This window comes from Chiloscyllium plagiosum, unplaced genomic scaffold, assembly GCF_037043375.1.
Source record: "Chiloscyllium plagiosum isolate Xiang-an unplaced genomic scaffold, Cpla_swu_hap1 HiC_scaffold_27, whole genome shotgun sequence".
Lineage (NCBI taxonomy): Eukaryota > Metazoa > Chordata > Chondrichthyes > Orectolobiformes > Hemiscylliidae > Chiloscyllium > Chiloscyllium plagiosum.
In genome coordinates, this window is record NW_028270165.1 from 1,401,001 (window position 1) to 1,469,798 (window position 68,798).

At 46.9% G+C, this 68,798-nt stretch overlaps 16 non-coding genes across 16 annotated transcripts; all 16 read right to left on the reverse strand.

The window, feature by feature from the left end:
* Positions 1-11,371: 11,371 nt before the first annotated feature.
* trnan-guu (transfer RNA asparagine (anticodon GUU)) lies at positions 11,372-11,445 on the reverse strand. The gene has a single exon. It is a non-coding gene; the product is annotated as a tRNA-Asn (tRNA).
* A 4,986-nt stretch (positions 11,446-16,431) lies between these two features.
* Positions 16,432-16,505, reverse strand: trnan-guu (transfer RNA asparagine (anticodon GUU)). The gene has a single exon. It is a non-coding gene; the product is annotated as a tRNA-Asn (tRNA).
* Positions 16,506-18,950: 2,445 nt separating this feature from the next.
* trnae-uuc (transfer RNA glutamic acid (anticodon UUC)) lies at positions 18,951-19,022 on the reverse strand. Its single transcript has one exon. It is a non-coding gene; the product is annotated as a tRNA-Glu (tRNA).
* A 2,468-nt stretch (positions 19,023-21,490) lies between these two features.
* Positions 21,491-21,564, reverse strand: trnan-guu (transfer RNA asparagine (anticodon GUU)). The gene has a single exon. It is a non-coding gene; the product is annotated as a tRNA-Asn (tRNA).
* A 2,443-nt stretch (positions 21,565-24,007) lies between these two features.
* On the reverse strand, positions 24,008-24,079 carry trnae-uuc (transfer RNA glutamic acid (anticodon UUC)). The gene has a single exon. It is a non-coding gene; the product is annotated as a tRNA-Glu (tRNA).
* A 2,469-nt stretch (positions 24,080-26,548) lies between these two features.
* On the reverse strand, positions 26,549-26,622 carry trnan-guu (transfer RNA asparagine (anticodon GUU)). Its single transcript has one exon. It is a non-coding gene; the product is annotated as a tRNA-Asn (tRNA).
* Positions 26,623-29,067: 2,445 nt separating this feature from the next.
* Positions 29,068-29,139, reverse strand: trnae-uuc (transfer RNA glutamic acid (anticodon UUC)). The gene has a single exon. It is a non-coding gene; the product is annotated as a tRNA-Glu (tRNA).
* A 2,468-nt stretch (positions 29,140-31,607) lies between these two features.
* trnan-guu (transfer RNA asparagine (anticodon GUU)) lies at positions 31,608-31,681 on the reverse strand. Its single transcript has one exon. It is a non-coding gene; the product is annotated as a tRNA-Asn (tRNA).
* Positions 31,682-34,124: 2,443 nt separating this feature from the next.
* On the reverse strand, positions 34,125-34,196 carry trnae-uuc (transfer RNA glutamic acid (anticodon UUC)). Its single transcript has one exon. It is a non-coding gene; the product is annotated as a tRNA-Glu (tRNA).
* A 2,468-nt stretch (positions 34,197-36,664) lies between these two features.
* On the reverse strand, positions 36,665-36,738 carry trnan-guu (transfer RNA asparagine (anticodon GUU)). Its single transcript has one exon. It is a non-coding gene; the product is annotated as a tRNA-Asn (tRNA).
* Positions 36,739-39,181: 2,443 nt separating this feature from the next.
* trnae-uuc (transfer RNA glutamic acid (anticodon UUC)) lies at positions 39,182-39,253 on the reverse strand. The gene has a single exon. It is a non-coding gene; the product is annotated as a tRNA-Glu (tRNA).
* A 2,468-nt stretch (positions 39,254-41,721) lies between these two features.
* On the reverse strand, positions 41,722-41,795 carry trnan-guu (transfer RNA asparagine (anticodon GUU)). Its single transcript has one exon. It is a non-coding gene; the product is annotated as a tRNA-Asn (tRNA).
* Positions 41,796-44,238: 2,443 nt separating this feature from the next.
* Positions 44,239-44,310, reverse strand: trnae-uuc (transfer RNA glutamic acid (anticodon UUC)). Its single transcript has one exon. It is a non-coding gene; the product is annotated as a tRNA-Glu (tRNA).
* A 2,468-nt stretch (positions 44,311-46,778) lies between these two features.
* trnan-guu (transfer RNA asparagine (anticodon GUU)) lies at positions 46,779-46,852 on the reverse strand. The gene has a single exon. It is a non-coding gene; the product is annotated as a tRNA-Asn (tRNA).
* A 2,443-nt stretch (positions 46,853-49,295) lies between these two features.
* On the reverse strand, positions 49,296-49,367 carry trnae-uuc (transfer RNA glutamic acid (anticodon UUC)). The gene has a single exon. It is a non-coding gene; the product is annotated as a tRNA-Glu (tRNA).
* An 11,011-nt stretch (positions 49,368-60,378) lies between these two features.
* trnae-cuc (transfer RNA glutamic acid (anticodon CUC)) lies at positions 60,379-60,450 on the reverse strand. The gene has a single exon. It is a non-coding gene; the product is annotated as a tRNA-Glu (tRNA).
* Between the last annotated feature and the right edge of the window lie 8,348 nt (positions 60,451-68,798).

Below are 68,798 nucleotides of genomic sequence, written 5' to 3' on the forward strand. Positions count from 1 at the left end.
TTGAGAAATGGTTGCCCCAAATCTGCTGTGGGACGAGTGGGTTCCAGTTCGTGGGACACTGACACCAGTCCTGGGGAAGGTGGGATTTGTGCTGTCTTTCGCTTCCTATTCTGCCCCTTGTCCATTTTCTCCCCACCCACTGCCCCGCCCTTTCTCCCTTCTTCACACTGCAACCCGATTCTCTCCCCAACCCTCTGAACCCCAGTCATTCTCTACTCCCCAACCTCTGTCTCCTCTCCATTTCTCTCCCTTCTTCACCACCACCAGTGCCCCCGCCCGTCCTTTCTCGTGCGTCAGCCCTCTTTGATCTAGTGGCCGAGCAGAGGCTGATAGCCAAGTTTAGAACACATGATAATGGCCTCAGCCGAGACCCTGGGTTCACATCACACTACAGGAGACCCAGCTACACAATACACTCTCACACACACAAGCACACTCTCTAACATACTCACACGCTCGTGCAGACCCTCTCTGATAGACATGCTCTCTCTCAGACACACAGTAATACATCCCCACACTCAACCTTACGCATACACCATCTCACATACTTATACTCCATCACACACACACACACACACACACTGTACCCAGCATGCACACGCACACACACGCTCTCTCTCATGCATGCACTCACATATAGAAGTCTTTGGGGTGAATCTGCGTTTGCAGAATTATATATTTGGAAATAGAACCAGTCTCACTCAAGATTAGGATACAGATAGACCCTACCCTCACAGCTTTCATGCATTGTCTGACCTGAGGTGTCACCTCCTTTTATAGAACCTTAAGTTACCTGGAGAATGTGATTTTTAAAAAGTTCTGGGATTTACAGATTAATGAACCGAAATCTACAACCCGTTTTAAAACATGAAAGACTCAACAGCAATCTAGGTTTCTTCAATATATCATTTATGTTACATGACACTATAATCTTTTATTCTATATTCTGTGTCTTATGATCCTCCTCCACAGCAACTACAGGTCCAAGGAGATCTGTCCCAACTTTCCAATCTACCTTCAGAACTGACACTCCTCAGGCACGGCACCATTCACGTCAATCTGTTGATACCCTGAGCCCAACGAGCCACATGCCATGGACGCAGTCAGCTCCAGAAGCAGCTGAGACTTGCTCAGTACGAAATACATTGTACATTGCTCCCAGAACTTCAAGCCGCAACGAGTTTCAAGAACATCTGCTTCTCAGTCTGTCTCCTGCTCCCAGGACCCTGCTGTTTGTCCCGTCCCCAGAGACCGGGTTCTCTCCAGTAGCGGATAATTGAACCATTTTGTTTCTATTTGCAAGCTGTGCTGGTGGAAGGCAGAGCCCATTCGCTCTTCTGCTCTCTCTCACTATCACTTGGGGTAGGAGACGTCATTGACACGAATGCATCAAATGGCAACTTTGAACTTGTTCCAAAGGTCTGTTATCGGAGAAATGGCAAGGTGATGTGCTATCGGGACAGACAGAAATGGACACCGGAGACTCTTCCCTCAGGTAAATTGATATGAGTGCCTGCTTGTGCAGCCTGTTTGGTGTTCAGAATTTGTCTTGACACAGCAATCCTGCAAAAAGTCTTTTGTTACACGGGCGTCTGTTTCTTTACCACAGGAAATGGACGAAGAAAAGCAAGTCATGTGTTTCAACTTCACCATCTGAGGGAAGAGGTTTCACACTTGAGATCAGAACACACCGACAGAACAGGACAAGACAACTCAGAGCTCCACAATGGTGCCAGCGCAACTGCGTAAATCTGACCCTAACCACTCTCTGCACGAAAACGTTCTTCATAATGTTATTTTTACTTCCTCTCCTCGAGACACTGCCTAATTGTTAGCGATCCTTTCAGGCGTGGTGCCATTTTCACTATATTATTTTCTCTGTCTAAACCCCTCATGTCTTGTAAAACGTCAACTGGGCCAGATTTCAAACTTCTGTCTCCAAGGAGAGCTGTCCCAACTTTCCAATCTGCCTTCATTATTGACATTCCTCATACACGGCACAATTCACGACAACCTGTTCAGCGCTGTCTCCAATCACCTGCTCTTCTGCTGTCTCCCTCTCTCTGAATCCCTTGGGTGAGAGGTGTCAGTTTCACTAAAAAGGCCCTGACCTTGCGGTTGCCTGACACTTTAATACATCACCCTGTTCCCTGGCCAACATCTCTGTTTCAGGCTTGGAGCAGTGTTCGAGCTCCAGATGAAAGAACAACACCTCATTTTCCACTTGCCGAATCGTTGAGGATCCTTTCAGGTGTGGGAGCATTTTCACAACATTATTTCCTGTTTCTGGGTCCCTCATGACTTGGAAAAGTTCGGTTCTCCGAGGAGAGCTGTCCCAATTTTCCAATCTACCTTGATTGCTGACATTCCTCAAACACTGCACCACTCACGTCAACCTGTTGAACACTATCTCGAACCATTTCACTTCCCTGTTTTCCGCCTCATTCGTAATCCAGACAGCCCAACCTCGTTTCACGAAGGCGTTTTTTGAGAAAATTAATCAGGCAGTTTTGCACAAGTCAAGTTAAAAAACGCGGACTCGCCCGCGATTTGAACCCGGGACCTCTCGCAATTCGGCATAGTAAAGGACCCTAAGCGAGAAACATACGCCTAGACCAACGAGCCAGAGAGCCGGCACGCTGCTAGCGCCCCACACCGCTTGCGCGACCTGAGACTTGCTCAGTATGAAATACATTTGAGATTGCTCTGAGAATTGCAAGCGGCAAAGAGTTTCCTGAACAACTGCTTCTCATTCAGTCTCCCTGCTGCTGTTTGTCCCATCCCCAGGAACCGGGCTCTCTCCACTGGCAGATAATTCAACATTGGGCCAGTATATCACTGGGAAATATTTATGTCCAAGCTTTTTTCGGAAGCATATTAGAAGGCGAGGTGCAGAACAGAGCGCTGTTATACCGGAAAGCTGCTAAAGACGACATTGAGTGAATAGGAGAGAATGCTTTCTCAGCTGGGTTATGGTCCCAACACGCACCCGTTGTGCCAGGGGTTCCACCTCGGTTCCACTCTTCCTTCACTCGCAACACCCCACACCCACCTCCCGTGGTGCCAAGGCACTTTCCCCTGCAACCGCCGAATGTGTAACACCTGCCCATTAACCTGCTCCCTCCTGAATATCCAAGGGCTCAAACATACCTGCCAGGTGAAGCAGCACTTTTGTCACAACCTAGTCCACTGCATTCGCTGCTCACAGTGTCGTTTCCCCAATGTAGCATGAAGCATAAACTGGGTGACTGCTTCGCAGAACATCCCGGTTCTGCCCGCGGAAAAAAGGCCCTGACCTTGCGGTTGCCTGCCACTTTAACACATCACCCTGTTCCCTGGCCAACATCTCTGTCTCAGGCTTGCAGCTGTGCTCTAGCTCCAAGATGAAAGAACAACACCTCATTTTCCACTTGGTGACCGTACAGCCCTCCGGTCTTCAATATCGAGTTCCATCACTTTAGGGCCTGAACTCCCCCATGTCCTTGACCCCTACCACACAAACGACTCCTTGTTATCACCTCGTCTGCTATGACACACTACGTATTGTTAGCCGCCAACAGTCTCCATTAACAGTTATTCGCCCTCTCACGCGGATCGTTATTCACTCCTACGTCCTTTCTATTGTTCTCTCTCTGAGCTGGCGGCAAACACAGCAATGTACATCGGAGACTCTGAGCCAGCTGAAACTTGCTCAGTGTGAAGTACATTCCACATTGCTCCAAGAATTGCAAGCAGCAAAGCGTTTCCAGAACATCTGCTTGTCATTCTGTCCCCGGGGCAGAATGGCCACTTTGTCTCATCCCCAGGAACTGGACTATCTCCACTGGTGGATAATTAAACCATTTTATTTCTACTTGCACGTTGTTCTGGGGGGTGGGACGGGGTGTAGGGTGGGGGGCGGGTAGAGTCCATTCGCTCTTCTGCTCTCTCTCTCTCTCTCTCTGAAACCCTTGGGGTGAGAGGTGTCAGTTACATTAATGCGGGGAACATGAACAACTTTGATTGTGAACTTTCTCCAAGGGTCTGTTATCGGAGAGATAGAATGATGCTGTGCTGGCAGGACAGAAAGAAATGGACACCGAGGACTCTTCGCTCAGGTAAATTCACATTGTTGTGCAGCCTTCTTGGTGTTCAGAAATCGTCTTCACGCAGTAATCTTACGGAAAGTCTATTGCAAAGTGGGCATCGCTTTCTTTGCTGCGACCGCGCAGCAGTTAACATCTGAGCCCCAAGTGTCCCAGATGAAGAGAATTCCAAGTGAAACCTTCACTCACTGAGAGTCATCCCCACGGCCCTGAGCTGAGGGACTGCAGGCAGTCCAACATGGAAGGGACGGTTAAAAATGAAGCAGTTTTGCTCCCTCAGCCTCTCTGTCCCAGAGACAGGCAGTGGGACGGCATAAACACGTAGCATCATTCTCGCGCAGACAGAAGCCGTTCAGCCCATCGCGTTCACGGCGACTGTCTGTCACTTCTCTCTCTCTCTGAGGTTATTCACAATCGGTGGTATCCGTCCTAATAGTAGGGGGCTATGTCTGAGTCGTGATACGGTTTCTGACATGCTTGTCATTCTCGTCTGAACCAGGGTGGCGAATTACTGCAAGGAATGGACAAAACCGCAAGGCATGTGTTTCAACTTTACCAGCTGATTGGCATCGCAGAGAACTGGGTTTGCGATTCAGTTCAGAGGAAACAGACGAATACCAGAATACCACTGAGACCTCTAAAATCAGGACACTTGATTTGACGAGTGCATCGATATGCGACATTTGGTAAGTGAATGCAACTTGCAGAAAAGAGCACCGATCTTAAGGTGATCTTACTCGAGGTGACGTAGAACAATAGCAGAGGATGGTTTCGATCCATAGACCTCTGGGTTATGGGCCCAGCACGCTCCCGCTGCACCACTCTACTGCCAGAAGCGGCGCCCCTTCCACAGAACACTTCAGGTTTCCGTCTGGCACGCGGCAGGCACGTTCGAGCCTGATGTCAAAGACCTCCACTGCTGTCGTGTAATATGCTGTTTCGCGGACGTATGGAGGCTGTGTAAATATAAACTTATTTCTAAATTCCCACATTCTGTTGGTCGAACTGTGATTTCACACTGAATCACAACATGTGTCACAGCGCAGACGGAGGCCATGCGGCCCACCTTCGCTCTGCTGGTTCTACACTTAAGTAAACGTGTGTCTCGATTCGTTTCATTCTCTCGCCTTCTCAGCGTAAATCTGCACATCTGAACGTGACCACCGAATTCCCTTTTGTGCCCATTGAATCTTACTCTTTGTCAATGACATACAGGGACTTACTGACCCTAACCACTCCCTGTACGAAAACGTTCTTCCTAATGTCACTTTTACTTCTTTACCTCGTGACTTTAAAATTCTGCCGAATTTTTGAGGTAGAGGTAAACAGCCAAAGATAATCACCGTCACTGCTTCCCTTCTATCGACTCAACTTTGTGAAACAGTATCTTTCACTGGAAAATAAAACACCGTTGTCCTCAGGTGCCTGCTTCATTTTGACCACGACTTCACGCCCCTCACTGTTCGAGTCTCATTTCCAAACACTTGGCTCATCGCCTCAAAAGCAGCTCTGCGGGTATCTCTTGTTCCACCCTGACAGGCAGTGGGTGGCAGATTCCCGATCAGTCCCAATGTGATTGAAATATTTCAACCCCTCCACTGGTTTGCATCTTTAAAAAAGCCGTGGAACAATCTCCCTTTCCTTTTGACGGTAGTTCTCAACTGTAGTCGGCAGGGTTCACACCTGCGTGGGGAAACCGCAATGGATTTCATGTCTATCGCATTCACCTCTCGGCCCACCAATACAGAACCACACTGACAGCTTCATTTCCCAGATCTCTCTGCCTGTGGAGCTGAGAAAGAGTGAATCATTGCAGAGTTTGTTTGAATCCAATCATTTCACAGGTTTCGAAAGGGTTAAATATCTGCACATGGCGAGTCTGAAAGATGAAATGGACGTTCACTTAAAAAGAAATACAGAAATTGCAGGAGCAACTTAGCAGGTCAGGTAGCATCTGTAGAAAGAGAATCAGAGACAACATTTCAGAACTTTTTTTCCCCTCATCCAGGTACAGGCAAACCCACTGAGTTGCTCCAGCAGTTTCGCTTTCTGTCTCGGACTGTTAGCATCCGCAGTCATTTACTTTAGAAATTCAATCAATTCAGAAACCCCTTTGTGCTTCCTCAGTGGAAAAGATTTCCGTTTGGGAAACATTTTCCTGACACCATTAAAAACGCGCAACTTTGCAGCCAAGAAAGCAGCAGGAGCGTGAACAAAAAACACGCCGACCCTGCGCAGTCTCGAACCATGAACCATCCGTTTACGAGCCGAACGCGCTGACCAATTGCGCCACAGAGACAGGCCCGAGCATTACGCGCACAGTCTCGTTGAGGAAGCTACTATTCAATTCATAATACAACCTGCCCCGCCCAGAATTACCATTGTCTTCTATCAGTTCAAACACAGCGAATACTGCAGAAAGCCAACGGGTCGAGCTGCATCTGTGGAAAGGTAAACAGAGCCGACGTTTTGAGTGTGTTACGGTTTTTGTTCAGAACTCAGTGTTTTGCCTCTTCCCGAAGTTGGTCCAGGTCTGTGTCTCAATTGGCAAACACATGGCAAGTGCAGTGCCGCACTGTGAAGTTATAGCCTTGGCTGTTTAAAAAAAAGCAGTGCATTGTTTAAATGGTGATATATTGGAATGTGGAGAAAGTGAGGACTAGAGGTGAAAGTCGAAAAATGTGGCACTGGAAAAGCAGAACAGGTCAGGTAGCATCTGAGGAACAGGACAGTGAACGTTTCGGACACAAGCCCTTCATCAGGAATGATGTATGGATGTACAAAGGGGTCTCAGAGTCCCTCCACACCAGTCAATGCCAGTTGTCGGGCAGATGCAGCAGGCAATGAGCGAGGCAAGTGGTATATTACGAAGAGGAATTCAGTTCAGAAGTGGGGTCATTAAACATATTCAAGGCTAAATTCATCTGAGTTTTGAACAACAAAGAAGTGGATGGTTATGGGGTGGAGGTAAGAAAATGGTTTTAAGACCAGTACAGGTCAGTCACAGAGTCAGACAGCACTGAACAGACCCTTCATCCAACTCGTCCATGCTGAGTATGTTCTCAAACTAAACTCGTCCCACCTACCAGTGTTTGGCCCATAAATCTTCGAACCTTTCATATTCATGTACTTATCCAAACGTTGTAACTCTGCGTGTATAAAATCATGAGGGGTATGGATAGGATAAATAGACAAAGTCTTTTTCCCTGGGGTGGGGGAGTCCAGTACGAGAGGGCATGGGTTTAGCATTAGAGGGGAAAGATACAAAAGAGATCTAAGGGGCAACGTTTTCACGCAGAGGATTGTACGTTTATTGAATGAACTGCCAGAGGAAGTGGTGAAGTCTAGTACGATTGCAACATTTAAAAGGCATTTGGTTAGGTGTATGAATAGGAAGGGTTTGGAGGGATATGGGGCCGTGCGCTGTCAGGTGGGACTAGATTGTTTTGGGATAGTTGGTCGGCATGGACAAGTTGGACCAAACAGTCTGTTTCTGTGCTGTACATCTCTATGACTCTATGACTTCTTCTGGACATTCATTCTGCACTCAGGCCACTCTCTTAAAAAACGATCCTTGTCCTGTCTTTATAAAATCTTTCTCTACTCACCTCAAAATATTTGCTCCCTGATCCTGAAACCCCCAGCTGAGGGAAAGGACACCTGCTGTTCACCTCATCCGTATCCCTCATGATTTTATAATCCTCTATATGCAGTGTGTAGTGGCTCATTGAAATAATGTCCTGATGCAGCTTCGTTTGTGGGTGTTGGGATGATTGCTTCTGTGGTTAAGCACTTGGTTTGCGTGTGTTGTTTTTCTGTAGACGCTAGTTTGAAGTTCATTGTTGAGTGTTCGCTCTACTGTGACATCTAAGAATGGCACTTTGTTGTTGTTCTCCTCCTCTTCAAACCAGGAGCCCCCTTCAGGCCATAGTCTCACTACTTGGAACACCAATATACAGACTAGTCAAAGGCCTCCACTGAAGAGGAGAACACCAAGTCGAAGCTTCACGCCACTCCATTTATTCCATCCAAGAATTCCTGAACACCAAAGACACTAAGTTAGAAGAGGATGGAATAATGATGTCCTTTGACATAACAGCCCTGTTCACATCCATTAACATCAACGTGGCCAAAGAAAACTGGAGACACTACTCGAAGAACCAAAGACACAAATACAGCACCAACTTCATCAGCAAAGATAGCACTATCCAGCTCGTGGAACTGTGCCTTAACCACCCACTTCATATTCAGTAACAAGCCTCAAACAAATCAACGAAACACCCATGAAACCACAAGTATCAGGATTCCTAGCAGAAGCAATAATGCAGTCTCAAACCAACAGCCCTTCCAACGATCCAAACCAAACTTTGTGTCCGCCACAGTGATGACACTTTTGTCATCAAAAAATGAAGTAAATTAGAGGAAACCTACAACACCATCAACAATATCCTTACTGGCATAAAATTCACAAAAGAGGAGAACAACAACAAAGTGCCATTTCTAGATGTCACAGTAGAGCGAGCAGTCAATGGTAAATTCAAAACAGCGTCTACAGGAAAACAACTCACACGAATCAAGTACTTAGCGACAGAAGCAATGACCCCTACACATACAAACAAGCTGAATCAGGACACTATTTCAACGAGGCACGACACACTGCAGTAGCCAGTAACGACGAAGGCCAATAAGGAACTGTACAGCGCATTTAAGGAGAATGGGTAGGCAAACGACTCACAGAGAAACACTTCCCTGATCGGGAATCGAACCCGGGCCGTAGCGGTGAAAGCGCCGAATCCTAACGACTAGACCACCAGGGAGACAGCAGTGCCACCTCACAGCTCTAATGTAAATTGCTTCCCTGCCCGGAAATCGAACCTGGGCCACGATCGTGAGAAGGCTTCCACCAATGTCATTGCTTGTATCCATTGCTCCCGATGCGGTCTCCTCTACATTGGGGAGACTGGAGACTCCTCGCAGTGTCAAGTCACAGCGCTTGAGGGAACATCTCCACGACACCCGCAGCAATCAACCCCATCACCCTCTGGCCCAACATTTCAACCCCCCTCCCACTCTGCCGAGAATATGCAGGTCCTGGGCCTCCTCCATCGCCGCTCACTCCCCACCCGATGCCTGAAGGAAGCACGCCCACCTTTCGCCTCGGATAAATTCAACCCCAGGACATCAATGTGGACTTCACCAGTTTCCTCATTTCCCCTCCCCCCACCTTACCTCAGTTCCAACCTTCCAGCTCAGCGCTGTCCTCATGACCTGTCCTACCTGCCAATCTCCCTTCTCAACTGTTCGCTCCACCCTCCTCTCTGACCTGTCACCTCCATCCCCACCTCCATTCACCTATTGTACTCTTTGCTACCTTCGGCCCAGCACCCCCCAATTTATCTCGCCATCCCTGGAAGCGTCCTGCCTCTATTCCTGATGAAGGGCTTAAGCCCGAAATGTCGATTTTCCTGCTCCTCGGAAGCTGTCTGACCTGCTGTGCCTTTCCAGTACCACTCTGATCTAAACTCTGGTTTCCAGCATCTGCAGTCCCCACTTTTGCCTACCCAATAAACCCAGTGTGACGATTTCACATCAACAAACTGACACTAGCAGACACAACGTCTGCAGAAACCCTAGCCACATTACTTTACATTAAAGACATCTGTGAAATGATTTCCAGATAACTCAACCCTCTCAGCATTAAACAACGGCTAGTGAACCTTAAATACCCTATACAAACAACCCGCAAACGAATGTTATTTACAAAATACCATACAAGGAAATACATGAACTCTGCCGCACAGTTCTCTGTGGCAAGAAATGCTGGGATGAGATAAGGAAGATTTTTTCAGCCAAAACGAATCGGCACTAACTGGACAGCCATTTAAAATCAACGCTGTCAGGCCAGGATGGAAGACCGGAAGGGATAAGCAGTTTTCTTATTTCCTGAAGATTTACAAAGCTGAGACTGGGTTTTGGCGTTTCTTCCCTTTCCACTCCCAGGAGCCGCAGTGGTTGGGGCGGTGAGTTGGGGAAAGTGAAATGTGCCCGTGAGCAGCGTGTGGGGCTCTTTCAGCTTCCCCTCCTCTGACAGCGCTGTGACGTGACTCTGATGTTCTCAGGGACACTTACTGACGCGAGACAGTGAAAAGAGTCTCGTTCCTGCAGATCAGGAATTCAAACCGTATGCCGGCTTCAGGACAATGAGAAAGATTAATTGGGGTGTGTGAAGAAGCTGTGAGCTGCATTTCAAACAGGTAGGTGGAGTCACATGCGTCATCCATTGCGCCCCTGGCACTGTGCGGACCTGACGCCGCCATGCTGCAGAGTTCTGACGTTATACGGACATGCACAGCAATGGGAACATTCACAAGGTGAACAGCCAAAGATAATTACCATCACTGCTTCCCTTCCATCGACCCAACTTTGTGAAGCAGTATCTTTCACTGGCAAATAAAACACCTTTGTCCTCAGGTGCCTGCCTCATTTCGACCACGACTTCACGCCCTTCACTGTTCTAGTCTCATTTCCAAACACTTGGCTCATATCCTCAAAAGCAGCTCTGGGGATATCTGCTTGTTCCACCCTGACAGGCAGTGGGTTGCAGATTCCCGATCAGTCCCAATGTGATTGAAATATTTAAACCCCTCCACTGATTTGCATCTTGAAAAATCCGTGAAACAATCTCCCTTTCTTTCTGACGACAGTTCTCAACTGTAGTCGGCAGGGTTCACACCTGCGTGGGGAACCCGCAATGGATTTCATGTCCATCGCATTCACCACTCTGCCCACCAATACAGAACCACACTGACAGCTTCATTTCGCAGGTCTCTCTGCCCGTGGAGCTGAGAAAGAGTAAATCATTGCAGAGTTTGTTTGAATCCAATCACTTCTCAGTTTTCGAAAGGGTTAAATATCTGCAAATGGCGATTCTGGGTGCTTCATCCCGAAAGATGAAATGGACGTTCAGTTAAAAGCAAAACCAGAAATTGCAGGAGCAACTCAGCAGGTCAGGCAGCATCTGTAGAAAGAGAATCAGAGACATTTCAGAACTTTTTTTTACCTCATCCAGGAACATCCAAAACTACTGAGTTGCTCCAGCAGTTTAACTTTCTGTCTCGGACTGTCAGCATCCGCATTCCTTTACGTTAGAAATTCAATCAATTCAGAAACCCCTTTGTGCTTCCTCAGTGGAAAAGATTTCCGTTTGGGAAACATTTTCCTGACACCATTAAAAACGCGCATCTTTGCAGCCAAGAAAGCAGTAGGAGCGTGAACAGCAAACGCCCCGTCTCCGGGTGGTCTCGAACCACCAACCTTCCGGTTAACAGCCGAACGCGCTGACCAATTGCGCCACAGAGACAGGTCCGCCCAACGCCCGCACAGTCTCGTTGAGGAAGCTACTATTCAATTAATAATTTAACCTTCCCGCCCAGAATTACCATTGTCTTCTATCAGTTCAAACACGGCGAATACTGCAGAAAGCCAACGGGTCGAGCTGCATCCGTGGAAAGGTAAACAGAGCCGACGTTTTGAGTGTGCTACCGTTTTTGTTCAGAACTCAGTGTTTTGCCTCTTCCCGAAGTTGGTCCAGGTCTGTATCTCAATTGGCAAACACATGGCAAGTGCAGTGCCGCAATGTGTAGTTATAGCCTTGGCTGTTTAAAAAAAAAGCAGTGCATTGTTTAAATGGTGATATATTGGAATGTGGAGAAAGTGAGGACTAGAGGTGAAAGTCGAAAAATGTGGCACTGGAAAAGCAGAACAGGTCAGGCAGCATCTGAGGAGCAGGACAGTGAACGTTTCGGGCACAAGCCCTTCATCAGGAATGATGTGTGGATGTATAAAGGGGTGTCAGAGTCCCTCCATTCCAGTCAATGCCAGTTGTCGGGCAGATGCAGCAGGCAATGAGCGAGGCAAGTGGTATATTACGAAGAGGAATTCAGTTCAGAAGTGGGGTCATTGAACATATTCAAGGCTAAATTCATCTGAGTTTTGAACAACAAAGAAGTGGATTGTTATGGGGGGAGGTAAGAAAATGGTTTTAAGACCAGTACAGGTCAGTCACAGAGTATGACAGCACTGAACAGACCCTTCATCCAACTCGTCCATGCTGAGTATGTTCTCAAACTAAACTCGTCCCACCGACCAGTGTTTGCCCATAAACCTTCGAACCTTTCATATTCATGTACTTATCCAAACGTTGTAACTCTGCGTGTATAAAATCATGAGGGGTATGGATAGGATAAATAGACAAAGTCTTTTTCCCTGGGGTGGGGGAGTCCAGTACGAGAGGACATGGGTTTAGCATTAGAGGGGAAAGATACAAAAGAGATCTAAGGGGCAACGTTTTCACCCAGAGGATTGTACGTTTATTGAATGAACTGCCAGAGGAAGTGGTGAAGTCTAGTACGATTGCAACATTTAAAAGGCATTTGGTTAGGTGTATGAATAGGAAGGGTTTGGAGGGATATGGGGCCGTGCGCTGTCAGGTGGGACTAGATTGTTTTGGGATAGTTGGTCGGCATGGACAAGTTGGACCAAACAGTCTGTTTCTGTGCTGTACATCTCTATGACTCTATGACTTCTTCTGGACATTCATTCTGCACTCAGGCCACTCTCTTAAAAAAACGATCCTTGTCCTGTCTTTATAAAATCTTTCTCTACTCACCTCAAAATATTTGCTCCCTGATCCTGAAAACCCCAGCTGAGGGAAAGGACACCTGCTGTTCACCTCATCCGTATCCCTCATGATTTTATAATCCTCTATGTGCAGTGTGTAGTGGCTCATTGAAATAATGTCCTGATGCAGCTTCGTTTGTGGGTGTTGGGATGATTGCTTCTGTGGTTAAGCACTTGGTTTGCGTGTGTTGTTTTTCTGAAGACGCTAGTTTGAAGTTCACTGTTGAGTGTTCGCTCTACTGTGACATCTAAGAATGGCAATTTGTTGTTGTTCTCCTCCTCTTCAAACCAGGAGCCCCCCTCAGGCCATAGTCTCACTACTTGGAATACCAATATACAGACTAGTCAAAGGCCTCCACTGAAGACTAGAACACCAAGTCGAAGATTCACGCCACTCCATTTATTCCATCCAAGAATTCCTGAACACCAAAGACACTAAGTTAGAAGAGGATGGAATAATGATGTCCTTTGACATAACAGCCCTGTTCACATCCATTAACATCAACGTGGCCAAAGAAAACTGGAGACACTACTCGAAGAACCAAAGACACAAATACAGCACCAACTTCATCAGCAAAGATAGCACTATCCAGCTCGTGGAACTGTGCCTTAACCACCCACTTCATATTCAGTAACAAGCCTCAAACAAATCAACGAAACACCCATGAAACCACAAGTATCAGGATTCCTAGCAGAAGCAATAATGCAGTCTCAAACCAACAGCCCTTCCAACGATCCAAACCAAACTTTGTGTCCGCCACAGTGATGACACTTTTGTCATCAAAAAATGAAGTAAATTAGAGGAAACCTACAACACCATCAACAATATCCTTACTGGCATAAAATTCACAAAAGAGGAGAACAACAACAAATTGCCATTTCTAGATGTCACAGTAGAGCGAGCAGTCAATGGTAAATTCAAAACAGCGTCGACAGGAAAACAACGCACACGAATCAAGTACTTAGCTACAGAAGCAATGAACCCGACACATGCAAACAAGCTGAATCAGGACACTATTTCAACGAGGCACGACACACTGCAGTAGCCAGCAACGACGAAGGCCAATAAGGAACTGCACAGCGCATTTAAGGAGAATGGGTAGGCAAACGACTCACAGAGAAACACTTCCCTGACCGGGAATCGAAGCCGGGGCGCAGCGGCGAAAGCGCCGAATCCTAACCACTAGACCACCAGGGAGACAGCAGTGCCACCTCACAGCTCTAATGTAAATTGCTTCCCTGCCCGGAAATCGAACCTGGGCCACGATCGTGAGAAGGCTTCCACCAATGTCATTGCTTGTATCCATTGCTCCCGATGCGGTCTCCTCTACATTGGGGAGACTGGAGACTCCTCGCAGTGTCAAGTCACAGCGCTTGAGGGAACATCTCCACGACACCCGCAGCAATCAACCCCATCACCCTCTGGCCCAACATTTCAACCCCCCTCCCACTCTGCCGAGAACATGCAGGTCCTGGGCCTCCTCCATCGCCGCTCACTCCCCACCCGATGCCTGAAGGAAGCACGCCCACCTTTCGCCTCGGATAAATTCAACCCCAGGACATCAATGTGGACTTCACCAGTTTCCTCATTTCCCCTCCCCCCACCTTACCTCAGTTCCAACCTTCCAGCTCAGCGCTGTCCTCATGACCTGTCCTACCTGCCAATCTCCCTTCTCAACTGTTCGCTCCACCCTCCTCTCTGACCTGTCACCTCCATCCCCACCTCCATTCACCTATTGTACTCTTTGCTACCTTCGGCCCAGCACCCCCCAATTTATCTCGCCATCCCTGGAAGCGTCCTGCCTCTATTCCTGATGAAGGGCTTAAGCCCGAAATGTCGATTTTCCTGCTCCTCGGAAGCTGTCTGACCTGCTGTGCCTTTCCAGTACCACTCTGATCTAAACTCTGGTTTCCAGCATCTGCAGTCCCCACTTTTGCCTACCCAATAAACCCAGTGTGACGATTTCACATCAACAAACTGACACTAGCAGACACAACGTCTGCAGAAACCCTAGCCACATTACTTTACATTAAAGACATCTGTGAAATGATTTCCAGATAACTCAACCCTCTCAGCATTAAACAACGGCTAGTGAACCTTAAATACCCTATACAAACAACCCGCAAACGAATGTTATTTACAAAATACCATACAAGGAAATACATGAACTCTGCCGCACAGTTCTCTGTGGCAAGAAATGCTGGGATGAGATAAGGAAGATTTTTTCAGCCAAAACGAATCGGCACTAACTGGACAGCCATTTAAAATCAACGCTGTCAGGCCAGGATGGAAGACCGGAAGGGATAATCAGTTTTCTTATTTCCTGAAGATTTACAAAGCTGAGACTGGGTTTTGGCGTTTCTTCCCTTTCCACTCCCAGGAGCCGCAGTGGTTGGGGCGGTGAGTTGGGGAAAGTGAAATGTGCCCGTGAGCAGCGTGTGGGGCTCTTTCAGCTTCCCCTCCTCTGACAGCGCTGTGACGTGACTCTGATGTTCTCAGGGACACTTACTGACGCGAGACAGTGAAAAGAGTCTCGTTCCTGCAGATCAGGAATTCAAACCGTATGCCGGCTTCAGGACAATGAGAAAGATTAATTGGGGTGTGTGAAGAAGCTGTGAGCTGCATTTCAAACATGTAGGTGGAGTCACATGCGTCATCCATTGCGCCCCTGGCACTGTGCGGACCTGACGCCGCCATGCTGCAGAGTTCTGACGTTATACGGACATGCACAGCAATGGGAACATTCACAAGGTGAACAGCCAAAGATAATCACCATCACTGCTTCCCTTCCATCGACCCACCTTTGTGAAGCAGTATCTTTCACTGGCAAATAAAACACCTTTGTCCTCAGGTGCCTGCCTCATTTCGACCACGACTTCACGCCCCTCACTGTTCTAGTCTCATTTCCAAACACTTGGCTCATATCCTCAAAAGCAGCTCTGGGGATATCTGCTTGTTCCACCCTGACAGGCAGTGGGTTGCAGATTCCCGATCAGTCCCAATGTGATTGAAATATTTAAACCCCTCCACTGATTTGCATCTTTAAAAATCCGTGAAACAATCTCCCTTTCTTTCTGACGACAGTTCTCAACTGTAGTCGGCAGGGTTCACACCTGCGTGGGGAACCCGCAATGGATTTCATGTCCATCGCATTCACCACTCTGCCCACCAATACAGAACCACACTGACAGCTTCATTTCGCAGGTCTCTCTGCCCGTGGAGCTGAGAAAGAGTAAATCATTGCAGAGTTTGTTTGAATCCAATCACTTCACAGTTTTCGAAAGGGTTAAATATCTGCAAATGGCGATTCTGGGTGCTTCATCCCGAAAGATGAAATGGACGTTCAGTTAAAAGCAAAACCAGAAATTGCAGGAGCAACTCAGCAGGTCAGGCAGCATCTGTAGAAAGAGAATCAGAGACATTTCAGAACTTTTTTTTACCTCATCCAGGAACATCCAAAACTACTGAGTTGCTCCAGCATTTTCGCTTTCTGTCTCGGACTGTCAGCATCCGCATTCCTTTACGTTAGAAATTCAATCAATTCAGAAACCCCTTTGTGCTTCCTCAGTGGAAAAGATTTCCGTTTGGGAAACATTTTCCTGACACCATTAAAAACGCGCATCTTTGCAGCCAAGAAGGCAGTAGGAGCGTGAACAGCAAACGCCCCGTCTCCGGGTGGTCTCGAACCACCAACCTTCCGGTTAACAGCCGAACGCGCTGACCAATTGCGCCACAGAGACAGGTCCGCCCAGCGCCCGCACAGTCTCGTTGAGGAAGCTACTATTCAATTAACAATTTAACCTTCCCGCCCAGAATTACCATTGTCTTCTATCAGTTCAAACACGGCGAATACTGCAGAAAGCCAACGGGTCGAGCTGCATCCGTGGAAAGGTAAACAGAGCCGACGTTTTGAGTGTGCTACCGTTTTTGTTCAGAACTCAGTGTTTTGCCTCTTCCCGAAGTTGGTCCAGGTCTGTATCTCAATTGGCAAACACATGGCAAGTGTAGTGCCGCAATGTGAAGTTTTTGCCTTGGCTGTTTAAAAAAAAAAGCAGTGCATTGTTTAAATGGTGATATCTTGGAATGTGGAGAAAGTGAGGACTAGAGGTGAAAGTCGAAAAATGTGGCACTGGAAAAGCAGAACAGGTCAGGCAGCATCTGAGGAGCAGGACAGTGAACGTTTCGGGCACAAGCCCTTCATCAGGAATGATGTGTGGATGTATAAAGGGGTGTCAGAGTCCCTCCATTCCAGTCAATGCCAGTTGTCGGGCAGATGCAGCAGGCAATGAGTGAGGCAAGTGGTATATTACGAAGAGGAATTCAGTTCAGAAGTGGGGTCATTGAACATATTCAAGGGTAAATTCATCTGAGTTTTGAACAACAAAGAAGTGGATTGTTATGGGGGGAGGTAAGAAAATGGTTTTAAGACCAGTACAGGTCAGTCACAGAGTATGACAGCACTGAACAGACCCTTCATCCAACTCGTCCATGCTGAGTATGTTCTCAAACTAAACTCGTCCCACCTACCAGTGTTTGCCCATAAACCTTCGAACCTTTCATATTCATGTACTTATCCAAACGTTGTAACTCTGCGTGTATAAAATCATGAGGGGTATGGATAGGATAAATAGACAAAGTCTTTTTCCCTGGGGTGGGGGAGTCCAGTACGAGAGGGCATGGGTTTAGCATTAGAGGGGAAAGATACAAAAGAGATCTAAGGGGCAACGTTTTCACGCAGAGGATTGTACGTTTATTGAATGAACTGCCAGAGGAAGTGGTGAAGTCTAGTACGATTGCAACATTTAAAAGGCATTTGGTTAGGTGTATGAATAGGAAGGGTTTGGAGGGATATGGGGCCGTGCGCTGTCAGGTGGGACTAGATTGTTTTGGGATAGTTGGTCGGCATGGACAAGTTGGACCAAACAGTCTGTTTCTGTGCTGTACATCTCTATGACTCTATGACTTCTTCTGGACATTCATTCTGCACTCAGGCCACTCTCTTAAAAAACGATCCTTGTCCTGTCTTTATAAAATCTTTCTCTACTCACCTCAAAATATTTGCTCCCTGATCCTGAAAACCCCAGCTGAGGCAAAGGACACCTACTGTTCACCTCATCCGTATCCCTCATGATTTTCTAATCCTCTATATGCAGTGTGTAGTGGCTCATTGAAATAATGTCCTGATGCAGCTTCGTTTGTGGGTGTTGGGATGATTGCTTCTGTGGTTAAGCACTTGGTTTGCGTGTGTTGTTTTTCTGTAGACGCTAGTTTGAAGTTCACTGTTGAGTGTTCGCTCTATTGTGACATCTAAGAATGGCACTTTGTTGTTGTTCTCCTCCTCTTCATACCAGGAGCCCCCCTCAGGCCATAGTCTCACTACTTGGAACACCAATATACAGACTAGTCAAAGGCCTCCACTGAAGACTAGAACACCAAGTCGAAGATTCACGCCACTCCATTTATTCCATCCAAGAATTCCTGAACACCAAAGACACTAAGTTAGAAGAGGATGGAATAATGATGTCCTTTGACATAACAGCCCTGTTCACATCCATTAACATCAACGTGGCCAAAGAAAACTGGAGACACTACTCGAAGAACCAAAGACACAAATACAGCACCAACTTCATCAGCAAAGATAGCACTATCCAGCTCGTGGAACTGTGCCTTAACCACCCACTTCATATTCAGTAACAAGCCTCAAACAAATCAACGAAACACCCATGAAACCACAAGTATCAGGATTCCTAGCAGAAGCAATAATGCAGTCTCAAACCAACAGCCCTTCCAACGATCCAAACCAAACTTTGTGTCCGCCACAGTGATGACACTTTTGTCATCAAAAAATGAAGTAAATTAGAGGAAACCTACAACACCATCAACAATATCCTTACTGGCATAAAATTCACAAAAGAGGAGAACAACAACAAAGTGCCATTTCTAGATGTCACAGTAGAGCGAGCAGTCAATGGTAAATTCAAAACAGCGTCGACAGGAAAACAACACACACGAATCAAGGACTTAGCTACAGAAGCAATGATCCCGACACATACAAACAAGCTGAATCAGGACACTATTTCAACGAGGCACGACACACTGCAGTAGCCAGTAACGACGAAGGCCAATAAGGAACTGCACAGCGCATTTAAGGAGAATGGGTAGGCAAACGATTCACAGAGAAACACTTCCCTGACCGGGAATCGAACCCGGGCCGCAGCGGTGAAAGCGCCGAATCCTAACCACTAGACCACCAGGGAGACAGCAGTGCCGCCTCACAGCTCTAATGTAAATTGCTTCCCTGCCCGGAAATCGAACCTGGGCCACGATCGTGAGAAGGCTTCCACCAATGTCATTGCTTGTATCCATTGCTCCCGATGCGGTCTCCTCTACATTGGGGAGACTGGAGACTCCTCGCAGTGTCAAGTCACAGCGCTTGAGGGAACATCTCCACGACACCCGCAGCAATCAACCCCATCACCCTCTGGCCCAACATTTCAACCCCCCTCCCACTCTGCCGAGAACATGCAGGTCCTGGGCCTCCTCCATCGCCGCTCACTCCCCACCCGATGCCTGAAGGAAGCACGCACACCTTTCGCCTCGGATAAATTCAACCCCAGGACATCAATGTGGACTTCACCAGTTTCCTCATTTCCCCTCCCCCCACCTTACCTCAGTTCCAACCTTCCAGCTCAGCGCTGTCCTCATGACCTGTCCTACCTGCCAATCTCCCTTCTCAACTGTTCGCTCCACCCTCCTCTCTGACCTGTCACCTCCATCCCCACCCCCATTCACCTATTGTACTCTTTGCTACCTTCGGCCCAGCACCCCCCAATTTATCTCGCCATCCCTGGAAGCGTCCTGCCTCTATTCCTGATGAAGGGCTTAAGCCCGAAATGTCGATTTTCCTGCTCCTCGGAAGCTGTCTGACCTGCTGTGCCTTTCCAGTACCACTCTGATCTAAACTCTGGTTTCCAGCATCTGCAGTCCCCACTTTTGCCTACCCAATAAACCCAGTGTGACGATTTCACATCAACAAACTGACACTAGCAGACACAACGTCTGCAGAAACCCTAGCCACATTACTTTACATTAAAGACATCTGTGAAATGATTTCCAGATAACTCAACCCTCTCAGCATTAAACAACGGCTAGTGAACCTTAAATACCCTATACAAACAACCCGCAAACGAATGTTATTTACAAAATACCATACAAGGAAATACATGAACTCTGCCGCACAGTTCTCTGTGGCAAGAAATGCTGGGATGAGATAAGGAAGATTTTTTCAGCCAAAACGAATCGGCACTAACTGGACAGCCATTTAAAATCAACGCTGTCAGGCCAGGATGGAAGACCGGAAGGGATAATCAGTTTTCTTATTTCCTGAAGATTTACAAAGCTGAGACTGGGTTTTGGCGTTTCTTCCCTTTCCACTCCCAGGAGCCGCAGTGGTTGGGGCGGTGAGTTGGGGAAAGTGAAATGTGCCCGTGAGCAGCGTGTGGGGCTCTTTCAGCTTCCCCTCCTCTGACAGCGCTGTGACGTGACTCTGATGTTCTCAGGGACACTTACTGACGCGAGACAGTGAAAAGAGTCTCGTTCCTGCAGATCAGGAATTCAAACCGTATGCCGGCTTCAGGACAATGAGAAAGATTAATTGGGGTGTGTGAAGAAGCTGTGAGCTGCATTTCAAACATGTAGGTGGAGTCACATGCGTCATCCATTGCGCCCCTGGCACTGTGCGGACCTGACGCCGCCATGCTGCAGAGTTCTGACGTTATACGGACATGCACAGCAATGGGAACATTCACAAGGTGAACAGCCAAAGATAATCACCATCACTGCTTCCCTTCCATCGACCCACCTTTGTGAAGCAGTATCTTTCACTGGCAAATAAAACACCTTTGTCCTCAGGTGCCTGCCTCATTTCGACCACGACTTCACGCCCCTCACTGTTCTAGTCTCATTTCCAAACACTTGGCTCATATCCTCAAAAGCAGCTCTGGGGATATCTGCTTGTTCCACCCTGACAGGCAGTGGGTTGCAGATTCCCGATCAGTCCCAATGTGATTGAAATATTTAAACCCCTCCACTGATTTGCATCTTTAAAAATCCGTGAAACAATCTCCCTTTCTTTCTGACGACAGTTCTCAACTGTAGTCGGCAGGGTTCACACCTGCGTGGGGAACCCGCAATGGATTTCATGTCCATCGCATTCACCACTCTGCCCACCAATACAGAACCACACTGACAGCTTCATTTCGCAGGTCTCTCTGCCCGTGGAGCTGAGAAAGAGTAAATCATTGCAGAGTTTGTTTGAATCCAATCACTTCACAGTTTTCGAAAGGGTTAAATATCTGCAAATGGCGATTCTGGGTGCTTCATCCCGAAAGATGAAATGGACGTTCAGTTAAAAGCAAAACCAGAAATTGCAGGAGCAACTCAGCAGGTCAGGCAGCATCTGTAGAAAGAGAATCAGAGACATTTCAGAACTTTTTTTACCTCATCCAGGAACATCCAAAACTACTGAGTTGCTCCAGCAGTTTCGCTTTCTGTCTCGGACTGTCAGCATCCGCATTCCTTTACGTTAGAAATTCAATCAATTCAGAAACCCCTTTGTGCTTCCTCAGTGGAAAAGATTTCCGTTTGGGAAACATTTTCCTGACACCATTCAAAACGCGCATCTTTGCAGCCAAGAAAGCAGTAGGAGCGTGAACAGCAAACGCCCCGTCTCCGGGTGGTCTCGAACCACCAACCTTCCGGTTAACAGCCGAACGCGCTGACCAATTGCGCCACAGAGACAGGTCCGCCCAGCGCCCGCACAGTCTCGTTGAGGAAGCTACTATTCAATTAACAATTTAACCTTCCCGCCCAGAATTACCATTGTCTTCTATCAGTTCAAACACGGCGAATACTGCAGAAAGCCAACGGGTCGAGCTGCATCCGTGGAAAGGTAAACAGAGCCGACGTTTTGAGTGTGCTACCGTTTTTGTTCAGAACTCAGTGTTTTGCCTCTTCCCGAAGTTGGTCCAGGTCTGTATCTCAATTGGCAAACACATGGCAAGTGCAGTGCCGCAATGTGTTGTTATAGCCTTGGCTGTTTAAAAAAAAGCAGTGCATTGTTTAAATGGTGATATATTGGAATGTGGAGAAAGTGAGGACTAGAGGTGAAAGTCGAAAAATGTGGCACTGGAAAAGCAGAACAGGTCAGGCAGCATCTGAGGAGCAGGACAGTGAACGTTTCGGGCACAAGCCCTTCATCAGGAATGATGTGTGGATGTATAAAGGGGTGTCAGAGTCCCTCCATTCCAGTCAATGCCAGTTGTCGGGCAGATGCAGCAGGCAATGAGCGAGGCAAGTGGTATATTACGAAGAGGAATTCAGTTCAGAAGTGGGGTCATTGAACATATTCAAGGGTAAATTCATCTGAGTTTTGAACAACAAAGAAGTGGATTGTTATGGGGGGAGGTAAGAAAATGGTTTTAAGACCAGTACAGGTCAGTCACAGAGTATGACAGCACTGAACAGACCCTTCATCCAACTCGTCCATGCTGAGTATGTTCTCAAACTAAACTCGTCCCACCTACCAGTGTTTGCCCATAAACCTTCGAACCTTTCATATTCATGTACTTATCCAAACGTTGTAACTCTGCGTGTATAAAATCATGAGGGGTATGGATAGGATAAATAGACAAAGTCTTTTTCCCTGGGGTGGGGGAGTCCAGTACGAGAGGGCATGGGTTTAGCATTAGAGGGGAAAGATACAAAAGAGATCTAAGGGGCAACGTTTTCACGCAGAGGATTGTACGTTTATTGAATGAACTGCCAGAGGAAGTGGTGAAGTCTAGTACGATTGCAACATTTAAAAGGCATTTGGTTAGGTGTATGAATAGGAAGGGTTTGGAGGGATATGGGGCCGTGCGCTGTCAGGTGGGACTAGATTGTTTTGGGATAGTTGGTCGGCATGGACAAGTTGGACCAAACAGTCTGTTTCTGTGCTGTACATCTCTATGACTCTATGACTTCTTCTGGACATTCATTCTGCACTCAGGCCACTCTCTTAAAAAACGATCCTTGTCCTGTCTTTATAAAATCTTTCTCTACTCACCTCAAAATATTTGCTCCCTGATCCTGAAAACCCCAGCTGAGGGAAAGGACACCTGCTGTTCACCTCATCCGTATCCCTCATGATTTTATAATCCTCTATATGCAGTGTGTAGTGGCTCATTGAAATAATGTCCTGATGCAGCTTCGTTTGTGGGTGTTGGGATGATTGCTTCTGTGGTTAAGCACTTGGTTTGCGTGTGTTGTTTTTCTGTAGACGCTAGTTTGAAGTTCACTGTTGAGTGTTCGCTCTACTGTGACATCTAAGAATGGCACTTTGTTGTTGTTCTCCTCCTCTTCAAACCAGGAGCCCCCCTCAGGCCATAGTCTCACTACTTGGAATACCAATATACAGACTAGTCAAAGGCCTCCACTGAAGACTAGAACACCAAGTCGAAGATTCACGCCACTCCATTTATTCCATCCAAGAATTCCTGAACACCAAAGACACTAAGTTAGAAGAGGATGGAATAATGATGTCCTTTGACATAACAGCCCTGTTCACATCCATGAACATCAACGTGGCCAAAGAAAACTGGAGACACTACTCGAAGAACCAAAGACACAAATACAGCACCAACTTCATCAGCAAAGATAGCACTATCCAGCTCGTGGAACTGTGCCTTAACCACCCACTTCATATTCAGTAACAAGCCTCAAACAAATCAACGAAACACCCATGAAACCACAAGTATCAGGATTCCTAGCAGAAGCAATAATGCAGTCTCAAACCAACAGCCCTTCCAACGATCCAAACCAAACTTTGTGTCCGCCACAGTGATGACACTTTTGTCATCAAAAAATGAAGTAAATTAGAGGAAACCTACAACACCATCAACAATATCCTTACTGGCATAAAATTCACAAAAGAGGAGAACAACAACAAAGTGCCATTCCTAGATGTCACAGTAGAGTGAGCAGTCAATGGTAAATTCAAAACAGCGTCGACAGGAAAACAACACACACGAATCAAGTACTTAGCTACAGAAGCAATGATCCCTACACATAAAAACAAGCTGAATCAGGACACTATTTCAACGAGGCACGACACACTGCAGTAGCCAGTAACGACGAAGGCCAATAAGGAACAATACAGCGCATTTAAGGAGAATGGGTAGGCAAACGATTCACAGAGAAACACTTCCCTGACCGGGAATCGAACCCGGGCCGCAGCGGTGAAAGCGCCGAATCCTAACCACTAGACCACCAGGGAGACAGCAGTGCCACCTCACAGCTCTAATGTAAATTGCTTCCCTGCCCGGAAATCGAACCTGGGCCACGATCGTGAGAAGGCTTCCACCAATGTCATTGCTTGTATCCATTGCTCCCGATGCGGTCTCCTCTACATTGGGGAGACTGGAGACTCCTCGCAGTGTCAAGTCACAGCGCTTGAGGGAACATCTCCACGACACCCGCAGCAATCAACCCCATCACCCTCCGGCCCAACATTTCAACCCCCCTCCCACTCTGCCGAGAACATGCAGGTCCTGGGCCTCCTCCATCGCCGCTCACTCCCCACCCGATGCCTGAAGGAAGCACGCCCACCTTTCGCCTCGGATAAATTCAACCCCAGGACATCAATGTGGACTTCACCAGTTTCCTCATTTCCCCTCCCCCCACCTTACCTCAGTTCCAATCTTCCAGCTCAGCGCTGTCCTCATGACCTGTCCTACCTGCCAATCTCCCTTCTCAACTGTTCGCTCCACCCTCCTCTCTGACCTGTCACCTCCATCCCCACCCCCATTCACCTATTGTACTCTTTGCTACCTTCGGCCCAGCACCCCCCAATTTATCTCGCCATCCCTGGAAGCGTCCTGCCTCTATTCCTGATGAAGGGCTTAAGCCCGAAATGTCGATTTTCCTGCTCCTCGGAAGCTGTCTGACCTGCTGTGCCTTTCCAGTACCACTCTGATCTAAACTCTGGTTTCCAGCATCTGCAGTCCCCACTTTTGCCTACCCAATAAACCCAGTGTGACGATTTCACATCAACAAACTGACACTAGCAGACACAACGTCTGCAGAAACCCTAGCCACATTACTTTACATTAAAGACATCTGTGAAATGATTTCCAGATAACTCAACCCTCTCAGCATTAAACAACGGCTAGTGAACCTTAAATACCCTATACAAACAACCCGCAAACGAATGTTATTTACAAAATACCATACAAGGAAATACATGAACTCTGCCGCACAGTTCTCTGTGGCAAGAAATGCTGGGATGAGATAAGGAAGATTTTTTCAGCCAAAACGAATCGGCACTAACTGGACAGCCATTTAAAATCAACGCTGTCAGGCCAGGATGGAAGACCGGAAGGGATAAGCAGTGTTCTTATTTCCTGAAGATTTACAAAGCTGAGACTGGGTTTTGGCGTTTCTTCCCTTTCCACTCCCAGGAGCCGCAGTGGTTGGGGCGGTGAGTTGGGGAAAGTGAAATGTGCCCGTGAGCAGCGTGTGGGGCTCTTTCAGCTTCCCCTCCTCTGACAGCGCTGTGACGTGACTCTGATGTTCTCAGGGACACTTACTGACGCGAGACAGTCAAAAGAGTCTCGTTCCTGCAGATCAGGAATTCAAACCGTATGCCGGCTTCAGGACAATGAGAAAGATTAATTGGGGTGTGTGAAGAAGCTGTGAGCTGCATTTCAAACATGTAGGTGGAGTCACATGCGTCATCCATTGCGCCCCTGGCACTGTGCGGACCTGACGCCGCCATGCTGCAGAGTTCTGACGTTATACGGACATGCACAGCAATGGGAACATTCACAAGGTGAACAGCCAAAGATAATCACCATCACTGCTTCCCTTCCATCGACCCAACTTTGTGAAGCAGTATCTTTCACTGGCAAATAAAACACCTTTGTCCTCAGGTGCCTGCCTCATTTCGACCACGACTTCACGCCCCTCACTGTTCTAGTCTCATTTCCAAACACTTGGCTCATATCCTCAAAAGCAGCTCTGGGGATATCTGCTTGTTCCACCCTGACAGGCAGTGGGTTGCAGATTCCCGATCAGTCCCAATGTGATTGAAATATTTAAACCCCTCCACTGATTTGCATCTTTAAAAATCCGTGAAACAATCTCCCTTTCTTTCTGACGACAGTTCTCAACTGTAGTCGGCAGGGTTCACACCTGCGTGGGGAACCCGCAATGGATTTCATGTCCATCGCATTCACCACTCTGCCCACCAATACAGAACCACACTGACAGCTTCATTTCGCAGGTCTCTCTGCCCGTGGAGCTGAGAAAGAGTAAATCATTGCAGAGTTTGTTTGAATCCAATCACTTCACAGTTTTCGAAAGGGTTAAATATCTGCAAATGGCGATTCTGGGTGCTTCATCCCGAAAGATGAAATGGACGTTCAGTTAAAAGCAAAACCAGAAATTGCAGGAGCAACTCAGCAGGTCAGGCAGCATCTGTAGAAAGAGAATCAGAGACATTTCAGAACTTTTTTTTACCTCATCCAGGAATATCCAAAACTACTGAGTTGCTCCAGCAGTTTCGCTTTCTGTCTCGGACTGTCAGCATCCGCATTCCTTTACGTTAGAAATTCAATCAATTCAGAAACCCCTTTGTGCTTCCTCAGTGGAAAAGATTTCCGTTTGGGAAACATTTTCCTGACACCATTCAAAACGCGCATCTTTGCAGCCAAGAAAGCAGTAGGAGCGTGAACAGCAAACGCCCCGTCTCCGGGTGGTCTCGAACCACCAACCTTCCGGTTAACAGCCGAACGCGCTGACCAATTGCGCCACAGAGACAGGTCCGCCCAGCGCCCGCACAGTCTCGTTGAGGAAGCTACTATTCAATTAACAATTTAACCTTCCCGCCCAGAATTACCATTGTCTTCTATCAGTTCAAACACGGCGAATACTGCAGAAAGCCAACGGGTCGAGCTGCATCCGTGGAAAGGTAAACAGAGCCGACGTTTTGAGTGTGCTACCGTTTTTGTTCAGAACTCAGTGTTTTGCCTCTTCCCGAAGTTGGTCCAGGTCTGTATCTCAATTGGCAAACACATGGCAAGTGCAGTGCCGCAATGTGAAGTTATCGCCTTGGCTGTTTAAAAAAAAAAGCAGTGCATTGTTTAAATGGTGATATATTGGAATGTGGAGAAAGTGAGGACTAGAGGTGAAAGTCGAAAAATGTGGCACTGGAAAAGCAGAACAGGTCAGGCAGCATCTGAGGAGCAGGACAGTGAACGTTTCGGGCACAAGCCCTTCATCAGGAATGATGTGTGGATGTATAAAGGGGTGTCAGAGTCCCTCCATTCCAGTCAATGCCAGTTGTCGGGCAGATGCAGCAGGCAATGAGCGAGGCAAGTGGTATATTACGAAGAGGAATTCAGTTCAGAAGTGGGGTCATTGAACATATTCAAGGGTAAATTCATCTGAGTTTTGAACAACAAAGAAGTGGATTGTTATGGGGGGAGGTAAGAAAATGGTTTTAAGACCAGTACAGGTCAGTCACAGAGTATGACAGCACTGAACAGATCCTTCATCCAACTCGTCCATGCTGAGTATGTTCTCAAACTAAACTCGTCCCACCTACCAGTGTTTGCCCATAAACCTTCGAACCTTTCATATTCATGTACTTATCCAAACGTTGTAACTCTGCGTGTATAAAATCATGAGGGGTATGGATAGGATAAATAGACAAAGTCTTTTTCCCTGGGGTGGGGGAGTCCAGTACGAGAGGGCATGGGTTTAGCATTAGAGGGGAAAGATACAAAAGAGATCTAAGGGGCAACGTTTTCACGCAGAGGATTGTACGTTTATTGAATGAACTGCCAGAGGAAGTGGTGAAGTCTAGTAAGATTGCAACATTTAAAAGGCATTTGGTTAGGTGTATGAATAGGAAGGGTTTGGAGGGATATGGGGCCGTGCGCTGTCAGGTGGGACTAGATTGTTTTGGGATAGTTGGTCGGCATGGACAAGTTGGACCAAACAGTCTGTTTCTGTGCTGTACATCTCTATGACTCTATGACTTCTTCTGGACATTCATTCTGCACTCAGGCCACTCTCTTAAAAAACGATCCTTGTCCTGTCTTTATAAAATCTTTCTCTACTCACCTCAAAATATTTGCTCCCTGATCCTGAAAACCCCAGCTGAGGGAAAGGACACCTGCTGTTCACCTCATCCGTATCCCCCATGATTTTATAATCCTCTATATGCAGTGTGTAGTGGCTCATTGAAATAATGTCCTGATGCAGCTTCGTTTGTGGGTGTTGGGATGATTGCTTCTGTGGTTAAGCACTTGGTTTGCGTGTGTTGTTTTTCTGTAGACGCTAGTTTGAAGTTCACTGTTGAGTGTTCGCTCTACTGTGACATCTAAGAATGGCACTTTGTTGTTGTTCTCCTCCTCTTCAAACCAGGAGCCCCCCTCAGGCCATAGTCTCACTACTTGGAATACCAATATACAGACTAGTCAAAGGCCTCCACTGAAGACTAGAACACCAAGTCGAAGATTCACGCCACTCCATTTATTCCATCCAAGAATTCCTGAACACCAAAGACACTCAGTTAGAAGAGGATGGAATAATGATGTCCTTTGACATAACAGCCCTGTTCACATCCATGAACATCAACGTGGCCAAAGAAAACTGGAGACACTACTCGAAGAACCAAAGACACAAATACAGCACCAACTTCATCAGCAAAGATAGCACTATCCAGCTCGTGGAACTGTGCCTTAACCACCCACTTCATATTCAGTAACAAGCCTCAAACAAATCAACGAAACACCCATGAAACCACAAGTATCAGGATTCCTAGCAGAAGCAATAATGCAGTCTCAAACCAACAGCCCTTCCAACGATCCAAACCAAACTTTGTGTCCGCCACAGTGATGACACTTTTGTCATCAAAAAATGAAGTAAATTAGAGGAAACCTACAACACCATCAACAATATCCTTACTGGCATAAAATTCACAAAAGAGGAGAACAACAACAAAGTGCCATTCCTAGATGTCACAGTAGAGCGAGCAGTCAATGGTAAATTCAAAACAGCGTCGACAGGAAAACAACACACACGAATCAAGTACTTAGCTACAGAAGCAATGATCCCTACACATAAAAACAAGCTGAATCAGGACACTATTTCAACGAGGCACGACACACTGCAGTAGCCAGTAACGACGAAGGCCAATAAGGAACTGCACAGCGCATTTAAGGAGAATGGGTAGGCAAACGATTCACAGAGAAACACTTCCCTGACCGGGAATCGAACCCGGGCCGCAGCGGTGAAAGCGCCGAATCCTAACCACTAGACCACCAGGGAGACAGCAGTGCCACCTCACAGCTCTAATGTAAATTGCTTCCCTGCCCGGAAATCGAACCTGGGCCACGATCGTGAGAAGGCTTCCACCAATGTCATTGCTTGTATCCATTGCTACCGATGCGGTCTCCTCTACATTGGGGAGACTGGAGACTCCTCGCAGTGTCAAGTCACAGCGCTTGAGGGAACATCTCCACGACACCCGCAGCAATCAACCCCATCACCCTCCGGCCCAACATTTCAACCCCCCTCCCACTCTGCCGAGAACATGCAGGTCCTGGGCCTCCTCCATCGCCGCTCACTCCCCACCCGATGCCTGAAGGAAGCACGCCCACCTTTCGCCTCGGATAAATTCAACCCCAGGACATCAATGTGGACTTCACCAGTTTCCTCATTTCCCCTCCCCCCACCTTACCTCAGTTCCAATCTTCCAGCTCAGCGCTGTCCTCATGACCTGTCCTACCTGCCAATCTCCCTTCTCAACTGTTCGCTCCACCCTCCTCTCTGACCTGTCACCTCCATCCCCACCCCCATTCACCTATTGTACTCTTTGCTACCTTCGGCCCAGCACCCCCCAATTTATCTCGCCATCCCTGGAAGCGTCCTGCCTCTATTCCTGATGAAGGGCTTAAGCCCGAAATGTCGATTTTCCTGCTCCTCGGAAGCTGTCTGACCTGCTGTGCCTTTCCAGTACCACTCTGATCTAAACTCTGGTTTCCAGCATCTGCAGTCCCCACTTTTGCCTACCCAATAAACCCAGTGTGACGATTTCACATCAACAAACTGACACTAGCAGACACAACGTCTGCAGAAACCCTAGCCACATTACTTTACATTAAAGACATCTGTGAAATGATTTCCAGATAACTCAACCCTCTCAGCATTAAACAACGGCTAGTGAACCTTAAATACCCTATACAAACAACCCGCAAACGAATGTTATTTACAAAATACCATACAAGGAAATACATGAACTCTGCCGCACAGTTCTCTGTGGCAAGAAATGCTGGGATGAGATAAGGAAGATTTTTTCAGCCAAAACGAATCGGCACTAACTGGACAGCCATTTAAAATCAACGCTGTCAGGCCAGGATGGAAGACCGGAAGGGATAATCAGTTTTCTTATTTCCTGAAGATTTACAAAGCTGAGACTGGGTTTTGGCGTTTCTTCCCTTTCCACTCCCAGGAGCCGCAGTGGTTGGGGCGGTGAGTTGGGGAAAGTGAAATGTGCCCGTGAGCAGCGTGTGGGGCTCTTTCAGCTTCCCCTCCTCTGACAGCGCTGTGACGTGACTCTGATGTTCTCAGGGACACTTACTGACGCGAGACAGTCAAAAGAGTCTCGTTCCTGCAGATCAGGAATTCAAACCGTATGCCGGCTTCAGGACAATGAGAAAGATTAATTGGGGTGTGTGAAGAAGCTGTGAGCTGCATTTCAAACATGTAGGTGGAGTCACATGCGTCATCCATTGCGCCCCTGGCACTGTGCGGACCTGACGCCGCCATGCTGCAGAGTTCTGACGTTATACGGACATGCACAGCAATGGGAACATTCACAAGGTGAACAGCCAAAGATAATCTCCATCACTGCTTCCCTTCCATCGACCCAACTTTGTGAAGCAGTATCTTTCACTGGCAAATAAAACACCTTTGTCCTCAGGTGCCTGCCTCATTTCGACCACGACTTCACGCCCCTCACTGTTCTAGTCTCATTTCCAAACACTTGGCTCATATCCTCAAAAGCAGCTCTGGGGATATCTGCTTGTTCCACCCTGACAGGCAGTGGGTTGCAGATTCCCGATCAGTCCCAATGTGATTGAAATATTTAAACCCCTCCACTGATTTGCATCTTTAAAAATCCGTGAAACAATCTCCCTTTCTTTCTGACGACAGTTCTCAACTGTAGTCGGCAGGGTTCACACCTGCGTGGGGAACCCGCAATGGATTTCATGTCCATCGCATTCACCACTCTGCCCACCAATACAGAACCACACTGACAGCTTCATTTCGCAGGTCTCTCTGCCCGTGGAGCTGAGAAAGAGTAAATCATTGCAGAGTTTGTTTGAATCCAATCACTTCACAGTTTTCGAAAGGGTTAAATATCTGCAAATGGCGATTCTGGGTGCTTCATCCCGAAAGATGAAATGGACGTTCAGTTAAAAGCAAAACCAGAAATTGCAGGAGCAACTCAGCAGGTCAGGCAGCATCTGTAGAAAGAGAATCAGAGACATTTCAGAACTTTTTTTACCTCATCCAGGAACATCCAAAACTACTGAGTTGCTCCAGCAGTTTCGCTTTCTGTCTCGGACTGTCAGCATCCGCATTCCTTTACGTTAGAAATTCAATCAATTCAGAAACCCCTTTGTGCTTCCTCAGTGGAAAAGATTTCCGTTTGGGAAACATTTTCCTGACACCATTAAAAACGCGCATCTTTGCAGCCAAGAAAGCAGTAGGAGCGTGAACAGCAAACGCCCCGTCTCCGGGTGGTCTCGAACCACCAACCTTCCGGTTAACAGCCGAACGCGCTGACCAATTGCGCCACAGAGACAGGTCCGCCCAGCGCCCGCACAGTCTCGTTGAGGAAGCTACTATTCAATTAACAATTTAACCTTCCCGCCCAGAATTACCATTGTCTTCTATCAGTTCAAACACGGCGAATACTGCAGAAAGCCAACGGGTCGAGCTGCATCCGTGGAAAGGTAAACAGAGCCGACGTTTTGAGTGTGCTACCGTTTTTGTTCAGAACTCAGTGTTTTGCCTCTTCCCGAAGTTGGTCCAGGTCTGTATCTCAATTGGCAAACACATGGCAAGTGCAGTGCCGCAATGTGTTGTTATAGCCTTGGCTGTTTAAAAAAAAGCAGTGCATTGTTTAAATGGTGATATATTGGAATGTGGAGAAAGTGAGGACTAGAGGTGAAAGTCGAAAAATGTGGCACTGGAAAAGCAGAACAGGTCAGGCAGCATCTGAGGAGCAGGACAGTGAACGTTTCGGGCACAAGCCCTTCATCAGGAATGATGTGTGGATGTATAAAGGGGTGTCAGAGTCCCTCCATTCCAGTCAATGCCAGTTGTCGGGCAGATGCAGCAGGCAATGAGCGAGGCAAGTGGTATATTACGAAGAGGAATTCAGTTCAGAAGTGGGGTCATTGAACATATTCAAGGGTAAATTCATCTGAGTTTTGAACAACAAAGAAGTGGATTGTTATGGGGGGAGGTAAGAAAATGGTTTTAAGACCAGTACAGGTCAGTCACAGAGTATGACAGCACTGAACAGACCCTTCATCCAACTCGTCCATGCTGAGTATGTTCTCAAACTAAACTCGTCCCACCTACCAGTGTTTGCCCATAAACCTTCGAACCTTTCATATTCATGTACTTATCCAAACGTTGTAACTCTGCGTGTATAAAATCATGAGGGGTATGGATAGGGTAAATAGACAAAGTCTTTTTCCCTGGGGTGGGGGAGTCCAGTACGAGAGGGCATGGGTTTAGCATTAGAGGGGAAAGATACAAAAGAGATCTAAGGGGCAACGTTTTCACGCAGAGGATTGTACGTTTATTGAATGAACTGCCAGAGGAAGTGGTGAAGTCTAGTACGATTGCAACATTTAAAAGGCATTTGGTTAGGTGTATGAATAGGAAGGGTTTGGAGGGATATGGGGCCGTGCGCTGTCAGGTGGGACTAGATTGTTTTGGGATAGTTGGTCGGCATGGACAAGTTGGACCAAACAGTCTGTTTCTGTGCTGTACATCTCTATGACTCTATGACTTCTTCTGGACATTCATTCTGCACTCAGGCCACTCTCTTAAAAAACGATCCTTGTCCTGTCTTTATAAAATCTTTCTCTACTCACCTCAAAATATTTGCTCCCTGATCCTGAAAACCCCAGCTGAGGGAAAGGACACCTGCTGTTCACCTCATCCGTATCCCTCATGATTTTATAATCCTCTATATGCAGTGTGTAGTGGCTCATTGAAATAATGTCCTGATGCAGCTTCGTTTGTGGGTGTTGGGATGATTGCTTCTGTGGTTAAGCACTTGGTTTGCGTGTGTTGTTTTTCTGTAGACGCTAGTTTGAAGTTCACTGTTGAGTGTTCGCTCTACTGTGACATCTAAGAATGGCACTTTGTTGTTGTTCTCCTCCTCTTCAAACCAGGAGCCCCCCTCAGGCCATAGTCTCACTACTTGGAATACCAATATACAGACTAGTCAAAGGCCTCCACTGAAGACTAGAACACCAAGTCGAAGATTCACGCCACTCCATTTATTCCATCCAAGAATTCCTGAACACCAAAGACACTAAGTTAGAAGAGGATGGAATAATGATGTCCTTTGACATAACAGCCCTGTTCACATCCATGAACATCAACGTGGCCAAAGAAAACTGGAGACACTACTCGAAGAACCAAAGACACAAATACAGCACCAACTTCATCAGCAAAGATAGCACTATCCAGCTCGTGGAACTGTGCCTTAACCACCCACTTCATATTCAGTAACAAGCCTCAAACAAATCAACGAAACACCCATGAAACCACAAGTATCAGGATTCCTAGCAGAAGCAATAATGCAGTCTCAAACCAACAGCCCTTCCAACGATCCAAACCAAACTTTGTGTCCGCCACAGTGATGACACTTTTGTCATCAAAAAATGAAGTAAATTAGAGGAAACCTACAACACCATCAACAATATCCTTACTGGCATAAAATTCACAAAAGAGGAGAACAACAACAAAGTGCCATTCCTAGATGTCACAGTAGAGCGAGCAGTCAATGGTAAATTCAAAACAGCGTCGACAGGAAAACAACACACACGAATCAAGTACTTAGCTACAGAAGCAATGATCCCTACACATAAAAACAAGCTGAATCAGGACACTATTTCAACGAGGCACGACACACTGCAGTAGCCAGTAACGACGAAGGCCAATAAGGAACGATACAGCGCATTTAAGGAGAATGGGTAGGCAAACGATTCACAGAGAAACACTTCCCTGACCGGGAATCGAACCCGGGCCGCAGCGGTGAAAGCGCCGAATCCTAACCACTAGACCACCAGGGAGACAGCAGTGCCACCTCACAGCTCTAATGTAAATTGCTTCCCTGCCCGGAAATCGAACCTGGGCCACGATCGTGAGAAGGCTTCCACCAATGTCATTGCTTGTATCCATTGCTCCCGATGCGGTCTCCTCTACATTGGGGAGACTGGAGACTCCTCGCAGTGTCAAGTCACAGCGCTTGAGGGAACATCTCCACGACACCCGCAGCAATCAACCCCATCACCCTCCGGCCCAACATTTCAACCCCCCTCCCACTCTGCCGAGAACATGCAGGTCCTGGGCCTCCTCCATCGCCGCTCACTCCCCACCCGATGCCTGAAGGAAGCACGCCCACCTTGCGCCTCGGATAAATTCAACCCCAGGACATCAATGTGGACTTCACCAGTTTCCTCATTTCCCCTCCCCCCACCTTACCTCAGTTCCAATCTTCCAGCTCAGCGCTGTCCTCATGACCTGTCCTACCTGCCAATCTCCCTTCTCAACTGTTCGCTCCACCCTCCTCTCTGACCTGTCACCTCCATCCCCACCCCCATTCACCTATTGTACTCTTTGCTACCTTCGGCCCAGCACCCCCCAATTTATCTCGCCATCCCTGGAAGCGTCCTGCCTCTATTCCTGATGAAGGGCTTAAGCCCGAAATGTCGATTTTCCTGCTCCTCGGAAGCTGTCTGACCTGCTGTGCCTTTCCAGTACCACTCTGATCTAAACTCTGGTTTCCAGCATCTGCAGTCCCCACTTTTGCCTACCCAATAAACCCAGTGTGACGATTTCACATCAACAAACTGACACTAGCAGACACAACGTCTGCAGAAACCCTAGCCACATTACTTTACATTAAAGACATCTGTGAAATGATTTCCAGATAACTCAACCCTCTCAGCATTAAACAACGGCTAGTGAACCTTAAATACCCTATACAAACAACCCGCAAACGAATGTTATTTACAAAATACCATACAAGGAAATACATGAACTCTGCCGCACAGTTCTCTGTGGCAAGAAATGCTGGGATGAGATAAGGAAGATTTTTTCAGCCAAAACGAATCGGCACTAACTGGACAGCCATTTAAAATCAACGCTGTCAGGCCAGGATGGAAGACCGGAAGGGATAATCAGTTTTCTTATTTCCTGAAGATTTACAAAGCTGAGACTGGGTTTTGGCGTTTCTTCCCTTTCCACTCCCAGGAGCCGCAGTGGTTGGGGCGGTGAGTTGGGGAAAGTGAAATGTGCCCGTGAGCAGCGTGTGGGGCTCTTTCAGCTTCCCCTCCTCTGACAGCGCTGTGACGTGACTCTGATGTTCTCAGGGACACTTACTGACGCGAGACAGTGAAAAGAGTCTCGTTCCTGCAGATCAGGAATTCAAACCGTATGCCGGCTTCAGGACAATGAGAAAGATTAATTGGGGTGTGTGAAGAAGCTGTGAGCTGCATTTCAAACATGTAGGTGGAGTCACATGCGTCATCCATTGCGCCCCTGGCACTGTGCGGACCTGACGCCGCCATGCTGCAGAGTTCTGACGTTATACGGACATGCACAGCAATGGGAACATTCACAAGGTGAACAGCCAAAGATAATCACCATCACTGCTTCCCTTCCATCGACCCAACTTTGTGAAGCAGTATCTTTCACTGGCAAATAAAACACCTTTGTCCTCAGGTGCCTGCCTCATTTCGACCACGACTTCACGCCCCTCACTGTTCTAGTCTCATTTCCAAACACTTGGCTCATATCCTCAAAAGCAGCTCTGGGGATATCTGCTTGTTCCACCCTGACAGGCAGTGGGTTGCAGATTCCCGATCAGTCCCAATGTGATTGAAATATTTAAACCCCTCCACTGATTTGCATCTTTAAAAATCCGTGAAACAATCTCCCTTTCTTTCTGACGACAGTTCTCAACTGTAGTCGGCAGGGTTCACACCTGCGTGGGGAACCCGCAATGGATTTCATGTCCATCGCATTCACCACTCTGCCCACCAATACAGAACCACACTGACAGCTTCATTTCGCAGGTCTCTCTGCCCGTGGAGCTGAGAAAGAGTAAATCATTGCAGAGTTTGTTTGAATCCAATCACTTCACAGTTTTCGAAAGGGTTAAATATCTGCAAATGGCGATTCTGGGTGCTTCATCCCGAAAGATGAAATGGACGTTCAGTTAAAAGCAAAACCAGAAATTGCAGGAGCAACTCAGCAGGTCAGGCAGCATCTGTAGAAAGAGAATCAGAGACATTTCAGAACTTTTTTTACCTCATCCAGGAACATCCAAAACTACTGAGTTGCTCCAGCAGTTTCGCTTTCTGTCTCGGACTGTCAGCATCCGCATTCCTTTACGTTAGAAATTCAATCAATTCAGAAACCCCTTTGTGCTTCCTCAGTGGAAAAGATTTCCGTTTGGGAAACATTTTCCTGACACCATTAAAAACGCGCATCTTTGCAGCCAAGAAAGCAGTAGGAGCGTGAACAGCAAACGCCCCGTCTCCGGGTGGTCTCGAACCACCAACCTTCCGGTTAACAGCCGAACGCGCTGACCAATTGCGCCACAGAGACAGGTCCGCCCAGCGCCCGCACAGTCTCGTTGAGGAAGCTACTATTCAATTAACAATTTAACCTTCCCGCCCAGAATTACCATTGTCTTCTATCAGTTCAAACACGGCGAATACTGCAGAAAGCCAACGGGTCGAGCTGCATCCGTGGAAAGGTAAACAGAGCCGACGTTTTGAGTGTGCTACCGTTTTTGTTCAGAACTCAGTGTTTTGCCTCTTCCCGAAGTTGGTCCAGGTCTGTATCTCAATTGGCAAACACATGGCAAGTGCAGTGCCGCAATGTGAAGTTATAGCCTTGGCTGTTTAAAAAAAAGCAGTGCATTGTTTAAATGGTGATATATTGGAATGTGGAGAAAGTGAGGACTAGAGGTGAAAGTCGAAAAATGTGGCACTGGAAAAGCAGAACAGGTCAGGCAGCATCTGAGGAGCAGGACAGTGAACGTTTCGGGCACAAGCCCTTCATCAGGAATGATGTGTGGATGTATAAAGGGGTGTCAGAGTCCCTCCATTCCAGTCAATGCCAGTTGTCGGGCAGATGCAGCAGGCAATGAGCGAGGCAAGTGGTATATTACGAAGAGGAATTCAGTTCAGAAGTGGGGTCATTGAACATATTCAAGGGTAAATTCATCTGAGTTTTGAACAACAAAGAAGTGGATTGTTATGGGGGGAGGTAAGAAAATGGTTTTAAGACCAGTACAGGTCAGTCACAGAGTATGACAGCACTGAACAGACCCTTCATCCAACTCCTCCATGCTGAGTATGTTCTCAAACTAAACTCGTCCCACCTACCAGTGTTTGCCCATAAACCTTCGAACCTTTCATATTCATGTACTTATCCAAACGTTGTAACTCTGCGTGTATAAAATCATGAGGGGTATGGATAGGATAAATAGACAAAGTCTTTTTCCCTGGGGTGGGGGAGTCCAGTACGAGAGGGCATGGGTTTAGCATTAGAGGGGAAAGATACAAAAGAGATCTAAGGGGCAACGTTTTCACGCAGAGGATTGTACGTTTATTGAATGAACTGCCAGAGGAAGTGGTGAAGTCTAGTACGATTGCAACATTTAAAAGGCATTTGGTTAGGTGTATGAATAGGAAGGGTTTGGAGGGATATGGGGTCGTGCGCTGTCAGGTGGGACTAGATTGTTTTGGGATAGTTGGTCGGCATGGACAAGTTGGACCAAACAGTCTGTTTCTGTGCTGTACATCTCTATGACTCTATGACTTCTTCTGGACATTCATTCTGCACTCAGGCCACTCTCTTAAAAAACGATCCTTGTCCTGTCTTTATAAAATCTTTCTCTACTCACCTCAAAATATTTGCTCCCTGATCCTGAAAACCCCAGCTGAGGGAAAGGACACCTGCTGTTCACCTCATCCGTATCCCTCATGATTTTATAATCCTCTATATGCAGTGTGTAGTGGCTCATTGAAATAATGTCCTGATGCAGCTTCGTTTGTGGGTGTTGGGATGATTGCTTCTGTGGTTAAGCACTTGGTTTGCGTGTGTTGTTTTTCTGTAGACGCTAGTTTGAAGTTCACTGTTGAGTGTTCGCTCTACTGTGACATCTAAGAATGGCACTTTGTTGTTGTTCTCCTCCTCTTCAAACCAGGAGCCCCCCTCAGGCCATAGTCTCACTACTTGGAACACCAATATACAGACTAGTCAAAGGCCTCCACTGAAGACTAGAACACCAAGTCGAAGATTCACGCCACTCCATTTATTCCATCCAAGAATTCCTGAACACCAAAGACACTCAGTTAGAAGAGGATGGAATAATGATGTCCTTTGACATAACAGCCCTGTTCACATCCATGAACATCAACGTGGCCAAAGAAAACTGGAGACACTACTCGAAGAACCAAAGACACAAATACAGCACCAACTTCATCAGCAAAGATAGCACTATCCAGCTCGTGGAACTGTGCCTTAACCACCCACTTCATATTCAGTAACAAGCCTCAAACAAATCAACGAAACACCCATGAAACCACAAGTATCAGGATTCCTAGCAGAAGCAATAATGCAGTCTCAAACCAACAGCCCTTCCAACGATCCAAACCAAACTTTGTGTCCGCCACAGTGATGACACTTTTGTCATCAAAAAATGAAGTAAATTAGAGGAAACCTACAACACCATCAACAATATCCTTACTGGCATAAAATTCACAAAAGAGGAGAACAACAACAAAGTGCCATTCCTAGATGTCACAGTAGAGCGAGCAGTCAATGGTAAATTCAAAACAGCGTCGACAGGAAAACAACACACACGAATCAAGTACTTAGCTACAGAAGCAATGATCCCTACACATAAAAACAAGCTGAATCAGGACACTATTTCAACGAGGCACGACACACTGCAGTAGCCAGTAACGACGAAGGCCAATAAGGAACGATACAGCGCATTTAAGGAGAATGGGTAGGCAAACGATTCACAGAGAAACACTTCCCTGACCGGGAATCGAACCCGGGCCGCAGCGGTGAAAGCGCCGAATCCTAACCACTAGACCACCAGGGAGACAGCAGTGCCACCTCACAGCTCTAATGTAAATTGCTTCCCTGCCCGGAAATCGAACCTGGGCCACGATCGTGAGAAGGCTTCCACCAATGTCATTGCTTGTATCCATTGCTCCCGATGCGGTCTCCTCTACATTGGGGAGACTGGAGACTCCTCGCAGTGTCAAGTCACAGCGCTTGAGGGAACATCTCCACGACACCCGCAGCAATCAACCCCATCACCCTCCGGCCCAACATTTCAACCCCCCTCCCACTCTGCCGAGAACATGCAGGTCCTGGGCCTCCTCCATCGCCGCTCACTCCCCACCCGATGCCTGAAGGAAGCACGCCCACCTTTCGCCTCGGATAAATTCAACCCCAGGACATCAATGTGGACTTCACCAGTTTCCTCATTTCCCCTCCCCCCACCTTACCTCAGTTCCAATCTTCCAGCTCAGCGCTGTCCTCATGACCTGTCCTACCTGCCAATCTCCCTTCTCAACTGTTCGCTCCACCCTCCTCTCTGACCTGTCACCTCCATCCCCACCCCCATTCACCTATTGTACTCTTTGCTACCTTCGGCCCAGCACCCCCCAATTTATCTCGCCATCCCTGGAAGCGTCCTGCCTCTATTCCTGATGAAGGGCTTAAGCCCGAAATGTCGATTTTCCTGCTCCTCGGAAGCTGTCTGACCTGCTGTGCCTTTCCAGTACCACTCTGATCTAAACTCTGGTTTCCAGCATCTGCAGTCCCCACTTTTGCCTACCCAATAAACCCAGTGTGACGATTTCACATCAACAAACTGACACTAGCAGACACAACGTCTGCAGAAACCCTAGCCACATTACTTTACATTAAAGACATCTGTGAAATGATTTCCAGATAACTCAACCCTCTCAGCATTAAACAACGGCTAGTGAACCTTAAATACCCTATACAAACAACCCGCAAACGAATGTTATTTACAAAATACCATACAAGGAAATACATGAACTCTGCCGCACAGTTCTCTGTGGCAAGAAATGCTGGGATGAGATAAGGAAGATTTTTTCAGCCAAAACGAATCGGCACTAACTGGACAGCCATTTAAAATCAACGCTGTCAGGCCAGGATGGAAGACCGGAAGGGATAATCAGTTTTCTTATTTCCTGAAGATTTACAAAGCTGAGACTGGGTTTTGGCGTTTCTTCCCTTTCCACTCCCAGGAGCCGCAGTGGTTGGGGCGGTGAGTTGGGGAAAGTGAAATGTGCCCGTGAGCAGCGTGTGGGGCTCTTTCAGCTTCCCCTCCTCTGACAGCGCTGTGACGTGACTCTGATGGTCTCAGGGACACTTACTGACGCGAGACAGTGAAAAGAGTCTCGTTCCTGCAGATCAGGAATTCAAACCGTATGCCGGCTTCAGGACAATGAGAAAGATTAATTGGGGTGTGTGAAGAAGCTGTGAGCTGCATTTCAAACATGTAGGTGGAGTCACATGCGTCATCCATTGCGCCCCTGGCACTGTGCGGACCTGACGCCGCCATGCTGCAGAGTTCTGACGTTATACGGACATGCACAGCAATGGGAACATTCACAAGGTGAACAGCCAAAGATAATCACCATCACTGCTTCCCTTCCATCGACCCAACTTTGTGAAGCAGTATCTTTCACTGGCAAATAAAACACCTTTGTCCTCAGGTGCCTGCCTCATTTCGACCACGACTTCACGCCCCTCACTGTTCTAGTCTCATTTCCAAACACTTGGCTCATATCCTCAAAAGCAGCTCTGGGGATATCTGCTTGTTCCACCCTGACAGGCAGTGGGTTGCAGATTCCCGATCAGTCCCAATGTGATTGAAATATTTAAACCCCTCCACTGATTTGCATCTTTAAAAATCCGTGAAACAATCTCCCTTTCTTTCTGACGACAGTTCTCAACTGTAGTCGGCAGGGTTCACACCTGCGTGGGGAACCCGCAATGGATTTCATGTCCATCGCATTCACCACTCTGCCCACCAATACAGAACCACACTGACAGCTTCATTTCGCAGGTCTCTCTGCCCGAGGAGCTGAGAAAGAGTAAATCATTGCAGAGTTTGTTTGAATCCAATCACTTCACAGTTTTCGAAAGGGTTAAATATCTGCAAATGGCGATTCTGGGTGCTTCATCCCGAAAGATGAAATGGACGTTCAGTTAAAAGCAAAACCAGAAATTGCAGGAGCAACTCAGCAGGTCAGGCAGCATCTGTAGAAAGAGAATCAGAGACATTTCAGAACTTTTTTTACCTCATCCAGGAACATCCAAAACTACTGAGTTGCTCCAGCAGTTTCGCTTTCTGTCTCGGACTGTCAGCATCCGCATTCCTTTACGTTAGAAATTCAATCAATTCAGAAACCCCTTTGTGCTTCCTCAGTGGAAAAGATTTCCGTTTGGGAAACATTTTCCTGACACCATTAAAAACGCGCATCTTTGCAGCCAAGAAAGCAGTAGGAGCGTGAACAGCAAACGCCCCGTCTCCGGGTGGTCTCGAACCACCAACCTTCCGGTTAACAGCCGAACGCGCTGACCAATTGCGCCACAGAGACAGGTCCGCCCAGCGCCCGCACAGTCTCGTTGAGGAAGCTACTATTCAATTAACAATTTAACCTTCCCGCCCAGAATTACCATTGTCTTCTATCAGTTCAAACACGGCGAATACTGCAGAAAGCCAACGGGTCGAGCTGCATCCGTGGAAAGGTAAACAGAGCCGACGTTTTGAGTGTGCTACCGTTTTTGTTCAGAACTCAGTGTTTTGCCTCTTCCCGAAGTTGGTCCAGGTCTGTATCTCAATTGGCAAACACATGGCAAGTGCAGTGCCGCAATGTGAAGTTATAGCCTTGGCTGTTTAAAAAAAAGCAGTGCATTGTTTAAATGGTGATATATTGGAATGTGGAGAAAGTGAGGACTAGAGGTGAAAGTCGAAAAATGTGGCACTGGAAAAGCAGAACAGGTCAGGCAGCATCTGAGGAGCAGGACAGTGAACGTTTCGGGCACAAGCCCTTCATCAGGAATGATGTGTGGATGTATAAAGGGGTGTCAGAGTCCCTCCATTCCAGTCAATGCCAGTTGTCGGGCAGATGCAGCAGGCAATGAGCGAGGCAAGTGGTATATTACGAAGAGGAATTCAGTTCAGAAGTGGGGTCATTGAACATATTCAAGGGTAAATTCATCTGAGTTTTGAACAACAAAGAAGTGGATTGTTATGGGGGGAGGTAAGAAAATGGTTTTAAGACCAGTACAGGTCAGTCACAGAGTATGACAGCACTGAACAGACCCTTCATCCAACTCCTCCATGCTGAGTATGTTCTCAAACTAAACTCGTCCCACCTACCAGTGTTTGCCCATAAACCTTCGAACCTTTCATATTCATGTACTTATCCAAACGTTGTAACTCTGCGTGTATAAAATCATGAGGGGTATGGATAGGATAAATAGACAAAGTCTTTTTCCCTGGGGTGGGGGAGTCCAGTACGAGAGGGCATGGGTTTAGCATTAGAGGGGAAAGATACAAAAGAGATCTAAGGGGCAACGTTTTCACGCAGAGGATTGTACGTTTATTGAATGAACTGCCAGAGGAAGTGGTGAAGTCTAGTACGATTGCAACATTTAAAAGGCATTTGGTTAGGTGTATGAATAGGAAGGGTTTGGAGGGATATGGGGTCGTGCGCTGTCAGGTGGGACTAGATTGTTTTGGGATAGTTGGTCGGCATGGACAAGTTGGACCAAACAGTCTGTTTCTGTGCTGTACATCTCTATGACTCTATGACTTCTTCTGGACATTCATTCTGCACTCAGGCCACTCTCTTAAAAAACGATCCTTGTCCTGTCTTTATAAAATCTTTCTCTACTCACCTCAAAATATTTGCTCCCTGATCCTGAAAACCCCAGCTGAGGGAAAGGACACCTGCTGTTCACCTCATCCGTATCCCTCATGATTTTATAATCCTCTATATGCAGTGTGTAGTGGCTCATTGAAATAATGTCCTGATGCAGCTTCGTTTGTGGGTGTTGGGATGATTGCTTCTGTGGTTAAGCACTTGGTTTGCGTGTGTTGTTTTTCTGTAGACGCTAGTTTGAAGTTCACTGTTGAGTGTTCGCTCTACTGTGACATCTAAGAATGGCACTTTGTTGTTGTTCTCCTCCTCTTCAAACCAGGAGCCCCCCTCAGGCCATAGTCTCACTACTTGGAACACCAATATACAGACTAGTCAAAGGCCTCCACTGAAGACTAGAACACCAAGTCGAAGATTCACGCCACTCCATTTATTCCATCCAAGAATTCCTGAACACCAAAGACACTCAGTTAGAAGAGGATGGAATAATGATGTCCTTTGACATAACAGCCCTGTTCACATCCATTAACATCAACGTGGCCAAAGAAAACTGGAGAGACTACTCGAAGAACCAAAGACACAAATACAGCACCAACTTCATCAGCAAAGATAGCACTATCCAGCTCGTGGAACTGTGCCTTAACCACCCACTTCATATTCAGTAACAAGCCTCAAACAAATCAACGAAACACCCATGAAACCACAAGTATCAGGATTCCTAGCAGAAGCAATAATGCAGTCTCAAACCAACAGCCCTTCCAACGATCCAAACCAAACTTTGTGTCCGCCACAGTGATGACACTTTTGTCATCAAAAAATGAAGTAAATTAGAGGAAACCTACAACACCATCAACAATATCCTTACTGACATAAAATTCACAAAAGAGGAGAACAACAACAAAGTGCCATTCCTAGATGTCACAGTAGAGCGAGCAGTCAATGGTAAATTCAAAACAGCGTCGACAGGAAAACAACACACACGAATCAAGTACTTAGCTACAGAAGCAATGATCCCTACACATAAAAACAAGCTGAATCAGGACACTATTTCAACGAGGCACGACACACTGCAGTAGCCAGTAACGACGAAGGCCAATAAGGAACGATACAGCGCATTTAAGGAGAATGGGTAGGCAAACGATTCACAGAGAAACACTTCCCTGACCGGGAATCGAACCCGGGCCGCAGCGGTGAAAGCGCCGAATCCTAACCACTAGACCACCAGGGAGACAGCAGTGCCACCTCACAGCTCTAATGTAAATTGCTTCCCTGCCCGGAAATCGAACCTGGGCCACGATCGTGAGAAGGCTTCCACCAATGTCATTGCTTGTATCCATTGCTCCCGATGCGGTCTCCTCTACATTGGGGAGACTGGAGACTCCTCGCAGTGTCAAGTCACAGCGCTTGAGGGAACATCTCCACGACACCCGCAGCAATCAACCCCATCACCCTCCGGCCCAACATTTCAACCCCCCTCCCACTCTGCCGAGAACATGCAGGTCCTGGGCCTCCTCCATCGCCGCTCACTCCCCACCCGATGCCTGAAGGAAGCACGCCCACCTTTCGCCTCGGATAAATTCAACCCCAGGACATCAATGTGGACTTCACCAGTTTCCTCATTTCCCCTCCCCCCACCTTACCTCAGTTCCAATCTTCCAGCTCAGCGCTGTCCTCATGACCTGTCCTACCTGCCAATCTCCCTTCTCAACTGTTCGCTCCACCCTCCTCTCTGACCTGTCACCTCCATCCCCACCCCCATTCACCTATTGTACTCTTTGCTACCTTCGGCCCAGCACCCCCCAATTTATCTCGCCATCCCTGGAAGCGTCCTGCCTCTATTCCTGATGAAGGGCTTAAGCCCGAAATGTCGATTTTCCTGCTCCTCGGAAGCTGTCTGACCTGCTGTGCCTTTCCAGTACCACTCTGATCTAAACTCTGGTTTCCAGCATCTGCAGTCCCCACTTTTGCCTACCCAATAAACCCAGTGTGACGATTTCACATCAACAAACTGACACTAGCAGACACAACGTCTGCAGAAACCCTAGCCACATTACTTTACATTAAAGACATCTGTGAAATGATTTCCAGATAACTCAACCCTCTCAGCATTAAACAACGGCTAGTGAACCTTAAATACCCTATACAAACAACCCGCAAACGAATGTTATTTACAAAATACCATACAAGGAAATACATGAACTCTGCCGCACAGTTCTCTGTGGCAAGAAATGCTGGGATGAGATAAGGAAGATTTTTTCAGCCAAAACGAATCGGCACTAACTGGACAGCCATTTAAAATCAACGCTGTCAGGCCAGGATGGAAGACCGGAAGGGATAAGCAGTGTTCTTATTTCCTGAAGATTTACAAAGCTGAGACTGGGTTTTGGCGTTTCTTCCCTTTCCACTCCCAGGAGCCGCAGTGGTTGGGGCGGTGAGTTGGGGAAAGTGAAATGTGCTCGTGAGCAGCGTGTGGGGCTCTTTCAGCTTCCCCTCCTCTGACAGCGCTGTGACGTGACTCTGATGTTCTCAGGGACACTTACTGACGCGAGACAGTCAAAAGAGTCTCGTTCCTGCAGATCAGGAATTCAAACCGTATGCCGGCTTCAGGACAATGAGAAAGATTAATTGGGGTGTGTGAAGAAGCTGTGAGCTGCATTTCAAACATGTAGGTGGAGTCACATGCGTCATCCATTGCGCCCCTGGCACTGTGCGGACCTGACGCCGCCATGCTGCAGAGTTCTGACGTTATACGGACATGCACAGCAATGGGAACATTCACAAGGTGAACAGCCAAAGATAATCACCATCACTGCTTCCCTTCCATCGACCCAACTTTGTGAAGCAGTATCTTTCACTGGCAAATAAAACACCTTTGTCCTCAGGTGCCTGCCTCATTTCGACCACGACTTCACGCCCCTCACTGTTCTAGTCTCATTTCCAAACACTTGGCTCATATCCTCAAAAGCAGCTCTGGGGATATCTGCTTGTTCCACCCTGACAGGCAGTGGGTTGCAGATTCCCGATCAGTCCCAATGTGATTGAAATATTTAAACCCCTCCACTGATTTGCATCTTTAAAAATCCGTGAAACAATCTCCCTTTCTTTCTGACGACAGTTCTCAACTGTAGTCGGCAGGGTTCACACCTGCGTGGGGAACCCGCAATGGATTTCATGTCCATCGCATTCACCACTCTGCCCACCAATACAGAACCACACTGACAGCTTCATTTCGCAGGTCTCTCTGCCCGTGGAGCTGAGAAAGAGTAAATCATTGCAGAGTTTGTTTGAATCCAATCACTTCACAGTTTTCGAAAGGGTTAAATATCTGCAAATGGCGATTCTGGGTGCTTCATCCCGAAAGATGAAATGGACGTTCAGTTAAAAGCAAAACCAGAAATTGCAGGAGCAACTCAGCAGGTCAGGCAGCATCTGTAGAAAGAGAATCAGAGACATTTCAGAACTTTTTTTACCTCATCCAGGAACATCCAAAACTACTGAGTTGCTCCAGCAGTTTCGCTTTCTGTCTCGGACTGTCAGCATCCGCATTCCTTTACGTTAGAAATTCAATCAATTCAGAAACCCCTTTGTGCTTCCTCAGTGGAAAAGATTTCCGTTTGGGAAACATTTTCCTGACACCATTAAAAACGCGCATCTTTGCAGCCAAGAAAGCAGTAGGAGCGTGAACAGCAAACGCCCCGTCTCCGGGTGGTCTCGAACCACCAACCTTCCGGTTAACAGCCGAACGCGCTGACCAATTGCGCCACAGAGACAGGTCCGCCCAGCGCCCGCACAGTCTCGTTGAGGAAGCTACTATTCAATTAACAATTTAACCTTCCCGCCCAGAATTACCATTGTCTTCTATCAGTTCAAACACGGCGAATACTGCAGAAAGCCAACGGGTCGAGCTGCATCCGTGGAAAGGTAAACAGAGCCGACGTTTTGAGTGTGCTACCGTTTTTGTTCAGAACTCAGTGTTTTGCCTCTTCCCGAAGTTGGTCCAGGTCTGTATCTCAATTGGCAAACACATGGCAAGTGCAGTGCCGCAATGTGAAGTTATAGCCTTGGCTGTTTAAAAAAAAGCAGTGCATTGTTTAAATGGTGATATATTGGAATGTGGAGAAAGTGAGGACTAGAGGTGAAAGTCGAAAAATGTGGCACTGGAAAAGCAGAACAGGTCAGGCAGCATCTGAGGAGCAGGACAGTGAACGTTTCGGGCACAAGCCCTTCATCAGGAATGATGTGTGGATGTATAAAGGGGTGTCAGAGTCCCTCCATTCCAGTCAATGCCAGTTGTCGGGCAGATGCAGCAGGCAATGAGCGAGGCAAGTGGTATATTACGAAGAGGAATTCAGTTCAGAAGTGGGGTCATTGAACATATTCAAGGGTAAATTCATCTGAGTTTTGAACAACAAAGAAGTGGATTGTTATGGGGGGAGGTAAGAAAATGGTTTTAAGACCAGTACAGGTCAGTCACAGAGTATGACAGCACTGAACAGACCCTTCATCCAACTCCTCCATGCTGAGTATGTTCTCAAACTAAACTCGTCCCACCTACCAGTGTTTGCCCATAAACCTTCGAACCTTTCATATTCATGTACTTATCCAAACGTTGTAACTCTGCGTGTATAAAATCATGAGGGGTATGGATAGGATAAATAGACAAAGTCTTTTTCCCTGGGGTGGGGGAGTCCAGTACGAGAGGGCATGGGTTTAGCATTAGAGGGGAAAGATACAAAAGAGATCTAAGGGGCAACGTTTTCACGCAGAGGATTGTACGTTTATTGAATGAACTGCCAGAGGAAGTGGTGAAGTCTAGTACGATTGCAACATTTAAAAGGCATTTGGTTAGGTGTATGAATAGGAAGGGTTTGGAGGGATATGGGGTCGTGCGCTGTCAGGTGGGACTAGATTGTTTTGGGATAGTTGGTCGGCATGGACAAGTTGGACCAAACAGTCTGTTTCTGTGCTGTACATCTCTATGACTCTATGACTTCTTCTGGACATTCATTCTGCACTCAGGCCACTCTCTTAAAAAACGATCCTTGTCCTGTCTTTATAAAATCTTTCTCTACTCACCTCAAAATATTTGCTCCCTGATCCTGAAAACCCCAGCTGAGGGAAAGGACACCTGCTGTTCACCTCATCCGTATCCCTCATGATTTTATAATCCTCTATATGCAGTGTGTAGTGGCTCATTGAAATAATGTCCTGATGCAGCTTCGTTTGTGGGTGTTGGGATGATTGCTTCTGTGGTTAAGCACTTGGTTTGCGTGTGTTGTTTTTCTGTAGACGCTAGTTTGAAGTTCACTGTTGAGTGTTCGCTCTACTGTGACATCTAAGAATGGCACTTTGTTGTTGTTCTCCTCCTCTTCAAACCAGGAGCCCCCCTCAGGCCATAGTCTCACTACTTGGAACACCAATATACAGACTAGTCAAAGGCCTCCACTGAAGACTAGAACACCAAGTCGAAGATTCACGCCACTCCATTTATTCCATCCAAGAATTCCTGAACACCAAAGACACTCAGTTAGAAGAGGATGGAATAATGATGTCCTTTGACATAACAGCCCTGTTCACATCCATGAACATCAACGTGGCCAAAGAAAACTGGAGACACTACTCGAAGAACCAAAGACACAAATACAGCACCAACTTCATCAGCAAAGATAGCACTATCCAGCTCGTGGAACTGTGCCTTAACCACCCACTTCATATTCAGTAACAAGCCTCAAACAAATCAACGAAACACCCATGAAACCACAAGTATCAGGATTCCTAGCAGAAGCAATAATGCAGTCTCAAACCAACAGCCCTTCCAACGATCCAAACCAAACTTTGTGTCCGCCACAGTGATGACACTTTTGTCATCAAAAAATGAAGTAAATTAGAGGAAACCTACAACACCATCAACAATATCCTTACTGGCATAAAATTCACAAAAGAGGAGAACAACAACAAAGTGCCATTCCTAGATGTCACAGTAGAGCGAGCAGTCAATGGTAAATTCAAAACAGCGTCGACAGGAAAACAACACACACGAATCAAGTACTTAGCTACAGAAGCAATGATCCCTACACATAAAAACAAGCTGAATCAGGACACTATTTCAACGAGGCACGACACACTGCAGTAGCCAGTAACGACGAAGGCCAATAAGGAACGATACAGCGCATTTAAGGAGAATGGGTAGGCAAACGATTCACAGAGAAACACTTCCCTGACCGGGAATCGAACCCGGGCCGCAGCGGTGAAAGCGCCGAATCCTAACCACTAGACCACCAGGGAGACAGCAGTGCCACCTCACAGCTCTAATGTAAATTGCTTCCCTGCCCGGAAATCGAACCTGGGCCACGATCGTGAGAAGGCTTCCACCAATGTCATTGCTTGTATCCATTGCTCCCGATGCGGTCTCCTCTACATTGGGGAGACTGGAGACTCCTCGCAGTGTCAAGTCACAGCGCTTGAGGGAACATCTCCACGACACCCGCAGCAATCAACCCCATCACCCTCCGGCCCAACATTTCAACCCCCCTCCCACTCTGCCGAGAACATGCAGGTCCTGGGCCTCCTCCATCGCCGCTCACTCCCCACCCGATGCCTGAAGGAAGCACGCCCACCTTTCGCCTCGGATAAATTCAACCCCAGGACATCAATGTGGACTTCACCAGTTTCCTCATTTCCCCTCCCCCCACCTTACCTCAGTTCCAATCTTCCAGCTCAGCGCTGTCCTCATGACCTGTCCTACCTGCCAATCTCCCTTCTCAACTGTTCGCTCCACCCTCCTCTCTGACCTGTCACCTCCATCCCCACCCCCATTCACCTATTGTACTCTTTGCTACCTTCGGCCCAGCACCCCCCAATTTATCTCGCCATCCCTGGAAGCGTCCTGCCTCTATTCCTGATGAAGGGCTTAAGCCCGAAATGTCGATTTTCCTGCTCCTCGGAAGCTGTCTGACCTGCTGTGCCTTTCCAGTACCACTCTGATCTAAACTCTGGTTTCCAGCATCTGCAGTCCCCACTTTTGCCTACCCAATAAACCCAGTGTGACGATTTCACATCAACAAACTGACACTAGCAGACACAACGTCTGCAGAAACCCTAGCCACATTACTTTACATTAAAGACATCTGTGAAATGATTTCCAGATAACTCAACCCTCTCAGCATTAAACAACGGCTAGTGAACCTTAAATACCCTATACAAACAACCCGCAAACGAATGTTATTTACAAAATACCATACAAGGAAATACATGAACTCTGCCGCACAGTTCTCTGTGGCAAGAAATGCTGGGATGAGATAAGGAAGATTTTTTCAGCCAAAACGAATCGGCACTAACTGGACAGCCATTTAAAATCAACGCTGTCAGGCCAGGATGGAAGACCGGAAGGGATAAGCAGTGTTCTTATTTCCTGAAGATTTACAAAGCTGAGACTGGGTTTTGGCGTTTCTTCCCTTTCCACTCCCAGGAGCCGCAGTGGTTGGGGCGGTGAGTTGGGGAAAGTGAAATGTGCTCGTGAGCAGCGTGTGGGGCTCTTTCAGCTTCCCCTCCTCTGACAGCGCTGTGACGTGACTCTGATGTTCTCAGGGACACTTACTGACGCGAGACAGTGAAAAGAGTCTCGTTCCTGCAGATCAGGAATTCAAACCGTATGCCGGCTTCAGGACAATGAGAAAGATTAATTGGGGTGTGTGAAGAAGCTGTGAGCTGCATTTCAAACATGTAGGTGGAGTCACATGCGTCATCCATTGCGCCCCTGGCACTGTGCGGACCTGACGCCGCCATGCTGCAGAGTTCTGACGTTATACGGACATGCACAGCAATGGGAACATTCACAAGGTGAACAGCCAAAGATAATCACCATCACTGCTTCCCTTCCATCGACCCAACTTTGTGAAGCAGTATCTTTCACTGGCAAATAAAACACCTTTGTCCTCAGGTGCCTGCCTCATTTCGACCACGACTTCACGCCCCTCACTGTTCTAGTCTCATTTCCAAACACTTGGCTCATATCCTCAAAAGCAGCTCTGGGGATATCTGCTTGTTCCACCCTGACAGGCAGTGGGTTGCAGATTCCCGATCAGTCCCAATGTGATTGAAATATTTAAACCCCTCCACTGATTTGCATCTTTAAAAATCCGTGAAACAATCTCCCTTTCTTTCTGACGACAGTTCTCAACTGTAGTCGGCAGGGTTCACACCTGCGTGGGGAACCCGCAATGGATTTCATGTCCATCGCATTCACCACTCTGCCCACCAATACAGAACCACACTGACAGCTTCATTTCGCAGGTCTCTCTGCCCGTGGAGCTGAGAAAGAGTAAATCATTGCAGAGTTTGTTTGAATCCAATCACTTCACAGTTTTCGAAAGGGTTAAATATCTGCAAATGGCGATTCTGGGTGCTTCATCCCGAAAGATGAAATGGACGTTCAGTTAAAAGCAAAACCAGAAATTGCAGGAGCAACTCAGCAGGTCAGGCAGCATCTGTAGAAAGAGAATCAGAGACATTTCAGAACTTTTTTTACCTCATCCAGGAACATCCAAAACTACTGAGTTGCTCCAGCAGTTTCGCTTTCTGTCTCGGACTGTCAGCATCCGCATTCCTTTACGTTAGAAATTCAATCAATTCAGAAACCCCTTTGTGCTTCCTCAGTGGAAAAGATTTCCGTTTGGGAAACATTTTCCTGACACCATTAAAAACGCGCATCTTTGCAGCCAAGAAAGCAGTAGGAGCGTGAACAGCAAACGCCCCGTCTCCGGGTGGTCTCGAACCACCAACCTTCCGGTTAACAGCCGAACGCGCTGACCAGTTGCGCCACAGAGACAAGCCCGGGGCTTTTTGCACAGTCTCCTTGAGGAAGTTACTATTCAATTCATAATTCAACCTGCCACGCAGAGAAGTTCCATTGTCAAAGCACTGATAACATGGTAGTCTGGTGTCAGCTCGATTTCAGGTCCTGATTTCTCTGTCCTCTGGTCCCCCTGTTCCCACAGAGGAAAATGTTGTCTGTTCTCAGCTCTACTCGATTTCTGCTGAATCTTTGACCCCCTTTTACACCTTCTGGAGCAATAAAATATTCTGAGCCTCCAGGAAATGACACCTTATTTTGTCCCCCTCCTGATTTTAAAAATCTCTATAAAGTTATCTGTCAACTTGCTAGGCTTCGTTGGAAAAATGTCCCAGCTTCTTCTTAACTCAAACCCTCCATTCCCAGCAGCACGCTGGTTAAGTAGGGAATAGGGATTTGTATCAAATCACATAAATGTACTGTCTGAAAAAATCTGGCTGTGTTCTTGCCTGAGATATTGAGAGTCCCTGTTGTAAGTAATTACGAATGCAATTATTTTGGTCACAGAATTGAACAATCATTTTGCAACAAAGGGATCTACTCTGATAAGGAGGTAGTGGTCATTTCTAGGGTAACTGAACAGTTTGTAGATCAGGGAGATGAAGTTCCAGACACTTGGGAAAGGCAAGAAATGACTGTGATAAATAAGACAAAGAACTGTGGATGCTGGAAAACTGAAACAAAAACTGACAACACTGGAAAAACTCAGCAGGACTGGAAGCATATGTGGAGAAAAAGCAGAGTTAAGGTTTCCAATCCAACAACTCCTCTTCAGGATTCTGAAATAATTTGTGAGAACCTCTTAAGACTACTGCTCCGCTTTAAGACCATAATACACAGGAGCAGGATGAGGAATTCTCATTATGTTCACGTGAAGCACTTTGAGATAGTTTACTGTACCACAGGTATTATTTGAATGCAGCTTGTATCCCTATCTTAATATCTGAAAATAGAGGGTCATATTTTAAAAGTAGAAGACAAAAATGAGGATGATTTTTTTTCTTTCTGATGGTTATGTGTCTTCCTCAAAAGGCAGTGAATTCAAAGTCTTTAAGGCAGAGGTAGACAGGTTCTTGCTAACCAAGTGGGTGACAGATTGTCGGGGATGTGGAGGAATGTGGAGCTGAGGTTGTATTCAGATCAGCCATGATCTTATTGAATGTTGCAGCAGGCTCGTAGGGCCGAGTGGCCGACTCCCGCCCTTTGTATCAAGCAGTCTGTGTCTCCCCTCTTATAGCTATGAACTGGATAATTCCTTTCCAATATTGCGCCTTGCAGACAGTTAAGTGAACACCAGGTGGCCTCCTATTGGGAGCAGGCATATTGTAGCAATTGCAATATTTCTTGTGTTAATTTTGTTGCTTCTTACTCAGTATTGCTGAGAATCATCTAAATAAAAACCAAAACACTTCTATAATTATCGCACCAATGGAAGTGTTGGTTTGGATGCAACATTGTTGAATAAGCCATTCCCAGCTTTTCCAGAATTCTGTGTTGAAAGCCCTCGAGTCTGGTTTCTACCCCTGAAACAGTTCTTAGCAAGGTCATATTTGACATCCTTTGTAACGGTGACAGGGATGAACATTCCCTCGTCGACCTGCGGACAGCCTTGATCAGAGTTAATGACAGTACTGACCCTCTCTAATATCGCTGTATCCTCTGGGAGGGTCTGCTTTCAGTGTCTTCCGTTCTTATTTATTTAACCGTAGCTGCTGGTGTTGGCATCTATACTGATGATATCCAACTGTGCCTGAACACCACTTCTCTCCCGACTCCTCTGTCATTCATAATTTACCAATAATTTCATCTGAATGCCTGCCCAATTTCCAGCATTGGATAACCATAAACATTCTCTTAGTTAAATATTGTGAAGTGTGAAGCCATTGTTTTAGTCCCCAAGTTCGACCTGAGCACCCCCCGCCCCTCCCCCAACCCCAGTAACTCTGTTGACATCCTTCTTGACACATTTAAACTAGGATCGATAGATTCGTGATCAGTCGGGGGATGAACAGTTACAGGAAAAGGGCAGGAAAGTGGATGTGGGGAATGCCAGATCAGCCACGATCCTACTGAATGGAGGAGCAGGCTCAAGAGGCTGAATGGCGTATTGCTGTTCCTATTTCTTGTGGATCCCGAGCCCTTACCTCTGATAAAGGGCCCTGGCTTCAGTATGTGCCATTACTGAGAGTGTTGATGTTCCCTTGTGTAATATCAACAACTTAGCAGCTGCTGAAACCTCTTGCTCCTTTGTTACCTCTGAACACAATATGCCAATGTGTTCAGGGGAGGCGATGGCCACTTTATTGTCACCAGACCATTCACCCAGGTAATGTTCACGGGACTTGGGTTCAAAACCTGGCACGGCAGATGGTGGAATTGAATTCAATATAAATCTGGAATTAAGAGTCAAATGATGAAATCGTTGTGGTTTGTTGTAAAAACTTATCTGGTTTCCTGCTGTCCAAACCTGGTCTGATCTACATGTGATTCAGATCCAATGTCAGCTGGTTGAATCTTCACTGCACTTTCAATCAAAACCTCCAGGCGGAGGTTCACTATAATCTCCCTACTTTTATATTCCATTTAAAGGCCAATCTCCCTTTTGCCTTCCCGATTACTCACTGAACTTGGATGAAGAGTTCATGTCATCCTTACCACCTGCATTCTAATCAACTGTCTCTACTGCAGTCTTGGCAATAGTACATTCACTTTACTTATCCAAGTAATTCATATACATGTAGTAAATAATTTTGTGCCCCAGCACTGATCCCTGTGGAATGTTGCTAGTTGTAAGTTGCGATCCTGAGCATGCCCCTTATCCCTCCTGTATCATTGGTTAGCCAATCATCTATCCATACGATTAGACTGTTTCCAATACCATGTGCATATCATTGGCTCTGCCAGCAAGTCTTCCCAAACCGTCCTTGAAAGAGTGGTGGTGAGCTGCCTCTTAAATTGCTTCACAAATATGATGTGGTCTATAATAAAGGTTCAGGAGCGAGTTCCAGGATTTTGATCAATAACATCGAAGCAATGCGTATATGTCACAGTTGGAATGTTGTGTTCACACTTATCTCCTCTTGCTGGTTGAAGTGATGGAGTGGAAGTTGCTCTTGAACAGCCGCCACTCATATAATCAAGCCAGACAGATCGATTGTGGCCAGAGACACTGCCATTTTGACTTCTCATCAATCTACATTCTTTCCATCCAAGTTTTAGTCACATCAAACTGCCTCGCAATGCTGTATGGCCACAGTAAACTATAATAACGTGAAGATCGCTGGGATGATTTTCTACATCCGACTGCAATATAATCACAAATCATTGTTTCCAGTTTTGGTGGAACAAACGACATCGTATTGGTGGATAATTACAGTTAGTGCAGACACAGCTATCCATCGATATATATTAATTCTGATCACTTCAATGGCCAAATTTCAATTCAGAAACCAAGTGCACTCGGCTGCTTGTAACATAGACAACATGACAAAATGGCTCATAGGAGGAGAAATGGGGCATTGAGGAGGAGTGAAATGTTTGCTTTTGGTCACCTCCACAATTGTTAGAAAAACAGGTTGAAACGATTCTTAAAAGGTGGCTGAAGTAATAATGTGGCATAACACTTCAGACAGCGCAAAGTGGAAGATCACTTTCTAGTGGAAGAAAAAGATATCTCTTATTTCTGAAAGAACTGGGAAACAGAAGAGGGAATGAAATCTGACTTGGGAGCTATTTCCTATTTGTTGAGAATGTTGTTTCATAACAGTCTTGGTTTAGAGCATAAGCTCTTCATCAGGAATAAAGGGTGGCCCAAGGGGGCTGAGAGGTAAATGGGAAGGAAGTGGGGCTGGATGAATGGCAGCTGGGAATGCAATAGGTAGATGGAGGTAGGGATTGATGGTAATAGGTCAGAGATGAGGGTGGAGCAAATAGGTGAGAAGCAAGGTGGACAGGTATGACAGGTCAAGAGGTTGGTGTCGAATTGGAAGGTTGGATCTGGGACAAGGTGGGGGAGAGGAAATGAGGAAACTGATGAAATCTACATTGATACCATGTGGTTGGAGGGTCCCAAGTCAGAAGGTGAGGTGTTTTTCTTACAAGCGTCGGGTAGCAAGAGTTTGGCAGTGGAGGCAGCCCAGGACTTGCATGTCCTTGGCGGAATGGGAGAGCGAGTTAAAGCGTTCAGCCACAGGGCGTCGGTCGTTTAGTTTTAGTGTCCTAGAGCTGTTCCCTGAAACGTTCCGCGAGTTGGCGTCCAGTTTCCCCAATGTGGATGAGACCATATTGCAAGCAATGGACATAATCTTATAAATAGATTGCATAAATCTTAGCCTGCCAGAGTTCTTTTCTTTAATTAACTTAATGAAAATTTTAACTAAATTGGGTGACTGCATGAAACGGTTTGTTGGTCAGATTTGAATCATCACTCCCAAATAAGACAATGCCATGAATATCAGTGAACTGCTCTTTTTGTTAAAAACCACAAGTTCTTGATTTATTTTCACAACTTACTGGTATTCACATCTGCACATTCAATGTCAAACTCTGACATCAGAAATGAAATTACACCATTAATTTTGACTTTCAATATTCGAAGAAGCAAATTAATAGCACACAGTCAATACCCAGTCTGATTAATATGAAATTAAATTTAACCAAAAAAACATAAAACCAAGTTGGGAGATAAGAAATGGGGGAAGGGCATAAAGCAAGAAATGCAGCATCATAGAGGGTGGTCCTCCAGGGAGTGTATTTTACCAACTACTGCTGCTAAATATAAACACTCTGATATGATCCTCCGGTTTTAATGTAAACCATAGCCCCATACAGGAGGTACCATTTAAATGAGTTAAAAATACAAGCCTTGAGCAAATCCAGCCTCCAGCCTTACCCCCCGCTTCTTGGAGCTTGGACCTTCCTCAAGCTCCGGCGGGTCGTTGAACTCCTGGGCTCCAGCTGCCACTCCTCCACTGAAGAAGCTTTGGGAAGCAGATGCAAAGGCAACATACAGAACAGAGCACCATTGTAAATGAAAGCAGCTTACGGAGACATTGGGCAATAGCATCACATGGTTTTTACCCATCGACCTCTGGGTTATGTGCCCAGCACACTCACGCAGCACTACTCTGATTCTGGGCTCCCAGAAGCTGGATTGTGGATCAGTTTAAAGTAGGTCCTATATCTCTGATTACATTGGTACACAAGGCAGTGAAGAAAGGTTTCAGCACACTGGCCTTCATCAGTTAGGGAATTGAGTATAGATGTTGGCAAGTTATGTTGTAGTTATACAGGACGTTGATAAGGTTGCACCTGGAATATTGTGATCAGTTTGGTCCCCTTGGTGTTCTGACTTCTGACTTCTTCAACTCTGGGTTTGTGTTGAACTTGATGGGATACTTTGTCCAACTTAGCATGTTTAAACAGTATCGCTCAGATGATTCATTTGAAACTTTTCAGGAAGTGAGCTCAATAAGATTGAACTATTCAAAGTTACTTGGACCCTATTTTAAAATTACATGAGGACCAGTAGTCAGAGACACGTACAGCATGGAAACAGACCCTTCAGTCCAACTTGTCCATGCTGACCTGATATCCTAAATTAATCTAGTCCCATTTGACAGCACCTGACCCATATATTCTGGCAGCTCATTTCATATATGTACCACCCCCTGCATGAAGACGTTGTCTCTTTAATATATTTCGCCTCTCACCCTAAACCTATGCCCTCTAGTTCTGGACTCCCCCACCCCTGAGAAAAGACCTTGTCTATTACCCTGTCCATGCCCCTCATGATTTTGTAACCTCTATTAGGTCACTCCTCTGCCTCCGATGCTCCAGGGAAAACAGCTCCAGCCTATTCAGCCTCTCCCTGGAGCTCAAACCCTACAACCCCCAGCATCATTCCCATAAATCGTTTCTCATGGAGAAGTTAACGTTTCAGTCCTGAAGAAGGGTTAATACCCAAAACGCTGACTACTCCACATTCTGAGGCTGTATTCTCCCAACCTCCTGCTTGCAACTTCGGGTTGCAATATGTAGTGGCTCAGTGGTTACCACTGCAGCCTGACAGCGCACGGGACCCAGGTTTGATTCCAGCCTTGGATAGCTGTCTGTGAGGAGTTTGCACAATCTCCCAGTGTCTGCATGTGTTTTCTCTGGGCGATCCTGTCTTCTTACATAAACCAAAGATGTGTAGGTCATGGTGATTGGTCATGCTTAATTGCCCATAGAGTTAGGTACATTAGTTAGAGGGAAATGGGTGTGGATGGGTTACTCTTCGGAGGGTTTGTGTGGACCTGTTGGGACAAATGGCCTATTTCCTGTAGCTAATCTCATCTGCACTAATTTTGTCTCTAACGAATGGCAGAGTAGACTCGACGGGCCCAATGGCCTAACTTCTGCTCCGATGGTCTTGCGGTCTGAGGTTTATTTGGATCATTTCATTGGCAATGTGCAGTCCCTGGCTCAATGAGCAGCAGTGCCCCCGCTGGTGCTTCCGCAAGTTGCAAGCAAACATGAACCTCTTCCCGCACTCGGGCCAGCTGAAGGGCCTCCCACTGCTGAAGGACACACAGGTGTTTCAGCAGGGTGGAGGAATTTATGAAGGCCTTCCCGCACTCAGGTCAGCAGAATGGCCTCCCCCCAACCCCCCCTCCCCCCCCCCCCGCCCCCGTGTGGACCAGCTGGTGCTTCCGCAGTGTGGAGGAGCGGATAAAGCCCTTCCCACACTCGGGGCAGGAGAACGGCTTCTCCCCGGTGTGGACGGACTGGTGCCTCAGCAGGACTGAGGAATTGCTGAAGGACTTCCTGCACTTAGGGCAACTGAACGACCACTCCCCCATGTGGACTCACCAATGGGCCAGCAGGTCGGAGGAAAGAGCAAAGCCCTTCCTGCACTCAGGGCAGAAGAACGGCCTCTCCTCAGTGTGGACCCATTGGTGTCTCAGCAGGTGGGAAGAACTGCTGAAGGCCATCTCGCACTTGGGGCCGGAGAACAGCCTTCCCCGGTGTGGACCAACTGGTGCGGCAGCAGGCAGAGGAATCACTGAAGGCCTTCCCACACTCAGGGCAGCAGAAGGGCCTCTTCCCCTCTGTGGACCCACTGGTGCTTCAGAACCCTTTCAAATTTCACAGTATCCTTCTGATAGGAGACCAGAATTGCACACAATATTCCAAAACTGGTCTAACCAATGTCCTGTACAGCCACAACATAACTTCCCAACTCCAATACTCAGTCAGAGGATTGCGAAAGCTTTCAAAACCCGCCAAAAACAAACAGGAAAGAATGGACGGCCAAACGAATTTTTGAAAGTCAGCTTGGAAGCATCAATGAGAAATCGGCGGACTGGGTTTATTGGGTACCCGTTCTCCTTAAATACACTATATACGTATTTCTCTTGTGCTCTTCGGAGTTTCTCTGTGCTGCAGTGTGTAGTGGCTCGTTGATATAATGTCCTGATGCAGCAACGTTTGTGGTTGTTGGGATGATTGTTTCTGTGGTTAAATATTTGGTTTGTGTGTGTTGTTTTTCTGTAGACGCTAGTTTGAAGTTCCCCATTGACTGTTCGCTCTACTGTGACATCGAAGAATGGTACTATGTTGTTGTTCTCCTCTTCAAACCAGGAGCCCCCCTCAGGCCCAAAGCTTCACCATTTGGAACACCAATATGCAGACTAGTCAAAGGCCTCCACTGAAAACACCAAGTCGAAGATTCACGCCACTCCATTTACTCCATCCAAGAATTCCTGAACACCAAAGACACTAAGATAGAAGAGGATGGAATAATGCTGTTCTTTGACATAACAGCCCTGTTCACATCCATTAACATCAACTTGGCCAAAGAAAACTGGAGACACTACTCGAAGAACCAGAGACACAAACACAGCACCAACTTCATCAGCAAAGATAGCACTGTCAACCTCGTAGAACTGTGTCTTACCACCCACTTCGTATTCAGTAACAAGCCCTCCAAACAAATCAACGAAATACCCATGAAACCACCAGTATCAGGATTCCTCGCAGAAGCAATAATGCAGAGACTCGAACAAACAGCCCTTCCAACGATCCACCCAAACTTTGGGTCCACGACAGTGATGACACTTTTGTCATCAAAAAATGAAACAAATTAGAGGAAACCTACAACACCATCAACAATATCCTCGCTGACATAAAATTCACAAAAGAGGAGAACAACAACAAAGTGCCATTTCTAGATGTCACAGTAGAGCAAACAGTCAATGGTAAATTCAAAACAGCCTCTACAGGAAAACAACACACACGAACCAAGTACTTAACTACAGAAGCAATCATCCCTCCACATACAAACAAATCTGAATCAGGACACTATTTCAACGAGCCACGACACACTGCAGCACCCAGGAACGACTGTAAATAATTACACAGCGCATTTAAGAAGAATGGGTAGCCTGCACCCCTGAAAATGGTTTCCCTGACCGGGAATCGAACCCGGGCCGCGGCGGTGAGAGCGCCAAATCCTAACCACTAGACCACCAGGGAGATGCGGATTTCTCTTGTCAGCTCTCCTAAAAATTACTTTCCTGCCTGGAAATCGAACCTGGGCCGCGGTCGTCAGCAAGCTTTCACCTGTGCATCCAACAATGTCATTTCTTGTATCCATTGCTCCCGATGCGGTCTCCTCTACATTGGGGAGGCTGGAGACTCCTCGCAGAGTCCAGTCATGGCACTTGAGGGGATATTTCCAGGACAACCGCAACAATCAACCCCATCGCCCTCTGGCCCAACATTTCAACACCCCCTCCCACTCTGCCGAGGACATGCAAGTCCTGGGCCTCCTCCATCGCCGCTCCCTCCACACCCGATGCCTGGAGGAAGAACGCCCCATCTTCCGCCTCGGATAAATTCAAACCCAGAACATTAATGTAGACTTCACCAATTTCCTCATTTCCCCTCCCCACACCTTACTTCAGTTCCAAACTTCCAGCACAGTGCTATCCTCATGACCTGTCCTACCTGCCAATCTCCCTTCCCACCTATCCGCTCCACCCTCCTCTCTGACTTTTCACCTCCATCCCCACCCCCATTCACCTATTGTACTCTTTGCTACCTTCGGACCAGCACACCCCCACCCCCCAATTTATCTCTCCGCCCTGGAGGCGTCCTGCTTCCATTCCTGATGAAGGGCTTTTGACCGAAAAGTCGATTTTCCTGCTCCTCGGAAGCTGTCTGACCTGCTGTGCTTTTCCAGCACCACTCTGATCTAAACTCTGGTTTCCAGCATCTGCAATCCGCACTTTTGCCTACCCAATAAACCCAGTATGTCGATTTCACATCAACAAACTGACACAAGCAGACACAACGTGTGCAGAAACCCTAGCCACATTACTTTACATAAAAGAGATCTGGGAAATGATGTCCAGACAACTCAACGCTCTCAGCATCATGGTAGCCCACAAACCTACCAACACACTTAAACAGCGGCTAATGAACCTGGAATAGCCTATACAAACAACCCGCAAACGAATGTTATTTACAAAATACCATACAAGGAAATATATACATGAACTCTGCCGCACAGTTCTCTGTGGCAAGAAATGCTGGGATGAGATAAGGAAGATGTTTTTCAGCCAAAACGAATCGGCACTGACTGGACAGCCATTTAAAATCAACGCTGTCAGGCCAGGATGGAAGATCCAACAGGATGAACAGATTTCTAATTTCCTGAAGATTTACAAAGCTGAGACTGGGTTTTGGTGTTTGTTCCCTTTCCACTCCCAGGAGCTGCAGTGGTTGGGGAGGTGAGTTGGAGAAAGTGAAATATGTCCATGAGCAGCGTGTGGGGCGATTTCAGCTTCCCCTCCTCTGACAGCGCTGTGACGTGACTCTGATGTTCTCAGGGACATTTACTGACGCGAGACAGTAAAAAGATTCCCATTCCCGCAAATCAGGAATTCAAACCGTATGCCGGCTTCAGGACAATGAGAAAGATTAATTGGAGTGTGTGAAGAAGCTGTGAGCTGCATTTCAAAGAGGTAGGTGGAGTCAGATGCGTCATCCATTGCGCCCCGGCACTGTGCGTACCTGACGCCGCCATGCTGCAGAGTTCTGACGTTAACACGGACATGCGCAGCAATGGGAACATTCACAAGAGGAACAGCCAAAGATAATCACCGTCACTGCTTCCCTTCCATTGTCCCAACTTGGTGAAGCAGTATCTTTCACTGGCAAATAAAACACATTCGTCCTCAGCTGCCTGCTTCATTTCGATCACGACTTCACGCCCCTCACTGTTCTCGTCTCATTTCCAAACACTTGGCTCATAGCCTCAAAAGTAGCTCTGTGCGTATCTGCTTGTTCCACCCTGACAGGCAATGGGTTGCAGATTTCCAACCGCTCCAATGATGTGAATCTTAAAGAAGAAACCGGGGAACAGTCTTCCTTTCTTTTTGACGACATTTCTCAACTATAGTCGGCAAGGTTCACACCTGCGTGGGGAAACCGCAATCGATCTCAAATCCATCGTATTAACCACTCGACCCAGGAATAAAGAACCACACTGACAGCTTCATTTCCCAGGTCTCTCTGCCTGTGGAGTTGAGAAATAGTGAGTTATTGCTGGGTTTGTTTGAATACAATCACTTCACAGGTTTCGAAAGGGTTACATATCTGCACATGGCGAGTCTGGTTGTTTCATCACGAAAGATGAAATAAACTTTCAGTTAAAAGCAAAAACAGAAATTGCAGGAGCAACTCAGCAGGTCAGGCACCATCGGTGGAAAGAGAATCAGAGACAATATTTCAGAACTCTGTTTTCTCCCACAGGTACTGCCAAACCGGCTGAGTTTCTCCAGCAGCTCCTCTTTGTGTCTCTGATTCTCAGCATCCGCAGTCCTTTACGTTAGAAATTAAATCAATTCAGCCTCATGTGCAGGAATGAGAATCCTTTCAATTTCCCAAAAATTGGCAGAGATTTCAAGGCATTTGGAAAAAAAAGTAAAAGTGACATTAGGAAGAACACTTTCTTGTCCCTGTATGACCGTGACAAGGAGGCAGATTCAAGAACAAAAAAGGGAATTCGGTGGTCATGTCCAAAGTAACAATGTGGAGATTTACAGGGCGAAGGCAAGAGAATGATACGAATAGAGACTCTCATTTACTTGCTGTGTAGAACCAGCAGAGCTAATGTGGGCCTCAAATTGCGCTGTGACACGTGTTGTGATTCAGAGTGAACTCACAGTTCAATCAACGGAAGGTGGGGATTTAGAAAAGTTTATATTTATATAATCTCCTCACGTCAACGCAACAACAAAGTGGTTTAATTATCCGCCAGTGGAGAGAACCTGGTTCCTGGAGATGGGACAAAGAGCTGGCTCAGGGATATTAATCCACATTGCTCTCTTTGCCACGAGTTCAGAGGGAGAACATTGGAGGGACAAAGGAGAGAATAACGATCTGTGTCGGAGGGTGACGAACTGTTCATGGAGACTATTCCTGGCTAACAATAAGTCGTGTGTAACAGCAGACGATGTGATAACACGGCCTCGTGTGGGTGTGGTAGGGATCAAGGGCATGGGGGTGTTCGGGTCCAAATAATATTGAACTCGATCTTGAAGACTGGAGGATTCCAAACGGAAAATGAGCCGCTGGTCTTCCAACTGGAGCGGAGCTTTGTTGGAACACTGCTGCATGTCTGAGACAGAGATGTGGGCCAGGGAACAGGGTGGCGTGTTAAAGTGACAGGCAACCAGAAGCTCATCGCCTCTGGGTGGGCTCGATCCACCAACTTTTCGATTAACAGCCGAACGCGCTGACCAATTGCGCCACAGAGACAGGCGATGACGTGGGCTGCGCCATCGCTTAGGGGAGGCTATTAGTGAATTCATAATTCAGCCTCCCGGCCTCGATTTCCAGTTGTCGTCTATCAGTTTTACTTTTCCATAATAAAGCCTGGGACATTCATTGTGGAGACACCGGGGACAGGCTGGAGACACATCCATGTCAGGAGGAACTAGCTTTCTTACTCCGGGCCGTCACCCTTCGAGCCTTTCCGTGTTTTGCCTGTTCCCGAGTTCTCTCATTGGCTCGGAGGCGAGAAGGGGTTTGAATTCCTGATGTGCAGGAACGACAATTCTTTCAATGTCTCAGATCAGTTCATGTCCCGAGAACATCAGAGTCAATCTCCCGCAATCTTCAACAAGGGGACGGTGTCTGGACTGTCTCTACTCAGTCGGACAGTTCATCTTTCATTCTCCTCGAAATCCGCTTCCCAAAGAGTTTCTCAAGGTTCACAAAGCTGGAGACTGGGATTTCTGTTTTGCTTCATGAACATTTTTCCATTTCGTAACTGACAATATTTTTCCAAAACATCTTCCCAATTGTACGCCATGATTCATTTCCAGGGATGAGGAATTTCCATTTTGGAGAGACATTCCCAAGGTTGGGAATGTTCGCTTTGGAGCAAAGAAGGTTAACTGGAGATTTCCTGGAGCTGTTGATCATGATGGGAGAAGAAGCGGTGGGAATGGGCAGATTAATGATCAGAAGAATCAATTGCCACTGACCAGAGTCAGTTACCAGAGGACAGGGATTGAAGTTCTTGAATGAAAAGCAGCACTTGTGCCTAATAAACATAGAGAATACTGCAGAAAGCCAACAGGGCGCGCAGCATCTGTGGAAAGGTAAACAGAGCTGATGTTGTGAGGCTGGTACGTTGTTTGTTCACAACCCGATTTTCCTGCATGGCAATCAATTCCCAGACATGAGAAAACTGGATTTTATCGAGACGGGTTTTGTGAAGTTTGAGCGATAATGCAGCCAACAGGAAGTCATTTAAAATCGCCAGTGAAGAAAGCATAGTCAGCAGGTTACCACCCTGAGCGGGGGAGCCCCAAAGGATCTCTACGCCAGCACCTTAAGTGTTCGGCGACAACTACACGCCCAAAGTTGTGGTCTAAAATTTCTCATGGAATGGTTCTAACAGGAAAGGTGAGTATTGGGCTTTTCCTGTCCGCGCCATAGTCCCAACGTATCCTGTTCCCCTGGATTTGATCAGGACAGAGGAGGCTGATGGGAGATCGAACTGAACTACACACATTGATGAGTGATAGAACGGGTGGGAAGGATCCATTCCCATGCATAGAGAGATTAATAATCAGGGCCGAAAATAAGGAGCCACTTCAAGAAATTTGGGGATCATTCAGCAAAGCTAATGTGGAACTGTTCACAGAAAATTGTGGTGAAAGTCTCTCGAGTTATTTTGATGAGAAGTGTTGATGATGCTAATACAATCGATAGGATGAACGTAGATTGGTAAATGTATTTGGTGACAGTTCTGTTCTAGCCCTGTGAGCGAAACCTGGATCTGAAGGAATAAAAGGGACATTAACAACATCGATCTGAAATTGGATACGTGACAAGAAACAGAGCCATCATTAACAGTTGGCTTTTGAACTGGAAAAGTATTCTCGTGAAATTAGCTTGTGGCTTGAGGTATGCAAGGTCAAGATAATTTAGGTAAAACACGGAAACGCTATCCTCATTAGCAGACAGTGAAAGGATTACAAGATGCAAATTAAACATTTTCGATAAGTGATACAGGGGACTGGGAAGATAAGTATTATAAACTGTGAACAACAAAGTTCTGGAGCACAACACTTACATTCAAAGACCGAAAACATCCAGGTCCTGATTAATCAGATGGCATTGTGGTGCTTTTCTGCAAAACATCCACTTGCAATGTCCTACAAAAGAGTGACAAAACCCATCCCTGTCATCCCAGGATAGAAAATCCGAAGGGATGAACCTTTGCTTATTTTCTGAAGATACACAAAGCTAAGACTGGGTTTTGGTGATTGTTTCCTTTCCACTCCCAGGAGCCGCAGTGGTTGAGGCGGTGAGTTGGGGAAAGGAAAGTGTGCCCGTGAGCAGCGTGTGGGGCTATTTCAGCTTCCCCTCATCTGACAGCGCTGTGACGTGACTCCGATGTTCTCAGGGACATTTACTGACGCGAGACAGTGAAAAGATTCTCATTCCCGCAGATCGGGAATTCAAACCGTATGCCGGCTTCAGGACAATGAGAAAGATTAATTGGGGTGTGTGAAGAAACTGTGAGCTGCACTTCAAACAGGTCGGTGGAGTCAGATGCGTCATCCATTGCGCCCCGGCCCTGTGCGTACCTGACGCCACCATGCTGCAGAGTTCTGACGTTAACACGGACATGCGCAGCAATGGGAACCTTCACAAGGTGAACAACCAAAGATAATCACCGTCACTGATTCCCTTCCACAGGCCCAACTTTGTGAAGCAGTATCTTTCACTGGCAAAGGAAATACCCTTGTCCTCAGGTGCCTGCTTCATTTCGATTCAGATTTCAAGCCCCTCACTGTTCTAATCTCATTTCCAAACACTTGGCTCATCGCCTCAAAAGAAGCTCTGCGGGTATCTGCTTGTTCCACCCGAACAGGCAGTGGGTTGCAGATACCCACCAGTCCCAATGTGAGTGAAATACTTTTCCCCCTCCACTGATTTGAATCTTAAAGAAGAAGCCGGGGAGCAAGCTCCCTTTCTTTTCGACGACATTTCTCATTTTGTACTCGGCAGGGCTCACACCTGCGTGGGGAAACCGCAATGGATTTCAAGTCCATCGCATGAACCACTCGGCCCACGAATACAGAACCACACTGACAACTTCACTTCCCAGGTCTGTCTGCCTGTGGAGCTGAGAAAGAGTGAATCATCGCAGAGTTTGTTTGAATCCAATCACTTCACAGTGATTCGAAAGGAATAAATATCTGCACATGGCGAGTCTAGGTGTTTCATCCCAAAAGGTGAAATGTACTTTCCGTTAAAAACAACACGAGAAATTGCAGGAGGAACTCAGCAGGTCAGGCAACATCTGTGGGAAGCGAATCAGAGACAACATTTCAAAATTAGAACATAGAACATAGAACATAGAAGAATACAGCGCAGTACAGGCCCTTGGGCCCTCGATGTTGCGCCGATCCAAGCCCACCTAAACTACACTAACCCACTATCCTCCATATACCTATCCAATGCCCTCTTAAATGCCCATAAAGAGGGAGAGTCCACCACTGTTACTGGCAGGGCATTCCATGAACTAACGACTCGCTGAGTGAAGAACCTACCCCTAACATCAGTCCTATATCTACCCCCCCTTAATTTAAAGCTATGCCCCCTTGTAATACCCGACTCAATACGCGGGAAAAGGTTCATACTGTCGACCCTATCTAACCCCCTAATCATCTTGTACACCTCAATCAAGTCACCCCTAAACCTTCTTTTCTCTAGTGAAAACAGCCCCAAGTGCCTCAGTCTTTCCTCATACGATTTTCCTTCCATACCAGGCAACATCCTGGTAAACCTCCTCTGCACCCGTTCCAATGCCTCCACATCCTTCCTATAGTATGGCGACCAAAACTGCACACAATATTCCAGATGCGGCCGTACCAGAGTCTTATACAACTGCATCATGACCTCAGGACTCCGGAACTCAATTCCTCTACCAATAAAAGCCAGTACGCCATATGCCTTCCTCACCGCACTATTTACCTGGGTGGCAACTTTCAGAGATCTGTGTACATGGACACCAAGATCCCTCTGCTCATCCACACTACCAAGTATCCGACCATTAGCCCAGTACCCCATCTTTTTGTTATTCTTCCCAAAGTGAATCACCTCGCACTTAGCTACATTGAATTCCATCTGCCACCTTTCTGCCCAGCTCTGCAGCTTCTCTATATCCTGCTGTAACCTGCCACATGCTTCCTCACTGTCAACAACTCCTCCGACTTTCGTGTCATCCGCAAACTTGCTCACCCAACCTTCTAACCCCTCTTCCAGGTCATTTATAAAAATGACAAACAGCAATGGTCCCAAAACAGATCCTTGCGGAACACCGCTAGTGACGGCACTCCATGAAGAAACTTTGCCATCAACTACTACCCTCTGTCTTCTTCCATCCAGCCAATTCCTAATCCAAACCTCCAACTCACCCTCAATGCCATATCTCCGTATTTTCTGCAGTAGCCTACCATGGGGAACCTTATCAAACGCCTTACTAAAATCCATATATACCACATCTACCGCTTTCCCCTCATCAACCTCCTTCGTCACCTTTTCAAAGAATTCAATAAGGTTTGTGAGGCACGACTTGCCCTTCACAAAACCATGCTGACTATCCTTGATCACATTATTCCTATCTAGATGTGCATAAATCCTATCCCTTACAATTCTCTCTAAGACTTTGCCCACAACAGAAGTGAGACTCACCGGCCTATAGTTACTAGGGCTATCCCTACTCCCCTTTTTGAACAAGGGAACCACATTTGCTATCCTCCAGTCTTCTGGGACTACTCCTGTAGACAAAGAGGACATAAAAATCAAGGCCAATGGCTCTGCAATCTCCTCCCTTGCTTCCCAGAGAATCCTAGGATAAATGCCATCAGGCCCAGGGGACTTATCTATTTTCACCTTTTCCAGGATTTCCAACACCTCTTCTCTACATACCTCAAAGCCATCCATTCTACTTATTTGTGTCTCAGTATTCTCATCGACAACAATGCCCTGTTCCTGAGTGAATACTGAAGAAAAGTATTCATTCAGTGTCTCCCCAATCTCTTCCGCCTCCACACGCAACTTCCCCCTACTATCCTTGACTGGACCTATTCCTACCCTAGTCATTCTTTTATTCCTAACATACCTATAGAAAGCCTTAGGGTTTTCCCTAATCCTACCAACTAAGGACCTTTCATGTCCCCTCCTTGCTGCTTTTAGCTCTCTCTTCAGGTCCTTCCTGGCTACCCTATAACTCTCAATCGCCCCAATTGAACCTTCACGTCTCATCTTGAGATAGGCCGCCCTCTTCCATT